Here is a 67,633-nt window from a genome sequence, read left to right as displayed (position 1 = left end):
AAAGATGATGCAACCCCTCATTTACACTACAATAAAATAAGGCCCGAAATGTAAATTTGTGACACTTGTCTATGCATCATGTATATCCCGGGTCATTGATAGCAATAGAAAGTAGGGCCTAAAGAATCCTTTTTCTGTCACCGAATGCTGTTCTCTATACCAGTTGTACTCACAAAGCATTTTGCAAACTCAAAGAAGTTGTCATACCACCTTGTTATGTCTACATCAAACCAAAGCGGGTTGGCTTCTGCATGACTGAATATAATTTCATCATAAAACTTGCTACAGAATTTATTAGGACACTTTCTGCGTGAATGGTGATCCTTACAAAAACAGTTACTTCTGAATTTCTGAAGACATTTGGGTGACGAATGGTCTGGCAATAAGTGTCAGTCGTACAAGATGTACACCTGACAGCTGCAGGTCCAATTTTCCTTAAAATATCGCGTGTTGCTCTTGAAGCTGCCTATTTATAAATGTCTGAAGGCCTGATTTAAAATATCTAAATCCTGTGCAGCTCGTACCCCAGTTCTTGTAGCGAGGTTGATTCAAATCTTTTCTAGATCTACTGTAGAAAACCCCACGCTGTTAGTTTCTAAAAATGAAAGTACAGAAAGGCTGGCTAATACAAAACACTGGATAAAACTGTGCGGGTAAATGTTTGCAAAATCTTAAATATTATGGGTTTTCCATATCAAACTAAGGCAAGCATATGGTATCGGTGTGACGAACTATCTTGATTAACTTGAGAAGGTAGTGTAAGGATATTACAGACTATAGATGGTGATAAAATACATTGTGTTTGCTTCATTGGGATAAAAAATTGGGGGACAAACGGCTCTAAAATTTAACTAAAAGCTATATTACATGAATTCTTCTGTTAATTCTGTGCATGCAATTCGGTTGTTTAAAGGTTAGAATATCAGAAAATTACAGGAAAATAAAACCTATCTTTGAAAAAAAGTCCCGATCATTTGTTTTGGTTGCGCATGATTACAGATTTAATGTAAGAAAGGCCGTGATGTTCTTGAAGCCGTGTAAAATAATAATTTTGATGACACGTTGGTTTTATTTTGTAATTCCCGAGTGATCATTAAGTGATCAGAAAGATCGGACAGTGGGATTTATGAAAAAGTTATGCTTTATTTAGGTAGAAAGTGAATCGTACTCTACAATGAGGGAAATCTAAGGTGAAATACTCCTTTTAATTCGTTCACCTGAAAAAATCATGGCGGACATATTTTTGACAAAACGCGGGGCACGTGTGATTTGTGTAACACAGTTTAACGACGGTTTCTTAGAAAATTAACGCTCAGCTCATTTACTCTGACATATCCTTGATTGATGAATATATTTATTGTATTACATATGAGAGACTTACAGTACCAAATTCTTGCACCGAAAATTTCTATGCATTTTCTTCTAATGCACTGTTGGACATGTTTTGGGTGTCACTGATACTTCTTAATTTATTCATAGATACACATCTTTATATTATTGGTTTCGTTTTGATCCCGTTCATTTCTCGCGTTGTTACGACAATCTCAGATTTACATAGGAATTTTGCATTGTCAAACTAGCATAGGCCTTAATAGACATATATCTTTACTAAACTCGGAAAATGAATATCTGCGTGGGAATTGTACTACTCATCAAAATTCCTAATCGGTCAGTTTTATTGTATTACTATTTTGTTAATAATGCAAGTATTTACACAAAATTTCACATACCGACATTTAAATAGGTACTGCAGCTAATGATTGATTTATTTTGCCCGACTCACCGCCAAAGTAGCCGCTTTAGGCGTTTTGGCCAATTTAGCATATTTTGCACGTGCATGGCATGTGCACCATATTGCAACGTGTTAATGAACACTTTTGGCATTACTGACGAAAGTCCTACTAGAAAAACACATACCATCGTTAAATTGACACAAGAGCAACGCGCCCAGGCTGTCAGAATTATACAACAAAATTTAAAATCGTGATTTCAATGAATTGTACTTTGGTTAAATTTCGAAAAAAAGAGCGCAGATGGTAGATAACCAACGAGTGAAGGTTCTTGTAAACGGAAATAAGGTTACAAATGGAAATAACCATCAAAGTAACAGTTACAAACAAATACATCAAAATTCTACTGAAATTGTAAAAACAATAACACACTTGCCGTAAATGTGTCCCAGCTAGCAACATTCCGACAGCTCAATCACATTGCTCTTGTGTCAATTTCACCATAATATGTGTTTTTCTAGTTGGACTTTCGTCAGTTATGCCAAAATTGTAAACGAACACGTGCATTTTGGTGCACATGCACTGCAAAATATCCAATATTAGCAAAACGCCTAATGCGGTTACTTTGGCCATGAGTCACCAAAAATAAATTAATAATTAGCTGCAGTACCTATTCAAATGTCGGCATGTGAATTTTCGTGTAAAATACCTGCATTTATTGACAAAACAATATCCTACCAGGGACATTTTTGTATTGTTGTCAGCTTGAAATGCTTAATACAGTAACTCTACGGAATTTCTCCGGTTAGAGGATGTTAAATCATATTTTCTAATCCGTCAACAACAAAATTATCTTGTAATAGCGGCTTAGTTATCTCGTAAACGTAATGACTTATTTTAAATAAACAGAAATTAATTATTGAATGAAGTATTGACAAGCAATACAATGTTCCCTACTCGAAGATAACTACCTAAATGGTCTATAATATGCCAATGTTGTATACTAGTATACAGAAGTGGGTTACATATCCCAATTGTTATAATTCGAAGTGTTTGCATTAAAATAAGCAGACAAGAAATCTACAGTTGTTACTTGTTTGTGACAGCTATAGATATAAACTAGTATTTTAATAATACTTTAGTTTAAATGGATGAGAAAATAAGAAGAAAATATATCATTTTAAGGGGAAGTGATTCTTAAAAAAAACTTCTTCAGCATTTCCTTAATTGCCCGTGCAGAAATATTTTCCTGTTCTCAGGATAATCCATTATCCTGGGATTTACTGAGATTCTTTTAGCAAGGCTGCAAGAAAGTCCTAAAGACAGGATTTCAACACTAAAATACAGGACTTTTGATAGAAAAATTGTCCTGTTCACAGGAAAAGGACTTTTTCTATAAGATACAGATTGAAAGATGGTAATTAATTTGAAACATGATCCGGTAATGGTCTAGTAAGATAATATTTGTGGTAAGTTAGCAAGTTACTTTCTTGTAAACTTTTAGAATTAGAACTTCAGAATTAAAATTAAATTTACTCCTTCATTTAATGATTCTACAAAACTATAAGTTATTTAGAAAAGTATTTTTTCTTTAATATTTATATAGTCAGAGCATTAAAAAGTGAAATGTGTTAGTACAGTATAGGTTATCTGTACATGTTTGATCAAAGGCAGTTTCACTCTAGTGAAAAGATCATAGAATGATGAGGGATATTTGCTCAATATGAAGCTCATAATCTGATGATTCTAGATTAATGAATAATAATATTTTCACCTAGGTTTTTTTGCCATGAGTGCACATATTTGAGCTCATTTACGATGTACCAAGAAATTAATATTTCTGCTATGACAAGTTGTATTGTTTCAATGTAAATGATGTATGCTTTGTAACTACAAAATGTTTTTTAATATTACGAAATGATAATCCTTATATTCTTACTGTAAATACTAATGAAATTTAACAGTCAATTTGTTAACTGTATTTCCCGCCAAAGAGAATTTCAAATCATGTTTACAAGGTATTCAATTACATGTCCTGGGATTTCCTGAAGACAGGGCAATTGTCCTGAGATTTCCTGACCTTAGGAATTCCTGGGATTTCCTGAAGACAGGACAATTCTCCTTAAATTTCCTGACATCAGAAATTCCTGTGATTTCCTCAAGACAGGACAATTGTCCTGGGATATCCTGACTTCAAGAATTCCTGGGATTTCCTATTTCCTGAGAACAGGACAATATATACTTTTATGTCCTGTCTTCAGGAAATCCAAGGACATTCCTGGGATTATCAGGATAGCAGGATTGGAATTCTGATGTCCTGTTTTTTTTCCTGTTCATAGGAAAATCCTTGGATTGTCCTGGGACAATAACGTTGACCTTAACTATTTCACGTACTGAACAGGGAAATGTTAATGTTGATATCGACTTTCAAATTTAATTTTGACCATAGAGCTAGGAATCTCGATGATTCTGCATGATAAATCATTTCATTATGGGAATTGTTCGTGTCATGTAATAGTCAAATCTTTTGAATTGATGACAGAGTTATAAATCGGACAGGGAAAAAGTCACACGATCATTGACCTGCCAGTGTGACCTTGACCTCTGAGCTAGGAGTAGTTTTGTTTATTGTGCAAAACAAGTCGTCTCATTATAGGGAACATTAGAATCAAGCAACATTAAAACCCAATAATCAATGAACTGTGACCAGTTCTATATTTTAGATATATTTTATTATGAAAATCATTAAAATAACATTAAGTCATTATTTTATCAGAGTGCCCTTACCTTTCTACAGTTTATTACTTATCTAGAAATAATTATAGCTAAACATATGTGCATTTGATTTGGTCTGCTACTTCAAAAGATATTCCAGACAGAATTTGATGTGGTAATAATTTAATTAGTAAGTGTTAATTAGTATCAGAAAGCAATAAGCCACTGGAGTAGACAAGTACTGGTCAGGTTTTAATGTATGCATGTGTGATATGATTGGTTGAAATATGATGCATGTGTGATGTGATTGGTTGAAGTATGAAGTGGCCGTGAATGAAAATGTTGCAGAGTTTGGAGGGAAAGTTGATTGAAGTCAGTTTTGGAGCTTGAGTTAGATTTAGGTTTTTGTTTAGGCACCAGACATTCAAAATTAGTCAAAATTGATATTTTAATATTTTAGGCAAGAAATACTTTGGAAACTTTGAGAATAATAGATTATTATGTACTATGAATTGATAAATTGGAACTATTGAAAAGTGATATGACACCATTATTTAGAATGGAATAAAACAAATATTAGAACTCTACCACTTGTTAGTAGCTAAATTTCCCCGAGAACAAGAGCTGTCTCCATAGGATGACATATGCCCCCGATGGCACTTTGAATGAGTAGTTATGGCCGATGTTAGAGTTTAGGACCTTTGACTTAAGGAGCTGGGTCTTGCGCGCGACACGTCGTCTTACTGTGCCACACATTCATGCGTAGTTATTTTAAAATCCATGCATGAATGACAAAGATATGGACCGGACACGCCCATCAATGCACTATCATGAAAAATGACCTTTAACGTCTAAGTGTGACCTTGACCTTTGAGCTACAGACCTGGGTCTTGCGCGCGACACGTCGTCTTACTGTGGTACACATTCATGCCAAGTTATTTGAAAATCCATCCATGGTTGACAAAGATATGGACCGGACACGCCCATCAATGCACTATCCTTTAATGTCTAAGTGTGACCTTGACCTTTGAGCTACGGACCTGGGTCTTGCGCGCAACACGTCGTCTTACTGTGGTACACATTCATGCCAAGTTATCTGAAAATCCATCCATCGATGACAAAGATATGGACCGGACACGCCCATCAATGCACTATCCTTTAATGTCTAAGTGTGACCTTGACCTTTGAGCTACGGACCTGGGTCTTGCGCGCGACACGTCGTCTTACTGTGGTACACATTCATGCCAAGTTATTTGAAAATCCATCCATCGATGACAAAGATATGGACCGGACACGCCCATCAATGCACTATCCTTTAATGTCTAAGTGTGACCTTGACCTTTAAGCTACGGACCTGGGTCTTGCGCGCGACACGTCGTCTTACTGTGGTACACATTCATGCCAAGTTATTTGAAAATCCATCCATCGATGACAAAGATATGGACCGGACACGAAAATTGCGGACAGACTGACAGACTGACAGACCGACAGACTAACAGACCGACAGAGCGACAGACGGACAGACGGTTCAAAAACTATATGCCTCCCTTCGGGGGCATAAAAATGGCCCCGGTTACATAATGGTGTGAGAATCAAAAGGGTAGAAAATTTAAAATTGTGGAAATTCAGAGTGAGATGCAGAAAAATGGAATTATATTACTTGTGACAAGACATAAAACTGGTTAATTGAAAAATGCCGCAAGGAAGAAACGTTAAAATGGACTCGATAAATGCACCAAAATTTGAAAATGGAGAAAACGCGAAATCCTTTTTAGAAACATTTGAACTTGTAGCAAATGCTAATTTGTGGAATAATGAACAAAAATGTATTCAGATGTGTTTAGCATTGCCAAAGGGTGCTGAAACATGGTACATGAACTTAACAACTGAAGTGAAAAATGACTTTGAAAAGTTGAAGCAGGCCTTTACCAGCAGATATGCCAATGTGGACAGTAGAGCAAGTTTGTACACAAAATATGTAAATTCAAAGCAAGGAAGTAAGACTGTACAGGATTATAAAGAAATAGTAACTAGTCTGGGACGTGATCTAGGAAAGAGTGAAAGTGACATATTAGACAAGAGTATTCATGGTTTACGGATGGACATACGAAAGTTTGTGGTTTTGAGGGAAGTAAAAACATTGGATGTGAAAAGTGCAAAGATGGCAGAAAGTTCAGAAAATGAGGATAAAACACTAAGTGACAGTGACCAGGCAAGTGATAATGTGCAAGTAAATAGAACCAGGGAGGGCAGACAGCCATATAGAAGGGACAGTCAGAACCCACAGTACAGGAGAAGATACCATGAGCGAGAGGAGCCAGACAGACAGAAGTGCAGACATTGTGGTAGGTGTGGTCATTTGTCTTTAAGGTGTAGGTTCAAAAATGCCAGATGTTACAAATGTGGTCAAGTTGGTCATATTGCTAGGGCTCATTCTGTTTTTGATAGATAGGGACTCGCGCCTGTCCCACAAAATTTTGGGGATGGGCATACTAAGGAAAAGAGTAACAGTAATTCTGAAAATAGTAGTATTGGAAAAGCATACAAAATTGGGGAAGAGAAAAATTTGATAGATATTAGATTAGGGAATTTTTCAACATCAGCTATGGTTGATAGTGGTGCTTCTATATGCTGTTTGACATATGAAATGTTTAAAAGAAGTGGCCTTTACAAAGATTATAGTTTGATGAAGTCTGATATAGAGTGCAGAATCAGTAGATGGTACATCAATGCAAATTATGGGAAAAGTAACTGTTCCTATGACTATCTGTAGAATTACTTTGACTCGAACATTTTATGTTTTCAAAAAGCTGAATCAGCCAGTCATATTAGGAAGAGATTTTCTTAAAGATCAAAAAGCTTGGGTTGATTTTGGTGAGGATATTTTGAGAATACAAGAAGGTCTCATAGTAGTCAAGATGTTTTCCTCTAAACATAAGTCAAGTCTGGCCCGTCTTGTAAACGGAATCAGTGTTCCACCTCAGTCAGTGAGCATTACTAAGGTGAAGGTCAAAGGTCAAAGTCAAAATGGTTTATCTGTTATTCAGCCAATAAGAAGCTTGCCAAGTAAGAATCAAGTTATCGGGGCAAGATCAGTGTCAAACGTGCAAAATAACGTAACTTTCATACAAGTTATGAACTCGACTAATGAATGGGTACACTTGATGCAAAATGAACCAGTAGCTAGGGTAGAGAAGCTCAGTTATTGTGACATCATGAACACTGATGATAATTTAGAACATAAACATGAGAACGAAATGAATGTTCAATATGACAAATCCGATGCCGAGTATATTGAAATAGCTAGGTCCATAGGCATAGATCTGACAAATTCTGATTTGACTGAGGAACAAAAGCACAAATTACTAGTTTTTCTAGGTAAAAACAGAGATGTTTTTGTAACGTGCACTGCTGAACTAAGTCACACTTAGTTATTTCCTCATACAATTGATACTGGGGATGCCCCTCCTGTTAGGAAACGTCCGTATAGAATGACGCCTGAGCAGAAAAAGGAAATCGAACGTCAAACTGAAGACATGGAAAAGCATGGCATTATAAGTCCTTCATGCACTCCATGGCAAAGTCCCATTGTGTTGGTCAAGAAAAGTTCTGAGGAAAACAGATTTGCGGTCGATTACAGGGCCGTCAACAAGGTCACGAAACCGTTACATTTTCCTATTACACATTTTCAAGATGTAATAGATGCTTTAGGTGAATCTAAGTCTTCCTTATATACTGTATTAGATATGGCCCAAGGACTCTTTCAAAATTCCTTAGATCCAGCCACTAAAAGACCGCACAGGTTTTGTTTCTCATCAAGGAGTCTGGGAATTCAACAGATTACCTTTTGGGTTAATTAACAGTAGTTCGGCCTTTAGCACAGTTATGCACGAGGTACTTAGAGATATAAATTACAAATACGCTCTTGTGTACATTGATGACTGCTTAATTTTCAGTCAAAACTTTGACGAACATCTTGAGCATTTGTCAGAAGTATTCAATAGATTCAGACAAGCCAATTTACGTCTGAAACCAAGTAAATGTACCTTTGCGGCAAAAGAGGTCAAATTTCGGGGTCATTGTTTCACCAGACAAGGTATTGGGGTTGATAAAGATAAGGTGACCGCAGTCACAAATTTTCCTGTCCCCACAGATCAGACCTTCTGCGGATTGATTAATTACTACAGAAGGTTCATAAAAGATTTTGCAAAAATTGCTAGACCTTTAAATGATCTGCTTAACAAAGATGCAAAATTTGTTTGGTCAACTGAATGCCAGGATGCTTTCGATACACTGAGACAAAGGTTAACCAGTGCCCCTATACTAGTCGTTCCGGATTTTAGTAAAGATTTTATCTTGTATACAGATGCTAGCAGGATTGCAATTTCCTTTGTCTTAGGTCAGAAAGATGAACAGGGACGCGAGCATGTAGTTTCATATGGGGGTAGATCTTTACGCCCAGCAGAGAAAAACTGGGGTATATCTGATTTAGAAGGGTTAGCTCTAGTTGAAGGTATCAGGCACTATCATACTTATCTAGCAGACCGCAAGTTCACAGTTGTTACAGATTACATTGCACTAAAATCTTTAAGGGACAATAAAGCCAGTGGTAGGTTAGGCAGGTGGGCAGTATACTTGCAGGGCTATCAATATGAGGTTGTTTATAAGGCAGGTAAGCTTCACTCAAATGCAGATGCTTTGTCGCGCAGGAATTATGAAGATGAACCTATTTCTGAAGCAGTGATAAAGATGCAAGACATATACTCATTAACCCACAGCTTTGCTCTGTAGATACTGATGTCCAGTTGTGATCGAATATACACTTGAATACGCGGAACCAAAGGTAGTTGATATTAACTCAGTAACAACTAAGTGTGACAAAAACAGACTGTCTGAAATGATAAATGCTGTAGATGCTTACAATGATATAAATCCAACTGAGTTCATGAAAGAGATCAGCAATTTAACCGTTGAACAACTTCGGATAGATCAGATGGCAGACAAGGATTTTGTACCATTGTTTGAGTACAAATAAAATGGGAAGGTACCGGATGATAGGGAAGCCACTCGTAGGCTTGTGGCTGAGGCACAGTTTTACGAGATTGATGACGGCATTCTCTATCATTTTTATCAGCACAGATCAAAAGGACACAGGTGGATAGACGTCAAAAAGCAGTTAGCTGTATCACACAAATACAGGGATACAGTATTAAAACAATACCATGACGCACTGACAGGTGGACATTATGGCATTGAGAAGTCATATGAGGCGATAAGGACCGAATTCTTCTGGCCATCCATGTACAAAGACATCAAGCTGTATTGCCAGTCCTGCGAACCATGTCAGATGTCCAAGCGCTACATCCATCAGCGAAGAGCACAGTTACAGCCATTGCCAGTAGGGGATGTTTTGTCCAGACTTCATATGAATATTTTAGGACCACTGCCGAAAACAGATGAAGGATACAAATATGTACTCCTTATTGTTGATTCTTTTTCCAAGTGGTGCGAGGCATTTCCCTTAGCAGACATGGAAGCCAAAACTGTTGCCTGGAAGTTGTATGATGAAATCATATGTCGATACGGCTGTCCAACTTCAATTTTGACAGACAGAGGAGCCAACTTTATGTCCAAGCTGATGAAGGAATTATGCAGTATTTTCAAAATCAGCAAAATCAACACCAGTAGTTACCATCCTGCAACAAATTCATCTGCTGAAAGGATGAACTCCGTGATTCTGCAAAAGCTCAGGGTGTATTGCAACAATAAACAGACAAATTGGGCTCAGCTTCTACCCAGCATCATGATGAGTTACAGAGTTAATCCAGCAGTTGATTCCACAGGCTACTCATCATACTACATAATGTTTGGGAGAAAATGCAGACTACCTCTGGACACAGCCCTCATACCCACTACAATTGCAGGTACAACACATGAGCAACACCTTAGACGCATCATAGAAAGTCAGACAGTGTGCAGAGAGCTGGTAAGAGAAAATACATTGAAAGCTCAGGAGAAGTATAAGAAATACTACGACAAGAAGGCTAAGACTCCCAACTTCAATGTCCATGACAATGTGTGGCTGTATAATCCAAGGACAGAGCCAGGATTATCACCGAAATTGACGCAGCGTTGGACCGGACCATTCTACACAGCTGAAAAACTCAGTGAAATCAGTTATCGACTGAGAAACTTGGAAACATACAAAGCTATCAAGAGTGCCGTCCATGCAAACAGACTGAAACCATACTTCAACCCTGCACTGAGACCAACAAACATCCCAGAGGCATTAAGGGGTCAGAATGTAGTGAAGCTGCAAACTGAAGAAGATGAAGACAGACAGGAAAATATTTCCCAGAATAATATGACAGCAGATTCACACAACCCAGGAAGTGATGCCAACATGGATAGCTGGGAACTTGACAAAATCTTGCAGGCAAGCCATTACAAAGGCAGTTTGGTATACAAAGCAAGGTACAGAGATGAAGAAGGAAAAGCAAGAACACTGCGGCGTTATGACAAGGACTTGCCAGAGGATGTCAGGAAAGAATTCCACATCAAATACAAGGTAAAGTGCGCAAGCGTCCACATATTGAGTAAAGCAATATTTACGCCTGTAGAATAATAATAAAAAAATATAAAAAAATAAAAAAGTATGGAATTCAGTGTAAATATGAAACAAAGCATTCTTAATTTAAGCCAGAGAAGAGAAAGTAACTTTATATAGGGTTCTAAGTTGAGATTATGTTGATGCCCTGATCACTGCGATTATAAGTTAAGGCATTGCGTTAAATAATTTAAGTTGGTTGTAAAGGATTTGTATGTCATGTATGACTAAATTCAAAATTATGTGCACATATTTTTTTTCATTTGGCTATTTTTGTTTGGAACTTACTATACAGGCATATCTAAATTTAACTATGACCTTTCTTGTTATTTTCAGCTTTTGTTTCCTTTTTAGTGTAAGCATTATGTGATACCCAAGATATTGTTATAGGCTACAAATTTTGAGAAACCAAAGGAAGGTTTGGTATACAAAACAAGGTACAGAGATGAAGAAGGAAAAGCAAGAACACTGCGGCGTTATGACAAGGACTTGCCAGAGGATGTCAGGAAAGAATTCCACATCAAATACATGGTAAAGTGCGCAAGCGTCCACATATTGAGTAAAGTTGGTTTTAAAGGATTTGTATGTCATGTATGACTAAATTCAAAATTATTTAAAGACACTTCTGCGAGAAGGTATTTATAAACCCGTTTTTTATGGGGATGTGGTTTACAAACTTCGTAAGATCTCGGGTCATGGTAATTTTCCAAATGTATTTGAAAATATTATCAAACGTTTTATTAAAAGAGGTTACGACCCAACTGTTTTGAGACATACCGCATGTTTAGTGTTCAACCCGTTTACAGTTGGACACTACGCTTCCCTCTTTGATTGCGTCTGACGGAAGAGGGGGAGGACTCTATGATGAGCAGTTTTTAAATCCTACCAGGACTGAACTGTTTTGATATTTGTCTTTTGGCCTGTTTCGTCGGGCCCTTAAGGGTGTTTCTCTTGTTGCTCTGTCTTCTGAAAAGGCATTGAGTACATACGTTTTTGGTTCTTAAGGTTTGCTTTTTATATATTTATACACGAGCATTTTTGTGTTTTACATGCCATGCCTTTTTGTTTCCATTACGTGTGTTAGAGATTCACCTGGAGGGCATTATTTTTATTTACACTGTCCCATGTCTTTGGAACATGGTGGGGGTAAGAGTGAGGTTGGATGCGCACCATAAACCGGTTTAAGCTCCCCAGTGGTGTTTTTGCCACTGACCGTCCCAAGGCGGTGCCCCACTGTGTTCCTTTGTTCGTTTTGTCCTTGTGTGTTGACTTTGTGTGCGCGCGTGTGTGTATGCTTATTGTTCGTCTTGTCCTTATGTGTTGGCTTTGAGTGTGTGTGTGTGTGTGTGTTGTTCGTTTTGTCCTGATGTGTAAGCTTTGAGTGTGTGTGCGGTGCACGCGTTTGCGGAGGCTGCGCTTTTTGGTGCGTGGCACTCCCTGTTTGATATTTTTCTTTGTTTTTATAAGAAAATATGAGAAATAGGTACCTACATACTGAGAAATGAGAGGGATATTTGTTTAAAGCAAAATTTTGTATGTGCTATCATAAACATTCTATCTAAAATGGAGATTTGTAGATTTATGCTTGGGGATAAGTAAAGGGGTAAAGAGACAGTACAGTGAGTTGAAGTTATTTGGATTAAAAGAACCAGGTTACAAGGAGTGATTTCAGCAGTACACTGAATCATGATTCTACATAATCAGATTATTGTAAATCTAGTGATTTTCTAGTATAGATACCTCATTGTTTCGTTTTGGAAGGGAACACTTATTGGGAATTGCTATATTTATTAATTTATAAGCTTTTGAAGACTCAAACTTTTAGTACTTATTCTTCTTGTAAATAGTCAAATGTTTTAATTGTAATGTAAGTCAACAGTTTTTGACTCAAAATGTCAACATAAGTTACTTACAATATGCAGATTGTAAAATGTAAATATGTTCTGATAAAGAGGATTCTTTATTAACCAATGTTTTAAAATGGCATTTTTGAGTCTAGACTTTGAAACATTGATCACATTCTACAAAAGGTGTATTTAAATAAAAATGTGTGATAATGTACTTATATGTCTATTCATGAACAGTGAGCAGTGATAATGAAAAGACAGTGCATAACAGGAAAATGACTGAGAAATGTGGCAGAGATATTTTATTAGTTGTTTAAAACAGTGAAAATGCATTTTCAGCTGGACTTTTATTGTATATTACAACTTAATTAAATTGCTTAAAAGTATAATATAATGAAAGATATAATTTAAAGTTATCACAACTTAATTGCCACATATTACTGAACCTTGATCATAATATTCGATCTAATTACATTGTGTGTAATATAATATGTTTTTTTATATATATATCTTAAATTTCATTATGATAAATTTTGTTGTTTCCTACCAAAATGTGGAAGGTTTATTATTCAAAAGTTATATAATATTAACAGATTTGCAGGAGCAAATTCAGTAAGAGAGTGAGAAAATGTGACCAGTTCTATATTTTAGATATATTTTATTATGAAAATCATTAAAATAACATTAAGTCATTATTTTATCAGAGTGCCCTTACATTTCTACAGTTTATTACTTATCTAGAAATAATTATAGCTAAACATATGTGCATTTGATTTGGTCTGCTACTTCAAAAGATATTCCAGACAGAATTTGATGTGGTAATAATTTAATTAGTAAGTGTTAATTAGTATCAGAAAGTAATAAGCCACTGGAGTAGACAAGTACTGGTCAGGTTTTAATGTATGCATGTGTGATATGATTGGTTGAAATATGATGCATGTGTGATGTGATTGGTTGAAGTAAGAAGTGGGCGTGAATGAAAATGTTGCAGAGTTTGGAGGGAAAGTTGATAGAAGTCAGTTTTGGAGCTTGAGTTAGATTTAGGTTTTTGTTTAGGCACCAGACATTCAAAATTAGTCAAAATTGATATTTTAATATTTTAGGCAAGAAATACTTTGGAAACATTGAGAATAATAGATTATTATGTACTATGAATTGATAAATTGGAACTATTGAAAAGCGATATAATACCATTATTTAGAATGGAATAAAAAGAATATTAGAACTCCACCACTTGTTAGTAGCTAAATTTCCCCGAGAAAATTGGCCCCGGTTACTGAACTACTTACTTTTGTTTTGGTTTGGGTTAAAAGCTGTTTCCAACAGCATTTTAGTTATGTAACGGCGAACAGTTAACCTAACCAGGGTTCCTGGATTCCGCATCGGTACAAATCTGTTGTACGCAAGTAAATGCCAACTATTCCACATGAATCAGAGGTTGATGACGAATGATTTCATACACAATGTCTTTTATCAAATCGTCACGGAGAACATATGACCCGCCTCAAGATTCCGAGGTTCGTAGGTCTGCGCTCTCTCTATTGAGCTGAGTCGGCGGGCTGAACTAGCAAAACACCTACTGATCTTTGACTGCAAATGTGACTTTGAACTTTGAGCTTGGTGTTTGCATGTTGCATCATTATGGACAACAATTGTGGAAATAAATATTAAAGTACAAACATGAAGGTTTGGACTGAACAAACGAAAAAGAGTGAACTAAGTTTTGACTTCCAATAATGATTTTGACTGTCAATTTACTTACACTTACCATGTCCTACCGAAATAACAGAACACTTGTCACTTTCATGAAAATTGCTTTTAAAATACATAATAATAGGACAGAAGAAGTAATTTGAATGTCATTAATAATTGTACTAGAATTACAATATCTTTTTCGTTTATGTCCCCGGTAGGGATGCATTGAATTGTCCGTCCGTCCGTGATAGCTGATTAAGTATCTCGCATAAGTAATGATTAATTTTAAATATACAGAAATTATTTGTTGAATGATGTATTGCCATGCAATACAAGTTCCTAAGTGGAGGACGACTACAGTTATCAAAACTGCCGTATAACTTAATGATCTACTATTATGTCAATGATCTATATACAGTAGTATGCTACATATACAATATATTACAATTCATAAGGTTTGGATTGAAACAGGCAGACATAAATATCTGCAATTTTTAATGGCGTGTGACATCTATAAATACAAAAAGTATCTTAAAATGATATTTTACTTTTAAATTAATGAGAAAAATATATATATACCTTGACATTTGAACTAGGGATCTTGATGTTGAACACAATAAAGTATCTCATTATGGGGAACCTCCGTGCCGCGAATTAGTAAAATACTTTTGATGGATGACAGAGTTAAGGACAGGACAGGGAAAAATCATGACCTTTGACCTTGGCCCCTGATCGAGCTAGGGTTCGGTTTGTGTATTGTGCATTACAAGTCGTCTCATTATAGGTAGCATTTGTACCAAGCAGCATTAAAACATTAAAACCAATTGATGGATGACGGACTTACTGACCGGACAAGAAAACAAACCTATTGACCTTTGAACTATCTCCATGTGTGACTTTGACCTTATCAGCTAAGGGATTAAATTTTGCCTCATTATGGGAAACATTTGTGCAAATAAATATTAGAATTAAAACATGATGTCTTGGTCAGGACAGCGAATAAAGAACATACTAAATTTGGACTCTCAGTAATGACCTTGACCTCTGAGTGTTGCACAATACAAATCATTTCATCATTATGGGGAATGTTTGTGTCAAGTTATATAAAAATTCTTTGATGGAATGAATCACAGATTTGGACTGAGTAGGAAAACTTCTAGTGACATTTGACCACAAAATGTGACTTTGACTTTTGAACTAGATATATGGATAAGCACATTTTCTCGTAATGGGGTTCATTTCTGCCAAGTAATAATTTCAGTTTTTAATAAAATACAAAATTATGGATCTTTGAGCCATGGGTCTTGAAGTTGCACATAACATTCCGTCTATTTATGCGGAGCATGTGTGCAAAGTAATATTGTAATCCTTCAATGGATGACTAATCCCGCAATGGACGACATAGTAATTGACTGGGGATAAAAACCGAGAAAAAAAAACAACACGAAAATAACATAGTTACGTTTGACATCAGAGTGTGACTTTGACCTCTGAGTTACTCAAAATGCGGACCTTTAACGGATTACAAAAGTTATGGTCCGGACACGAAATTTTGACCATTGACCTCAAAGTGTAACATTGACCTTTAAGCTAGGCGTCTGGGTGTTGCGCATAATATGTCGTCTGTTTATTGGGAATGCTTGTGCCAAACATTTTCCCTATGTTTTTCAGTTGTATCCGTATACGTGTAATAGAGATATAGGATATGCTGCATTATATTTTGATTCCAGTCATCAAAAGAAGACCTTAACAAAATCAAAGTTAGATTTAATTTGACACTCAATGATTATTTGGATTCTGATAATCTATTCTTGACTGAGATACTTTAACACGTATAAACGCACCTGTATCTTTCAGTGCTTCTTTGAATTCTTCCAGATCTATAGACGATGACAACGATATTTTCTTTCCAGTTGAGCTTTTTGGTGGACGTACATCTGAATATTTACTTTCAAATGTTTCACCTACAAATATGGAAACTCTTCAATAAATAGCATAATAGGTTACGTTTACGTAAGAAATATATTATAAGTGGCAGCAATTCTATATAGAATCGAAATGGCTAATACGTGTATGAACACTAACTTAGGGTTACGGTACCGTAATCCTAGCCTCCGATTCTTGGATAACGGAAGTTCCGTATTTCTAGACAACCCTATGGGGATAGGCTGGAATTACGGAAGTATTTAATAGGCATCAAATATATGTTAAGACATGCATAAATGATGTTGTAAACTTACTTATTTTACTTAAAATAGTGAGTTTTCGTGCCTGTCGTATTATTTCGTGCTATCGAGCCGCCATTTTGGGTTAGTAAAAGAAGAAGAAAGAAAAAAGAAAAAAAACCCAGAGAATAACGATTAAAAATGAAAGAAAAAATGCAAAACCATGACTATGAAATAATAACTTACTCTAAACAAAAAACAAAATTACAACAATATTTCCAAAAAAAAAAAAAGAAAAAGAAAGAAACACACACACACACACACACACACACACACACACACAAAATACGATTATTTACTTTTTATGGAAATTGAAAAGAAAAAGAAATGAGCGCCTCCTCGTGATGTGGCCCGGATGTAGGTGGACAATTATGTTAACATTGAAACATTACTATTTTCATTAAGAAGATTTAAACTTTTAGCATTTATAACCATCATCAACAACGCATAAATAATTGTCCACCTATATTTTACTAACCAAAATGGCGGATCGATAACACGAAATAATATGGCATGGCAGACATGAAAAATCGCTATCTTAAGTGAAACAAGTAATTTTACAACATCATTTATGCATGTCTTAACATGTCCTAACATATATATTTGATTCCTCTTAAATATATCCGTAATCCTAGCCTATTCTCATAGGGTTGTCTAGGAATACGGAACTTCTGTAATCCTAGAATCGGAGGCTAGGATTACGGTACCGTAACCCTAGCCACTGCCTTCATGAAAATTACTTTCAAAACAAATAAACAAAGAAGAAGCAATTTAATTGTCCTAAATAATTGTACTTGAATTAAAATTATTCTTTTTCTTATTATGTCCCCAGTTGGTTTTTTGCCGAAGTGTCGTTCGTTCTTCATCACAATTGTTTGTTATTAAGTACACTTCACAGTCATTAAGGATGATCTAAATATTGTTTTCAAAATTACGTCTAGGCTTTAGATATCCGGAGGACAAACAATTTTGTAATTTGCGTTGTTTGAAATGCTTGATACAATAATTCTACGGAATTTCTTTTTAGTAGAGAATATTTAAGAAATAATAAGTTCCCAAACGTGGTTTATCGTAGAATAACCCGAGTTTTGAGTTCTAATGCGTAAGAATATGACGAAGGCCGTAGGCCTGAGAGATATATTGTTTCGCATAAGAACGAAAAACTCGGGTTATTCTACGATAAATCACACTTGGGAACTTATTATTTCGATTCTAACACGACATACCAGTATCAACAATGTTAGAAGAAATGGTAACTACTTTTTACGACCGTGCTACGCACCTGGATCGGATGACGTCATTGCACGCGAGTGGTTTATGGCAGAATAACCCGAGATAGATTTTGCTCTATGTATGAAGGTTATTTCCTGGTCGTGTTAGAATAAATTATATTTTCTAATCCGTGATCAACAAGATTATCATGTGATTACATGTAATAGTAGATTAGATATACCGTAAAAGTAATGATTTATCTTAAATATAAAAGAAATTAACTCTTGAATGAAGTATTGACAAGTAATACAATGTCCCCTACTGGAAGATTACTACAAATATCTCAACTGCAGTATAACTATATGTCAATGCTGCATATACAGTAGTGGGCGACATAAACAAAATGTTATAATCCGCAGTGTTTGGATCAAAATAAGCAGACAAGAAATCTATAGTTCTTACTTGCTTGTGACAGCTATAGACATTAGAAGTATTCTAAAAATACTTTTCCTTTAAGCGGATGAGATAATAAAAGGAGAAATATATCATAAGAGTGGGAAGTAATTCTAAAGAAAACAAGAGCTGTCTCCATAGAATGACACATGCCCCCGATGGCACTTTGAATGAATAGTTATGGCCGATGTTAGAGTTTAGGACCTTTGACCTACGGACCTGGGTCTTGCGCGGGACACGTGGTCTTACTGTGCCACACATCCATGCGTAGTTATTTTAAAATCCATGCATGAATGACAAAGATATGGACCGGACACGCCCATCATTGCACTATCATGAAATATGACCTTTAACGTCTAAGTGTGACCTTGACTTTTGAGCTACGGACCTGGGTCTTGCGCGCAACACGTCGTCTTACTGTGGTACACATTCATGCCCAATAATTTTAAAATCCATGCATGTATGACAAAGATATGGACCGGACACGCCCATCAATGCACTATCATGAAATATGACATTTAACGTCTAAGTGTGACCTTGACCTTTGAGCTACGGACCTTGGTCTTGTGTGCGACACGTCGTCTTACTGTGGTACACATTCATGCCCAATAATTTTAAAATCCATGCATGAATGACAAAGATATGGACCGGACACGCCCATCAATGCACTATCATGAAATATGACCTTTAACGTCTAAGTGTGACCTTGACCTTTGAGCTACAGACCTGGGTCTTGCGCGCAACACGTCGTCTTACTGTGGTACACATTGATGCCAAGTTATTTGAAAATCCATCCATGGATGACAAAGATATGGACCGGACACGAATGCATTATCATGAAAAATGACATTTAACGTCTAAGTGTGACCTTGACCTTTGAGCTACGGACCTTGGTCTTGCGCGCGACACGTCGCCTTACTGTGTTACACATTCATGCCAAGTTATTTGAAAATCCATCCATGGATGACAAAGATATGGACCGGACACGAAAATTGCGGACAGACCGACAGACCGACGGTTCAAAAACTATATGCCTCCCTTCGGGGGCATAAAATTCCAGCATTTACTTCATTGGGTCCAGTTGACACATGAGCTTGCTATATTGAATATTTATACGAAATTAATTTAACATACACGCACGGAGATGTAAAAGCTGCAGACAGAAGAATAGCGTAGCCTTTAACTATTTCACATACTTAACCGGAAAATAACAATATTGATTTCTCTACCTTCAAATGTTACTTTGACGATTGAGCAAGTGATCTTGATGTTTGGAGGATAAATCATTCCATTATAGGGAACATTCGTGTCATGTAATTTCCAAATCATACCCGATACCCTTCCATTCCACAGCACAAAAACCTATTTATCATTTCAAATATGACCCCACTTTTAGTTACACTGACCTTGTTTCTGATCCGAGTGACCTCAAACACATTCCAAACCTTTTGTTTGATAAAAACTATCTAAAAACCAAGTAAACTGACAATAAGTGTAATAAACGATAAGACTTAAGATATTTAGTGGAAACCATTCTTCTGTTTTTGGTAACAGTGACCCAATAAACAATGTATCATTCGAAGCTAATTGGTCAGAAAAGATTGCTGTATACAATGTGAGTGAAATTAGTCAGAGTAGCCAGAGTTCAGCCAGAGTTTAGCTAGGGTAGCCAGAGTTCAGCCAGAGTAGCTAGAGTCTGGCCAGCCAGAGTAGCCAGAGTTCAGCCAGAGAAGTCATAACTCTGGTTACTCTGGCTGGCAAGAGTAGCCAGATTTCAGTCAGAGTAGCCAGAGTTCAGCCAGAACTCTGGTTACTCTGGCTGGCTAGAGTAGCCAGAGTTCAGCAAGAGTAGCCAGAGTTCATCCAGTACCCAGAACTCTGGTTACTCTGGCTGGCCAGAGTAGCCAGAATTCAACCAGAGTAGGCAGAGTTTCTAGATTTTTAACATGTTCTGGCTACTCTGGTCAGCCAAAGTAGCCACAGTAACCCGAGTCACCAGGATATCATTTGCTCTGGTTACTCTGGCTGTTTCTAACATAGTAGCCAGAGTTCAGCCAGAATAGTCAGAGTTTTTAGGATTTTAACATGTTCTGGCTACTCTGGTCAGCCAGAGTAGACAGAGTAACCAGGTCCCGTGTTCGCAAAATATTTTCAGTCTTAGCTGAGTTTGATTATGAAACTTAATATGTCATTTCTATGTAAATAGCATATTTAAAACTGAATTTCAAGTTAATAACTATTTTCAAGTGGTTAATTAAAGTAGCTCTGGTTACTCTGGCTGGCCAGTTTCTAAGGTTTTAACATGTTCTGGCTACTGGTCAACCAGAGTAGCCAGAGTAGCCAGAGTAACCAGGTCCCGTGTTTACAAACCATTTTCAGTCTTAACTGAATTCGATCTTGAAACGTAATATGATGTTTCTTTCTAAATAGTATGTTTAAAACTGAATTTCAAATTAATAACTATTTTCAACTGGCTATTCATAGTAGCCATAGTAGCTAGAACTCTGGTTACTCTGGCTGGCCAGAGTAGGCAGAGTTCAGCCAGAGTAGGCAGAGTTCAGCCGGAGTAACAAGACTTTATTAGGATTTTAATATGTTCTGGCTACACATACCAAAGCAGCGTTACATCAATACTAGAAACTTAAATGACAGACACTAGAACAAAGAAGAATACATGCATCCCGAATAATGTTGTACAAATAACCATTAATCAAATCATTCAGTTCCAGTTTAAATACTGCATATGCCATGTTTTTGTGATTTTCCTACATATCTGCGATATGTCACATGTTTAATTGTTAAGCGCCCTTGAACGTATATTTTATATTAAATGGGCGCTCAACAAATCTGGATTAATAATAATAATAATAATGATGATGATGATGATGATGGTGATGATGATGATGATGATGATGATAATATAATAATGATAATAATCTCATTTACTAAGTTTTTTTTCTGCAATGGATGCAATATGGTGTTACAGTATTCTAATTGTGGACGAACGTATGTTTTTAGGCAGTTTCTTTAATGTTGTTGTTATTATATTGTACATATAAATCTGAGAGTGTTACTAGCTTTTGAAGATGTAATTTCAATATGTTTTTCCAAGTTAAGACATCACTAATAGTAATTCCAAGATATTTAGCATTTCCTGTAGTTTTTAGTTCTTGATTAAGTAATTTATATGGAAAGATGATATTTTTTCTCTTTTTATTTTGAGATTCCTATTACTTCGCATTTATCAGGATTGAATTCCATAGACCAATTACATTCCCATTCTTCTAATTTTTTCAGCTCATCTTGAACTTTGTAAGAGTCTATTTTAACGAGTCTATGTTGAGGTATATGATAATGTCATCAGCAAATAAGCGTATTCTACCTTTAACAGAGTCAGGAAGATCATTGATAAAACAAAGGAAGAGACAAGGACCCAACACTAAACCTTGAAGAATCCCCTGATAGAACTGGTAAAGAGTGTGAGCCTTCAACTACTACAGATTGAAAACGGGTATTAAGGAAAGATTGAATCCACGATAGAGAGATTCTGTAGACACAAAGTTTCACGATTTTATAGAGAAGGAGTTGATGATCGATCTTTAAGAAAGCTTTCGAGAAATCCATTACAATGAGACCTGTTTGTTTCCAGATTGGAGATTGTGAAAAGTTTCTTGTGTAAAGGATAATAGTTGAGCCTCACATCTATGTTTTGAACGAAAGCTGTATTGGAAAGGTGTGAGATGATTGTTGACTATTTTGGTTCTCTCAAGGTTGATTTTTTGTGTGTTTTATGTATCAAGTGATTCATAAAACGGACTTCTAACCAGAGTAACCAGAGTTTCTAGGGCTTTAACATGTTGCGAATTGACCTTTTTTGTACCCTCAGGTTTTTTTTGTGTTTCATGTATCAAGTGATCATCAAACGGAGTTCAAAGAATTTTGTCGTACTTATCAGTTAGCAGTCCTATAACTGTTTAATCCAAACACAGTCAGTTCGTTTCATACACGTACACAAGTAATACCGAGTTAATACAACATGGAATATTAATTGTCTGATGGCATAAGGTGACCACAATCAATTTTTGAATGGCATTTTGCGTTTTGAGTGGCATGTCACAGGTACCTACCTTTTTCCAATGGTTTAGATGAAATACCGTTATTAAGCCGCTTTAAGTGTATGTGTTCACATGCCAACATTTCATCAACTGCCATAACTTTGAAATGCAAATTTCAGGAATTGGTTGCTGTTAACAAGTATGAAAAATGTATTCTCCAATTTCTTTATATTATGTCTTCAAGTTAATTTATTTGGTACAAATTCATGGCAAACGCTGAAGTTAAATAAATATAAAACAAGAAGCCTTCAAATAAATATTCTTTATTTTTACACTCAAAGTTATATAGAATTCACTGCAATTGTTTATGGTATCAATATAAACAAGAGGACCCATATGGTCCTGAATATGGTCCTGAACCGCTTACCTGGACCTTGTGGGTTATGACAGTCATAGTAACAATTCACAATTTGTAATTGTTAACTCTAAATTCTGGGCATTCTGGAAATTTTAAGCCTATATTGTATAAGATTAGAAGTATATTGATAATCCACACAGAGAGACTAATATTGCCCTGGTGGTGGTGATTCAATCAAGTTTGAAAGAACTCCATTATAAATTTTGCTAATTTACATGCAAAATATTTCAGCTCTTACCCATGTGGCTCTGAAAAAGATTTTTGCTATTTAAGTATATCATGTTTTTTTTCTATATAAAACTTAAGTAGGAACCATTTTGACTCTGGGGCATCAAACTATCTTAACTCTTGTCTTTTGAGAAGATTTTAAAAGATTTTCCTGTAAGACTTTGCAAGCACATTAGCACAAGCGGGGGCAATTTTGACATCAGGGGACATGGTTTGCTCAATTTTAAGAGAGGCATTCACTAGGCCATGCTACTTACAAAATATATATAGTCTGGGCCTAAAGGAAAATAAAAATATTTTTATAGGATTTAATATATTACTCTATGTGAAACTTAAAGCCCCAAGGCAGATCCAATATGACACCGGAGTCCATGATCTGAACAATTTTGAAAGCGATGTACTTGCCAATGCTTCTTGCAAAATATCTAAGCTCTGGGTCTTGTGATACTTGAGAAGATTTTTAAGGTTTTACAATAAAAAATGGAATAAGTACTGAGTTCAGTCAAAGAGCCTGACTCAATCTGATAGACAAGACAAAAGTTGATCACAAATACTCACCTTGTCACACAGTGACACGAGCTAAAATAATTCAAGTATAGTGTATGAGGGTTATTCAATATACAATGGTAACTATTAAATATCATTTAATTTGACTTAGTCTTACCTATCAATTTTGTTCAGTAATGTAAATTGACTTTTCACCATTTTCACACTGTTATGTACGGCGTTCCGTTTGCACAATCGTGACATTTTATTGAATACTAAACCGCAATGCACGATGGTACGATGATACACTTGATACATATAAAACACTAACAAGAGGGTCATGATGACCCTGGATCGCTCACCTGAGTAATATGAGCTACATGTTTCAAATGTCAACCTGATGATTTTTATGAAGATTTCCCTATGTACAATCAAGTAACCCCTGGGCCTGGGTCAATTTGGGTCAAGATTTTAACAAATTTTGTAGAGGTCCACTAGGCAATGCTACACGCCAAACATCTAAGCTCTAGACCTTCCGGTTTATTTTGAAGAGTTCTCTATGTATAATAAAGTAACCCTATGGGGCGGGGTCAATTTGACCCCGGGGGTCATGATTTGAAAATTTTTTGTAGAAGTCTACTAGGCAATGCTACATGTCAAATATCTAAGATCTAGGCCTTCTGGTTTATTTTTAGAAAATGTTTGAAGATTTTCCTATGTAAAATCAAGTGACCCCTGGGGCGGGGCCAGTTTTACCTCGGGGTCATAATTTGAACAAATTTTGTACAGGTCCACTAGGCAATGTTACATATCAAATATCTAAGCTCTAGACCTTCTTTTTTGCAGAGGTCCACTAGGCAATGATACATGTCAAATATCTAAGCTCTAGGCCTCCTGGTTTATTTTAAGAAAACTTTGAAGATTTTTCTATGAACAATCAAGTAACCCCATGGGGCGGGATCAATTTGACCCCTGGGGTCATGCTTTTAACAAATTTTGTAGAGGTCCATTAGGCAATAATACATGTCAAATATCTAAGCTCTAAGCCTTCTGGTTTATTTTAAGAAAACTTTGAAGATTTTTCTATGTACAATCAAGTAACCCCATGGAGCGGGGTCAATTTGAGCTCTGAGGTCATAATTTGAACAAGTTTTGTAGAGGTCCACTAGGCAACGCTACATATCAAATATCTAAGCTCTAGACCTTCTGGTTTATTTTTAGAAAATATTTGAAGATTTTCCTATGTAAAATCAAGTGACACTTGGGCGGGGTCAATTTTGACCCCGGGGGTCATGATTGTAACAAATTTTGTAGAGGTCTACTAGGCAATGATACATGTCAAATATCTAAGTTCTAGGCCTTCTGGTTTATTTTTAGAATTTATTTGAAGATTTTCCTATGTAAAATCAAGTGACCCCTGGGGCAGGGTCAATTTTGACCCCGATGTTCATGATTTGAACAAATTTTGTAGAGGTCTATTAGACAATGCTACATGTCATATATCTTAGCTCTAGGCCTTCTGGTTTATTTTTTTAAAAAATTTGAAGTTTTTCCTATAGAAATCTATTTTAATCCCAGGGTCATTATTTGAACAATTTTAGTAGAGGTCCACTAGGCAATGCCACATGTCAAATATCTAAGCTCTAGGGCTTCTTGATTTTGAGAAGAAGATTTTTTTAAGATTTTATTATGTAAAATCAAGTGACCCCTGGGGCGTGGTCAATTTTGATTCCGGGGTCATGATTTGAACAAATTTGGTAGAGGTCTACTAGGCAATGCTTCACACCAAATATCTAAGCTCTAGGGCTTCTGCTTTTTGAGAAGAAGATTTCTAAAGTTTTTCCTTTCGGTTGCCATGGCAACCAGATTTCTGCATGGAATTCAATTCTTTGAATAATTTTTGTAGAGCTTTACCCAAGGAACATTCCTGTGAAGTTTGGATGAAATTGCCCTAGCGGTTTATGAGGAGATGTCGTTTAAAATAAAAGTTTACGGACGACGGACGGTGAGTGATCCTAATAGCTCACCCTGAGCTTTTGTCTCTGGTGAGCTAAAAAATCAAACCTGAGAGTACCAAAATGGTCATTTCGCAATAGGTATTACAGTATTTTCTCTGGCTATTCTAGCTAGCCAGGGTAGCTAGAACCAATGGATATCTCGGACATTCTGGCTGTTCTGGCTAGCCAAAGTAGCCAGAGCAATAAACATCTTGGTAACTCGGCTACTCTGGCCAGCCAGAGTCACCAGACTTCTGGCTACTCTGGCTGAACTCTGGCTATTCTGGCCAGCCAGAGTAACCAGAATTCAGGCTACTCTGGCTGAACTCTGGCTACACTGGCTAAACTCTGGCTGAACTCTGGCTGAACTCTGGCTACTCTGGCCAGCCATATTGACCATAGTTTTGGCTACTCTGGCTACTCTAAACAGCCACTTGAAAATAGTTATTAACTTGAAATTCAGTTTTAAATATTCTGGTCTCAAACCCACTATGTTGGTTTTCTCATGGCGCGACTCATGTCATTTCTATCCGCGCAGGCTGGTCAGGATCCGTGCTGTTCGCTAGCAGTTTCTCAAAGTCAAATACGCTTTAAAAGCGAACAGCATGGATCCTGACCAGACGCGCGGATGCGCAAGCTAGTCTGGGTCCATGCTGGTCGCAAAGCCACTATGTTTGTTTTCTCATGGCACGGCTCAATTATTAGATTTCATTATCAAATTCAGCTTAGACTGAAAAACTTTCGTGAACATGGGACCTGGTTACTCTGGCTACTCTGACTGACCAGAGTAGCAAAAACATGTTAAAATCCTAGAAACTCTGGCTACTCTGGCCAGGAAAAGTAACCGGAGCAAATGAAATCCTGGTGATTCGGGCTACTCCGGATACTCTGGCTGACCAGAATAGTCAGAACATGTTAAAATACTAGAAACTCTTGCTACTGTTGCTGAACTCTGGCTACTCTGGCCAACCAGAGTAACAAGAGTTCTGGCTACTCTGGCTACTCCAGATTAACTCTAAATAGCTACTTGAAAATAGTAATTAACTTGAAATTCAGTTTAAACATGCTATTTAGATAGAAATGACATATTAAGTTTCATAATAAAAGTCAGCTAAAACGGAAAATGTTTTGTGAACCAGGTTAGACTGGCTACTCTTAAAATCCTAGAAACTCTGGCTACTCTGGCCAGTCAGAATAACCAGAGCAGATAAAATCCAGGTGACTCGGACTAATCTGGATACTATGCTGACCAGAGTAGCCAGAACATTTTAACATCCTAGAAACTCTGGCTTTCCTTGCTGAACTCTGGCTACTCTGGCTGGCCAGAGTAACCAGAGTTCTGGCTACTCTAGCTGAACTGTGGCTACTATGGCCAGCCAGTTTGACTGAAATAAAATGTTGATTTCAACTTACATATATTTTGTTTACCTGTTATTTTGCTTATTCCAGCATTAGCATCATTAGCATTTTCAACTGCCGAACGAAGATAGACAAACAGACAAACGACGTTAGTTTGTACGTTTGAATCATTTAAATATATAAAAAAATAAAAGACATGAGTGACGTTAATAGTTTTCTTCAAAAATGATTGAAAATGAACATCTTCTTAAGAATTGCACCAGTACCTTGTAATTAGCATAAAATGATTAACTGCATGTTCAGTTGCCCGACCTTGCCATCGAGAAGACTCTCGACGAGTATGAATAATTTGGAATTTACTTACACTTGTCACTTTCATGAAAATTACTTTTAAAATACATTAGGACAGAAGTAATTTGAATGCCTTTAACAATTGTACTAGAATTACAATATCTTTTTTGTTTATATCTCCGGTAGGATGTTGCATTGAATTCTCTGTCCGTCCTTTCATCACAATTGTTCACTTCATTAATGATGACTTAAATAGTTTTTTTTTTTCTAATATTTACGTCTACAGTTTAGATATTCCGAGGACAGGCATTTTTTATGTGCACTGCTTGACAAAATCGTACGGCATTCCCTCCAGATGAGGATGAAGGAATGTAAAATCATATTTTCTGAGTAATAGTTAATTTTAGATATACAGAAATTATTTATTGAATGATGTATTGTCATGCAATACAAGTACCTAACTGGAGGACGACTACAGTTATCAAAACTGCCGTATAACTTAATGATCTACTATTATGTCAATGATCTATATACAGTAGTGTGCTACATATACAATTACATAAGGTTTGGATTGAAACAGACAGACATAAAATCTGCAATTTTTAATTGTTTGTGACATCTATAAATACAAAAAGTATCTTAAAATAATATTTTACTTTTAAATTAATGAGAAAAATATATATATACCTTGACATTTGAGCTAGGGATCTTGATGTTGAACACAATAAATTATTTCATTATGGGGAATCTCCATGCCGCGAATTAGTAAAATTCGTTTGATGGATGACAGAGTTATTGACCGGACAGGGTAAAATCATGACCTTTGACCTTGGCCCCTGAGCTAGGGTTCGGTCTGTGTATTGTGCATTACAAGTCGTCTCATTATGGGTAACATTTGTACCTAGTAACATTAAAAAATTAAAACCAATTGATGGATGACGGACTTACTGACCGGACAAGAAAACAAACCTATTGACCTTTGAACTATCTCCAAGTGTGACTTTGACCTTTCAGCTAAGGGATTAAATGTTGCCTCATTATGGGAAACATTTGTGCAAATAAATATTAAAATTAAAAATGATGTCTTTGACAGGACAGGGAATAAAGAACATACTAAATTTGGACTCTCAGTAAAGACCTTGACCTCTGAGTTAGGGATCTGAGTGTTGCACATTACAACTCATTTCATCATTATGGGGAATGTTTGTGTCAAGTTATATTTAGATTATTTGATGGAATGAATCACAGATTTGGACTGAGCAGGAAAACTTCTAGTGACATTTGACCACAAAGTGTGACTTTTATTTTTGAACTAGATGTATGGATAAGCACATTTTCTCATAACGGGGTTTTGCCAAGTAATAATTTCACTTTTTAATGAAATACAAAATTATGGATCTTTGAGCTAAGAGTCTTGGAGTTGCACATAGCATTCCGTCTATTTATGGGGAGCATGTGTGCATAGTAATATTGTAATCCCGCAATGGACGACATAGTTATTGACTGAAAAAAAAACCCCAAAAAAACCACGAAAATAACATAATTACGTTTGACATCAGAGTGTGACTTTGACCTTTGAGCTACTCAAAATGGGGAACATTTGGGCCATGTCATAATTAAAACCTTTAACGGATTACAAAAGTTATGGTCCGGACACGAAATAACTTCTTTTGGCTATTGACCTCAAAGTGTGACACTGACCTTTGAGCTAGGCGTCTGGGTGTTGCGCATAATATGTCGTCTGTTTATGGGGAATGCTTGTGCCAAACATTTCCTTATGTTTCTCAGTTATATCCGTATACGTGTAATAGAGAAATAGGATTTGCTGCATTATATTTTGATTCCAGTCATCAAAAGAAGACCTTAACAAAATCAAAGTTAGATTTAATTTGACACTCAATGATTATTTGGATTCTGATAATCTATTCTTGACTGAGATACTTTAACACGTATAAACGCACCTGTATCTTTCAGTGCTTCTTTGAATTCTTCCAGATCTATAGACGATGACAACGATATTTTCTTTCCATAATACTCAGAAAGCGTATCAGCTATTCTGTCCAGATAATGTGAAGCACCACCTTTTTGAAACATTTCCCAGAGATATACCAAGTCTTTTACAGATGAACATTCCATCGCCAGCTTTAAAGACTTCTTGGATTCATCATTAGAATGACTGTGACAATTTTCAGCCTCCCGTTCCTCCCTTTTGCGCTCTGTTGTAAAATTTGTATCAAATAAACATTATCTATTACCTTTTCAAAAGAAAGTCTAATTATATACTATTTTAGATTAAATCTGATTGACAGTAAAGATATTGCATTTATATAAGATGAAACATAGTTTTCTAAATAATTTCTACTCTTATAAATCACGTTTCTCCTTGTGTGTTTATTTAAGCCATCGAAACCTACTTAAATGCCGCACGATATAGCTCATACTTGAAATCAATTTTTGATAACAAATTTCAAAATGGCGAATTACTACAATCTTCTCAAAAATAAATATCTATAATATTAGCTTTAAATGATAGCGTAAAGGGAAGCTTTGGTATTGAAACCAAACATTTTCGGTATACAAACTAAATTAATCAGATCAATTAGACAAACAGAAAAATCATATCCTCGAATATAGTAGAAGACAAAATGAAGTATAAAGCTTAAACTATATGTATACTTTTATTATTTAAAGTTAATTAATTAAATGACTTTTGTGTCATTAAATATCTAAAATGAATTTGATACACGTAAACAAAAAATTCAAGTAACAAATGGTATCAAAATCGTGAATAAATGGTGAACAAATCGGGATTTGCCGATTTATTAACACCATTTGTTTACGATTCATTTAATGAATCGGAAGCAAATCGGGTTTTGCAGAGAAAGTCCCTCCCCAATTCATTGCAAATAACTGATTTGTTTACCATTCATTAGAAACAGATATTTTGTGCAGTACCATTTATTACCGATTGATTAAAAAGTAAAATTGTGACTTTTTGGGCGGGAAACATGAGTATATTGTCAGCCATCTTTAATGCATTTTGGCCGGATAACTGAAATACACAGCGACACTACATGAATCCTCTAAAATACTGGAATTTTAACTGTTATGGAGTAAGTGCAAGTGTTTGATTGTCTAATATAGTTGTAAAAGGACATGTTTAAGTGCATACATTAACTCTTTACACTATATTTGAAGCTGTTAAGTTTTTAGGAAATAATTACAAGATTGTCATTTGTTTTCATGACAACTTTAAAGAAAGTTTATAAATTAGATCTGATGCATATGTTCTAATATGTATCATATTTTTGAACTTTGCAATTGCTATACTGTAAATAGAATCTATATATTTCATGTTGTTCTTTCCTTACTAGAACATTTAGTTTGTCATTTTTATAGTTAATGCTATCCTTTCTAGAGAATAACAATTCGTCCTCAGACTTTTTGTACCCATGCTTTCGTCCCTTAAAAATAATGCTGAGTTATTAGTACGATTCATTACCGATTCATTACCACGATTTATTACCGATTTATTAGTGCCACTGATTTCCAAATTCCTTTCATTTCAACTTCAGCATACTTGATTTGTTACCGATTCATTATTTAGTTTAAAGTCCTGATTTGTTACCGATTTATTAAACGATTTGTTTACGATTTATTACCGATTCATTAGCTCATTTGCATACCATTTGAATCGTGATCAAATCGTGAACAAATCACCCGATTTGTTTACCATTTATTACACCGATTCATTCCAATCTTTTTTTTTGTTTGTGTACAGGCAGACTTTAATAATCTGACGAATACGTACCTAAATCGTCTAACGCATTTTTCAAGCATGCAGGTGTGATAGCAGAAGTAGCCGTTACTGGTACATCAACCTTGAAATGCGTCGACAATGTTTCTGCTAAAGCACTAAGCCAATGTTGATATTTCTGACTCGTTAGATACTGGAGCAAATCCAATAGTCCAGAGTATGTAAAGCATTCAAACATTAGAATGATGCACATCGTTTCTGAGCCTTTGAAATTGATCGTTGTGTTTTGTTTGATATCTTCGAGTAATTCCTCTACTTCTTTCTTGATATCTTCAAATCTTTCCCCAGACGTTTTATATGCTTCATTAAAGACGGAATTTAGTGTTCTCTCCATCAGAAGGATCCACTCTTCTGTTGGTCCACAGAGAGATAACTCCACATGCATACCAACTGAAATGCAAATTTTGAATATTAGTAATCTGTATTTTATAACTGTATTAATAAAGCTGCCGTACGTGTTAGACAACATATAATAAATTACCTTTGATTTTCTTCCTGTATGCTCCTTGATCCAGATTTTGCAGTTTCTCAATCAAAGTCTTTTCAAGATCTGAAAATGAAAAAGTATCATATTAATTTATTTTTTAAGGAGGGTGTATGGGGGGTAGGGAGGGATTTGGGGAGGTTATGCCGCATCGACAGAATTTAGATAATATGGCTTTGATGGTGGAGGAAGACCCAAGGTGCCCCTCCATGCATTATTCCATTAAGAGTAAATACTTGAGTAGAACCACAGGCCGATTGGATGGCTTCCTCACAGGAATAGTTCAAAGCCCCGAATGAGGCTTGAACCCTCATCGACGAGGGTGAGGCATATTAATGAATGTTTTGAATACTAATTTTGAAACATTTGTCGAGTCGTTTGTTTTGCAATTTTTATTTCCTGTACACTAAAATCATCGTTATCTGACTGCGAGGGGCGTTCAATATGTAATGTTACTCCGTATGTAGATCCGTAACCGCTGGTTATTTTTAGATGCGGTTTTCGGTACATTATAGAGCAATTTATTGAAAAGACAATGGTGTATAAATTATAAAAATCAGCAGGTTAAAAGTAAAAATATAATCATTTTAGTGAGTTGTACTCAGGTATACTGGAGCATAATTATAATTTAGGTTTGTAATGAGCATCCAGAGTCTCAGAAAAATAGAATAACTTGTAAAATCACAAAATTCTATCATTTTTCTACGAGGTACAGCAAATTGTGATGAGTTTGCGTTTGTTTTAAACTATTTATTGCATTTATAATTTTACAACACAACTAAAAATCTAAACTCGAGGTTGATTCCATCCGGAATGGGTGTTGAGAGCGATTAATCAAAGTTGTAAGAACTAGTTCCGCAATCGAGAATTAAGATACTAGTATCAACTTAGAATACAAGAATGTTTTAAGCGCCTGACAAAATTGCAGAGGCTTATTGTACTCACCTTATCATTTTTCGAATAAAAAAAATAGAACGCTCGATTTAAAACTGTTATAAACATTTTTATTTTAGTTTTCATATGTATTTGTGAAGATCATAATTTGTTTTATCTGTTTAAACTGAAAATTGAACTATAGTTCTAGTTATTGAATAGTAGACTCAAGAAATTGCATATATCAATCTCAATATTTTAGACATAAAATTGTCCAGTATACCAGAGTACAGTACACCTCATTCAGACGATTACATTCTTATTATGAATCTACCGATTTTTATAATTTATATAGCATTGTTTTGCCAATCAATTGCTCTATAATGTGCCGAAAACCGCACGTAAAATTGACAAGCGGTTATGGAACTACATACGGAGTAACATTACATATTGAACGCCCCTCGTATGATATCATCTTCGAATAGTGCTAGGTAAACTTTGATAGCTTAAATAAATAGTACGAATGTAATGCAATAGAGACATACATTTACCTTTAGATGAATATTAAAAAGTTAACATTTTTAACTGGACAACAATTAATAGATCATATCAAAAGTAATCCACAAATATTTTTTATTTTACTTTTTTAATGTGTATAGATATAAAGCCAAATTCCTTCTATTCTGCATCAAATTTCACTAGCTAGTCTCACATTTTTGAGAGTTTTCTACATAGTTTATCGCTTAAAAGTAAAAGCGTGTTTCAAGATGAAATGTTCATTAAAACACAGAATGAATCACTTTATTAAATGAAAAACAAATTTTATAATTTATGTCAAAACATTGACATAAATTTAGAGGATGCATCAAAAAGCAATACTGAAGGGTAGCTTTATCCTGTTGTGTATTTAAAATAGAATTATGTTTACATGTACCGATATATTGACAAGTACATTCTCAACCTTTATTAGAGTCTTACCATTTATGCGCAAACATATGTCATTCTTAGAACTTTCGACCTTCTCCAACACTTGTTTAAACAATACGTCATTATTCTGTAATTGTTTCATACACTCTCTAGCAGACATTACATCGAGAGGCCCAGATGTGTACTTGTTGATAATTGATCTACATTCCTCTTGCACATTCTCTTCAAAGCCCGAAGCTAAACTTCTCAAAGCATCAGTCAGTTGTAATTTGATGTTATCATACTGAACATCGTCTAGTGTTACCGAAGCACTGTGTGCTTGAACTTCATGCCTCAACATTTTTATGTCATGTAAATTTTTTCTGTCTTCGGGCTTAAGGGAGCTATGAAATAGTCTTAATACTACAATTATCAGCATTTGAAGGTCCCATGTGTTCACATTAGTGTTTCCAGTTGGTGGAAATAATTTCTCTACTTGTTTTTTGTGCAATTCGTGCCTTAATTTATGTTCACACTTCTTGAGTAATTTGTCTTAAGTCACCAGAATGTTCTCTGTCTAATACTTGTTTTGAAATGTAGGAACCACCTTCAGCAAGCAGCAATATGGCTCTGATATAATATTCATTTTCTGTGGTAGTCGATTGAAAAGACTTTTCTGAAATAAAATCAACAAGAATTACAATCATTTACACAGTTATAGCGAATAAAGTGATGAGTGCTTCTGAACATAAGTTTGCACGCTACATTCAGTCATTTTAGGGCTTTGATTATATATGTATTAGTAATTTTTACACAAGGGTCTGTATACAGTCTTCCTTTGTTTAGAATTTGTTTCCCATAGGTGTGGAAATGTATGTCTTATTCCATTACTGCTTATGAACAGACTCAATCAAACCAAGTCTGCAATTTTCAATGTTTGCATTGTTCTCTGTGCTTCCGAGGGATCTACTTACCAGATTGTATTTACTTCACAAAGGCGGGTGTCAAGTGCTGTGTGGCGGCCGTAAAAAGTCGCCCTGATTTCATATCAGTGTTGTTATATTTTCTGGTCCTTCGGGATCATTTATATTTAACTCATTCAGGCCTGAAGAGTGAATACTGCTTTAGCCGGTGCAGGGCATATGGAAAGTTTTGAATTTGACTGCTCATGAACAGACTCAATCAAACCGAGTCTGCAATTTTTTACTGTTTGCATTGTTCTCCCATGCTTCTGGTGAGTCTACTTTTAAGATTATTATAACGGGACAGTTAATACTTGAATGTATAAGTTCACTTGTACAATTTTGGTATACTTTTACAAAAAATTAATGCATCAAATCATTTTCAACTTTTATCTTTTTTTTTCTGAATATCTTTTAAATCATCATTTGGCTGCTGTCAAAATTATCCATGTAGTCTGTTTTTATTCATTCATGCTGTTTGTGATCACTTGTTTTTGATGATAGAAATCAGCTTAAGCCAGTGAATATGGAGTCAGAGGTTATGCATATTACATAAAGTCACATGTACACGTACATGTGCAAGTCTGCGTACTTGCATTCCATGCGTCCAGCAGATTTTGTTGTATAGTTTATTAATTTAGTTTACAATATTTATATTTTACACACTCTTAGAAAACATCTATTGTTCATGGATATTAAAATCACAGAAAATTGAATTATATAATCATACCATTTCGGCAACTGAAGTAGCTAAAAGCAAAAACTTGCATTCACTTAAGGATGTAGAATGAAATTTTTCTACCTTTAAGATTGTTAACTGAAAAACTCGAAGTACTTTATAAAACATATAATTATAGAAATTATACCTAAAAATCAAGTTGCATCTGTAGTAATATTGCACCGGAGTACCTCAGTTATATAATGGATCAACCTATAAACTTTTTAATGCTAAAGGCAATATTTAATCCGAAGAAAAGGTTCTTCGTGGAAAAGTAAAGCCAGTGAAGATAACTGAAGTATAGTTAACTTTAAGATTCAAACAAAGAAGTTAAGCATTATCTTTTATTTTCAAACGAACTAATTCAAAGACAACCTTTTTAATCACTACTTTTGATAATTTTAAGGTATGATGTGATCATAGGAGAGAAAACATTATTCGTGAGAAAAATACAATTAGACTATATGAATTTTACGACCCCGAATCCCTCAACAAATTTACAAAATTCATTTGCCAAGAATAATCAAGGCTTCAAAATGTATACAACAGAGCGAGATAAAAATGTATATTCTATTTGATGGTCAACCAAATCCTTACCAAAACTGGGCCAAAAGCAGTTCTTTCACTTTTTATGACACGCACCTTGTGTTTACAAATGTGCCTAATTTGCATATTGACCGATGCTTGCGAAATCGCATTTACCTTGCGAAATCTGCCGTTACAGAAAATTCTGTTAATGTAATGCAGACGTTCTTTAGTATGAATAAAATTATTGTGTTAGATAAAAAGAAATGACAATCACCTTTCTGTAGCTAACCCACCACCCACCCCTTTCCAAAAAAAAAGAAAAAAAAAGGTTCCCGTATTTACTGCACGGTGCAATGCTTAAATAGTGCTAGTTTGAGATATCATATTGTATTTAATAAACACATTTACTACTGCAAAATTGGTCCTCTGTTAGGTCAAAAAAGTAAACAAATAACGTCATTTTGAACTGCAAATAGCATTTTTCTCGCCTAAAAAGCAGCAAAATGCAAAACACGTCCAACGCCCTGATTGAGTTGTTTTGAAGAAAAAGAAATTGAACATCATAATAATATTTGATACCTATATGTGTTCGCGCTATTGATTAAAATGTTTAATAATGTTCGAGGCTGTTTAAAACGTAATGTTTGCCAGGTGCTCTATTTAAGCTCATCTGAGCAATTTAATTTTCTCTCACAGTAACGTGATGCTTGCAAGGTGCTGCGTTTTGTCTTTGCTCACCTTGAGTTATTGTGATCGCTCGATGCCCGGCGTCTGTCTGTATGTCAACATTTAGCTTGTGTATGCGATAAAGGCTTTACTTTTTAATTGACCTTCATGAAATTTTGTCAGAATTATTGCCTTGATAAAATCTAGGTCAATTCAAATATTGGTCATTTTGTATGCTATTGAGGCTTATTTTCAATTGATCTTCATGAAATTTGGTCTGAATAATTGCCTTGAAGAAATCTAGGTCAAATCTGATTTTATGTTATTTGGGATCAAAAACTAGGTCACTAGGTCATATCAAAGAAAAGCTATGTGTATGCAATACGGCCTGTATTTTACATTGGATTTTCATGAAATTTGATCAGAATATCTGCCTTGATAAAATCAAAGTCAAACTCGAATATGGGCTTTGGAAAACAAACAAGGTCACCCGATCAAATTAAAGAAAAACCGTGTGTACGCAATAGGGCCTGCTTTTTTTTGGATTTAACGTCGCATCGACACATGATAGGTCATATGGCGACTTTCCAGGTTTAATGGTGGAGGAAGACCCCAGGTGCCCCTCCGTGCATTATTTCATCAAGAGCGGGCACCTGGGTAGAACCACCGACCTTCCGTAAGCCAGCTAGATGGCTTCCTCACATAAAGAATTCAACGCCCTGAGTGAGGCTCAAACCCACATCGATGAGGGGCAAGTGATTTGAAGTCAGCGACCTTAACCACTCGGCCACGGAGCCCCCCCCCCCCCCCCCCCTGCTTTTTACACTGGATATTCATAAAGTTGAGTCAGAATGCTCGCCTTTATAAAATCTAAGTCAAGTTTGAATATGGGTTGTCTGGGGTCAAAAACTAAGCCACTAGGTCAAGTCAAAGAAGTGATTGAGATAGAGGCTATATTTTTCAATTGATCTTCATGAAATTTGGTCAAAATGATTGTGTTGATAAAATCTAGGTCAAATTTGAATATAGAATATCAGGGTTTTAAAACTAGGTCACTGGGTCAAACCAGACAGGGACAATATTTTTCAGCGTATCTCTATGAAATTAAGTCAGAATGATTGCCTTAATAAAATCTAGGTCATATATGAATATGGGTTGTAGGGGGTAAAAAACTAGGTCAATATTTCATATCAAAGTTAAACCTTGTGTATGCAGCAGGAACTACATTTATATCCGAACTTTGTGAAATTTAATAAAAATGTTTGTCTTGATAAAATCTAGATCAACTTTAAATATGGAATATCTTTGGTCAAAAGCCAGGTGTCTTGGTCAATCAAAGAAAACCGTGTGTACGCAATAGGTGCAGCGTTTTACGCTGGAAATTTTGTCAGAATCACTGCCTTGATAAAACCTAAATTAAAAGAAACATTGTGTTTGCTATTGTGGCTTTATTTTTCAATTGATCCGCAAGATATTTAGTCATATCAAAGGAAAAACTTTTCTATGCAATAGGGACTGCATTTTTAGCTGGATCTGAATCGAGAGCCACTAGACAATGTAATAAACTGAATATCAAAAGCATAGGTCTTGAACTTTTAGGCAAGAAGATTTTTTAAAGTTTTTTTTCTGTAATTCTATGTAAAACTTGAGATCCCCAAGGCAGGACCTTTTTTTACCCCAGTGACATAATTTCAACAATCTTGGTAAAGAACTACTAGACAATGCAACATACAAAAAGCAAAAGCCTATGCCTTGCGCTTCAGAAAATTATTTATTTATTTTGTTGGGTTTAACGTCACACCGACACAATCACCGGTCGTATGGCGACTTTCCAGCTTTGATGGTAGAGAAAGACCCCAGGTGCCCCTCCGTGCAGTATTTCATCACTAGCGGGCGCCTGGGTAGAACTACCGATCTTCCGATGGCTTCCACACTGCAGTTTTAGAAAAGTTTTTTTTTCTATATTAGTCTATATAAAACTTGAGATCCCCGGTGCGGGACTTCTTTTCACCAAGAAGCATAATTTGAAAAAAAAAATGGTAGGGAACCATAAGGCACTGCTACATACCAAATATCAAAGGCCTTTGTCTCTCGGTTTCAGGCAAAAAGACTTTTTAATTTTTCCCTATATAAGTCTATATAAAACTTGGTACCCCCAGGTCGGGGCCTCTTTTCACCACAGGGGCATGTATTTGAACAAGTTTTATAGATGTCCCTTATATGATGTGACATGCCAAATATTGAGGATCTACGCTTGGTTGTTTTGGACCAGAAGATTTTCAGAATTAATATATAAGTCTGTATAAACCATGTGACCCCCAGGACGGAACCATATTTGACCCTATACTAATTTGAACAATGTTGGTAAAGGGCCACCAGATGCTGCAACATACCAAATATAAAAGCCCTTTATCCTTGGTTTTGGACAAGATTTTGTTTCCTTTCGGTTGCCATGGTAGCCAGAGTTCTATATGGAATTCAATTCTTTCGAAGAATGTTTTAAGCAGACCATCCAAAGAATATCCCTGTAAAGTTTCATCAAATTTGGCCAGATTATTTAGGAGGAGATGTTGTTTAAAGGAAAGTGTGCCGAGCCTTTAGCTCATGTGAGTTATAATAAAATCTGTAAAAAGATCCTTTGGAAGCAAAGAATGCAACCAAGAAGAGTAATAGCAGACTCGGTTTGACTGTGAGGTAATAAAATGTGCAACACCTTTCACGCCCCCAAGCACCGGCTTAAGCGGAACTCTATTACACATATGTTGAATAAACTCCATAATTCCGAAGGACCAGAAAATATAACAACACTGAACCAAGTACGCGGAGACTTTTTACTTATAAAAACTTATAAAACGTTAACTTATACGAAATACAATCAATTGCTATAATTTAACTAATTTGAATTCACTATGGTAACAAGGTAATTTACGTAACTTATAAGGTTTATCTCTGAAGCAGGTTTGAAAGCAACATTCGAAATGAATATTCGGACATGAACTTGTACAATTTGACCTAGTGAATTTTTCAAAACGGGGCTTGCTAAACCCAATGTACATTTAGTAAGATGAATAAAATGAACTTTTGCGTATGTTTTTATTACGAATTTGGTAAATTTTTATTTCTACATTGGGCTAATAAGTAAGCAAATTTATTCAAAAAGGCAGCTGAAATTGTGCGAACCGTCATCAAATAGAAAAATATATTTATTTTGTCTAAACATGTCCCACATTTCGAAATTATATATCAGTTAACGTTAAACAAATGGGCACAAACTAAGTGTTGCAGTTGAAGATTAAGTACTCTTAACATATATATTCTATTTATCATATGACTTAATCCTTATTTATAAAGAAAGGTATATGAATACCATGTACGGCAGTTTAACCATAACAAATACGTAATAACTCCTGTAATGATACTAGTATACAGAAACCGAATTATCCGTGATTAACCGTTAACCAATAACTGTTTCCTTCTTGTATTATGCATCAATGTCAAAGTGTAAATAGTGGTTATTTGTAAGCTGTAATTTGAAGGACGATCACTTTATACAACCGATTGTAGCTTTTCCTATATTAAAACAATTAACTGATTATTCAACTTACCGGTGTTAATTTAGAGAATAGATATGACAACGAAATCAATTGATTCAATGTACTTTCTCACTTCCGATTTTTTAAAAATGAAATGCTGTACAAAAATAAAGTTTTCTAAAAGACCTTGATCAAGTTGTGGCTAATGTATGTCTATCTTATGCTAAAATACAAAATATTTTGACACTACCTCTCAAATTAAGAGAAATATTTATGAAAATAAGAAACAGTGCATTACATGAAAATATTTTCTTCATAAAGACGACAATGCGTAACACCAATGTTTCCTTTCATTAGTTTGATGAAGCATTTTCTTGCTATTTCCTAAAATATTTAATTTGATAAAGTTTGATTTAAAACTGTAAATCTTCAATGATATATCGACACTAACGTGAAACGAGAGCGTTATATTTAGGAACATCATCTTTTTGTTAGAAATGGCTTTGGTCCTTAATAAGTGACAAAAAAGTTTGAGGATATGTGAATGAAAGAGTTCCCAAGTCTGACCAGTGTCTATAATTGTAATTATTTTTGTAATAAAGTATTGAATGTGTTGAAGCCATGATAACCTTTCTTTTTTCTAATCTAACTTTCGGTCGATTTAAAAAGATCTTCGTGTGAAAAGAATAGGATTGTACAGATAGTTCTAGGATTGAATGTTATGCACGAACTACACTCAACAAAATTCCTAATCCGTCAGTTTTTATTGTATTACTGTTTTGTTAATAATGCAAGTATTTACACAAAATTTCACACACCGACATTTAAAAAGGTACTGCGGATAATTATTGATTTATTTTTTCCCGACTCACTGCCAAAGTAACCGCTTTAGGCGTTTTGGCCAATTTAGCATATTTTTCACGTGCATGGCATGTGCACCAATATGCACGTGCTAATGAACACTTTTGGCACTACTGACGAAAGTCCTACTACAAAAACACATGTCATCGTTAAATTGACACAAGAGCAACGCGCCCGGGCTGTCGGAATTATACAACAAAATTCAAAATCGGTCATTTTAATGAATTGTACTTTGGTTAAATTTCGAAAAAAGAGCGCGGATGGTAGATAACCAACGAGTGAAGGTTCTTGTAAACGGAAATAAGGTTACAAATGGAAATAACCATCAAAGTAACAGTTACAAACAAATAACATCAAAATTCTATTGAAATTGTAAAAACAATAACACACTTGCCGTAAATGTGTCCCAGCTAGCAACATTCCGACAGCTCAGTCCCATTGCTCTTGTGTCAATTTCACCATAATATGTGTTTTTCTAGTTGGACTTCCGTCAGTAATGCCAAAATTGTAAACGAACACGTGCATTTTGGTGCACATGCACTGCACGTGCAAAATATACAATATTAGGCAAAACGCCTAATGCTGTTACTTTGGCTAAGAGTCACCAAAAATAAATTAATAATTAGCTGCAGTACCTATTCAAATGTCGGCATGTGAAATTTCGTGTAAATACCTGCATTATTGACAAAATAGTAATACAAATATAAACTGACCGATTAGGAATTTTGTTGAGTGTATTTATTAGTGCCATTGCAGGACTGTAACCTACTGTTATACAAGTGTTTGTATGAGACTACTAACGACAGTGGTTTGGTCCTTGAAACTGTTCATTTAGCAGGTGTGATCCTTAGGAATAAAGTTCTTTTTACACCACTAATAAACAGACCTAACTGGCATGGCAATAAACATATTTTAGAAGTGTGAAAAATCCTTTATTCCGATAGTGGTTTGGCATTTTATATTTTAGCAAAGACGACCTTTGGCATGAATGCGAAAGGAAATCGACAGCAAGTCAGATCTCTATAATCAGTAGAAAAGCAGTGCAGAAATGATGTAGGCATACCTTTTGCAGTAAAGCTAAAACATTGGTATGTTTGTAATAGAGACCTTCGAGAGTCTTTAAGATGTAAACAAAACAAACATATGAAATGAAATATCTATAACAGAACAAGTAAATAAAGTAAATCATACTGTATAGATCTATGTAATACAGCATAGATAATAACATAATCTTATCCCAGAACGTGAAGCCTATTAGTATTTCGGTAAACGATTTATTCATTTGCCAATGTTCTAGGTGCAGCAACCATAACGAAGAAGTATGGCGGCAAATATCAAAAGAACTTTACACAACATACGAATTCACACTGACGAGAACGTTAGCGCGTTTGTGGTTCCAAAATGGGCATAATGGTCCATCATAGCACTTTGGCATACATATTAAACTGAAAAAGTGTGTGTCTATATTGGAAGGTCTACAGGTATCATAAAGGACTTTGAACACAGAGAAAACATTTTAACCCAAGGTAAGTGTCAAATTGTTCTTTTTCTTTGATTTTAGCATTTTTAAACCATCATTTTTCACATATTTTACAAATTGATATGTAATCAAACCTGAAAATGTAAATTCTTAATGGAAAGTATGAGTAAAAAGTTTGATATCGCACTCTACATTTTGAGTACATGACGTAAATTAACCAAGTAAAAGGGAAAGAAATATTCATGCTTTTGGGTAAAAATCCCTTCTCATGCTTGTAAACCATTATCATTTTGAATGTCCATTAACATCTGTATAAAGATCCCCTTTTGGAAGCATCAAAAAACAATAATACCGGTCTCTCTTTGTTTTCATCTGTTCACTGGAAGTAAAGAAAAACTGCTACAGTGCAACACCCCTTACGCCCCCTAGCAGTGGCTTTAGTAGAATACTATTACAGAGATATTGGATATACTCTGTGATCCTAAATGACCAGAAAATATAACAACACGAATTCAAATACAGAGAGACTTTTTACGCCCACAACACAGCACTTCAAGATTTTTGTTTAGACAGTTAATAAAAATCTGTAAGGCGTTCACCTGGAAGCATAGAACGCAACCAAGCAAAAATATATTCGGTTTGAATGAATCTTTTCATGAGAAGTTATTCAAAGTTCACTACTTCTTACGCTCCCATCCCCCACCCCACCACCTATAAAATAAAATCAAGAATATCATTCTAATGTGTTTTCTCTCCTTTAAAATTATTTACATGTAAGAGTTCCGCAGCGTCAATAACCTGTAGATAGTAACAAATTAAGACAAAATTTGATCTATAATATAACACTTAAACACGATTTAAACTTTTTTAAAACAATTTTGAAAGTTTTATAGCTCTTCAGTAACAAACCATATACATACACTGGATGCACTGTTATTTGTTGCATATCCACACGTTTGAAAAACAAGAGGGTCATGATGACCCTGATTTGTGTGCAAAACTGTGTATGTCATCAACATTTCAAGGCTGTATCTTAAAAAACAAGAAAGTAGGTCGGTAGGTCAAGGTCACAGTCAAGTGGCATCATATTACTTGGGGTCATAAGGTAATTATAATTAAACAGTCTTGGAAATAGGATCAGATGACTTTTTAAGTATTTTTCCTATATAACTCACATAATAATTAAGTGACCCCAGGGCGGGGCCTCTTTTAACCCCATGGGTATAATTTGAACAATTTTGGTAGAGGACTACTAGACAATGCATCATACTAAATATCAAAAGCCTAGGTCGTATGGTTTCAGACAAGAAGATTTTTGAAGCTTTTTCCTATATAAGTCTAAATAAAACTTGGGACCCCCAGGGCAGGGCCTCTTTTCACCCAAGGGGTACAATTTGAACAATTTAGGTTGAAGACCATAAGACAATGCTACAAAAAATATCAAAGGTCTAAGTGTTGTGGTTTCAGACAAGAAGATTTTTAAACTTTTTTTCCTGTATAAGTCTTTGTAAAACTTGGGACCCTCGGGGCGTAGCCATATTTGACCCTAGGGGGATAATTTGAAAAATCTTGGTAGAGGACCACTAGATGATGCTACATACCATATATCAAAGCCCTAGGCCATGTGGTTTTGTACAAGAAGATTTTCAAAGTTTTCCCTATATGTCTATATAAACCATGTGACCCCCGGGGCGGGACCACATTTGACCCTAGGGGGATAATTTGAATAATCTTGGTAGAGGACCACTAGATGAAGCTAAAAACCAGATATCAAAGCCCTAGGCCTTGTGGTTTTTGACAAGAATATCTTTAAAGTTTTTCCTTTCGGTTGCCATGGCAACCAGAGTTCTGCATGGAATTCATTTCTTTGAATAATTTCGAAAGGGGGTCACCCAAGGATCGTTCCTGTGAAGTTTGATATAATTCTGCTTAGTGGTTTTCAAGAAGAAGATTTTTTTAGAAATTATTGACGGACGACGCACGACTGACGACGGACATCAAGCGGTCACAATAGCTCACCTTGTTCGTGACAGGTGAGCTAGAAAAAGGTCTTATCCGTAGGTACATGCAACGAACAACAACTGTTATTGAATTGTGTTAATTGACCGTTATCGCAAACATAGAGAAACCCATATTAAACAAACAAACAAGCAGGTAACTATGATATCACTATCACGATAAAATGTTTACCATGTGAAACTGTAAAATAATTGGTTGGCTTGGGTAACATACACTGATCGTGTAATTGAAGTGGATAACTCTATTTTTTATCTGTAAACATGTATTTGTTTTATATTTGTTACAGATTTCGTTACCTCCCTTTTGTATTAAGAACGTAAAAAGTTAATTATGTTTTCACCATTTCTTTTTGGATAATGTTAGGTTATGGTTATAACTACATTATTGGCTTTTTCAAGTACGCTGGAGTTTAGACGCTGATAACCGACAATTACGATGCAGATTTTTTTTTATTTTCTGGTTAATAGTATTTAGCATATTAGTTTGAAATGATATCATCATTTATTTGAAGGGCACTTCATTCCCTTTTACTAAAATATAAAGACATGACAACAGTTTTTGTAGATTACTAATTTATGAAATATGATTGATACTTTAAACACTAATGATTGTATTAAGTTTTTGTAGTTGAGATGCGACACTTATTTTTCCTGTACTTTACAAAATTAGTATAATTCATTTTTTTTATCACATGCATTACACAAGATTTTTGTCTGTACAAACCGAGCCAAATATTATGCTAGGCATTTATAACTAAAACTAATCTTGCTGCTTTTATATATTACAAATAGATACTTCTTCAGTGACAAAGTACGACCAATGTAAGCTAAACACATGAAATACAAAGGGCGTCAATTACGACTGTTTTCAAAATAATAAAACTGCTAATTCCTAATATATATAGAGACCGGTTTTATTACCCTAGAAAAAATGCCAGACCTTCAAACTAATTCCAGCATAAAGTTTATTGATGAATTTAAACCTGTAGTTACTTATTTAATACAAGTAAAAATTCCTGAAAGGAATTCCATGCCAAACTCTAAACAAGAGGGTCATGATGACCCTGGATCGCTCACCTGAGTAATATGAGCTACATGTTTCAAATGTCAAAATGATGATAAAATATTAAGAAAGTCAGTAGGTCACATTCATGGTCAATGAAATTCAGTTTTACGATTTATATGCAAAACTGTGTATGTCATCAAAATTTCAAGGCTGTATCTTAAAAAACAAGAAAGTAGGTCAGTAGGTCAAGGTCATAGTCAAGTGACACCTTATTACTTGGGGTCATCAGGTAATTATAATTAAACAGTCTTGGAAATAGGATCAGATGATTTTTTAAGTATTTTTCCTTTATAACTCACATAATAACTAAGTGACCCCAGGGCGGGGCCTCTTTTAACCCCTGGAGCATAATTTGAAAAATTTTGGTAGAGGATTACTAGACAATGCATCATACTAAATATCAAAAGCCTAGGTCGTATGGTTTCAGACAAGAATATTTTTAAAGTTTTTTCCTATATAAGTCTATAAAAGACTTGGGACCCCCAGGGCAGGGCCTGTTTTCACCCAAGGGGTATAATTTGAACGATTTTGGTTGAGGACCATAAGACAATGCTACAAACCAAATATCAAAGTTCTAAGTGTTGTGGTTTCAGACAAGAAGATTTTTTAACTCTTTTTCCTATATAAGTCTATGTATAATTTGGGACCCCCGGGTCGGGGCCATATTTGACCCTAGGGGGATAATTTGAATAATCTTGGTAGAGGACCACTAGATGATGCTACATACCAAATATCAAAGCCCTAGGCCATGTGGTTTTGTACAAGAAGATTTTCAAAGCTTTCCCTATATAAGTCTATATAAACCATGTGACCCCCGGGGCGGGGCCATATTTGACCCTAGGGGGATAATTTGAAAAATCTTGGTAGAGAACCTCTAGATGATGCTACAAACCAAATATCAAATCGCTAGGCCATGTGGTTTTGTACAAGAAAATTTTCAAAGTTTTCCCTATATAAGTCTATATTAACCATGTGACCCCAAGGGCGGAGCCATATTTGACCCTAGGGGGATAATTTGAATAATTTTAGTAGAGGACCACTAGATGATGCTACACACCAGATATTAAAGCTCTAGGCCTTGTAGTTTTGGACAAGAAGATTTTTAAAGTTTTTCCTTTCGGTTGCCATGGCAACCAGAGTTCTGCATGGAATTCAATTCTTTGAACAATGTTGAAAGAGGGCTACCCAAGGATCATTCCTGTGAAGTTTGGTGTAATTCTGCCCAGTGGTTTCCAAGAAGAAGATTTTTTTATAAATTGTTAACGGACGACGCACGACTGACGACACACGACTGACGACGGACGACGCATGATGGACATCAAGCGGCCACAATAGCTCACCTTGTCACTTCGTGACAGGTGAGCTAAAAATAGTTGATTTTTAAGGGCAGCTTACTTTAGAATAAAATTAAACAAATTATTGCAAATTTATCAAATACAAAATCAACTGAATGAAAATTAGTATAATTCATTTATTTTATCACATGCATTACACAATAAAAGTAATTCAAGACGCATTTTATATATAGTTGCTGTAAGATTTTATCAATTTCAAGCAGACATTGGTGTTATAAAGTACCCCACCAATCTGTATGAACAATGTGAATACATTTTTATATAAATACCCTACGAATTTTTTACTTGTTTCTGATTGGGATTCATATGTTTGATATTCAGTCTTTCTTTTGGTTTACTTTCGGTTTTTCAGTTATTCTTAATTGTCTTCGTTTTGATTTGACCTAACGTTCAGGAGACTGGTAAACAAAGCGAGCTTTCGATGTAACCCTGTATCGCACACCTGAGTTATATGAGCTACATATATCAAATGTCAAACTGATGCTAAGAATGTTAAGAAAGTATGTCGGTGGGTCACCTTCATGGTCACTGAAAGTCAGTTTTAAGATCAGTGTACAAAACTGTACATGTCACCCAAATTTCAAGGCTGTATCTTAAAAAAACAAGAAAGTAGGTCCAGACATGGACATAATTCAAACAATCTTGTTAGAAATCAACTAGGCAATGATACATACCAAATATCAAAGGCCTTCGGCCTAGATTTATAAATCTTTTTTCTACATAAGTCTATGTAAAACTTGGGGCACCCTAGGTGATGCCTCTTTTCAACTAAGGGGCATAATTTGAATAACCTTGGTATACAGGAATACTAGGTACCCGTGCAGAAAGGTTTTCCCGCCCGCTTAGCTCAGTAGGTAAGAGCGTTCCTGGGATTTCCTGAAGACAGGACAATTCTCCTTAAATTTCCTGACATCAGGAATTTCTGGGATTTCCTGAAGACAGCTAGGACAATTGTCCTGGGATATCCTGACTTCAAGAATTCTCAAGACATTCCTGGGATTTTCTGAGAACAGGACAATATATACTTTTATTTCCTGACATCAGGAAATCCCAGGACATTCCTGGGATTTTCAGGATAGCAGGACAGCATAGCTTTTCTTTGAATTCTGGTGTCCTGTATTTTTCCTGTTCATAGGAAAATCCTGGGATTGTCCCATTCTCATTTACTGGCGTGAAAAGTCCCAGGACTATCCCAGGAATTCCTGAAATATTTTCAGGACATTATCCCAGGATAGTCCTGGGACTTCCTAGGATAATCCCAGGATTTCCTGTTCTATTTTCGCACGGGAAATGCAACATACCAAACATCAAAAGCCTAGGCCTTCCAGTTTCATATAAGAAGATTTTTAAAGTTCTTCCTATATAATTCTAATGTAAGACTATGTACCCCTAGGGAAGGGCCTCTTTTCACCCCATGGTAATAATCTGAACAATCTCTTGTTGGAGAACAATAAGGCATTGCTACATACAAAACATCAAAGGCCCAGGCCTTGTAGTTTCAGACAAGAAGATTTTTAAAGTCTTTTCCTATACATGTCTATTTAAACCATGTGACCCTGGCCTGGGCGGGGCAATATTGGACCCTGGGGGGATTAACAAACTTGGTAAAGGACCAATAGATGATGCTAAATACCAAATATCAAAGCCCTAAGTCCTGCGGTTTTGGATAAGAACATTTTCAAAGTTTTTCCCTTTATAAGGCTATATCAATCATGTGACCTCTGGGGCAGAGCCATATTTGACCACATAGGGGGGATACTTTGAACAAACTTGGTAGAGGGCTATTTGATGATGCTACATACAAAATATCAAAGCCCTAGGCCCTATGGTTTTGGACAAGAAGATTTTTTCCTATATAAGTCTATATAAACCATTAATTTTATCCGGGCGGGCCTTATTTAACCCTATGGAGGATAATTTGAACAATCTCAGTAAATTAAAAAAATAAACAAAGGACCATAACTCACTCAAAAATTGTTGAACCAGTCTGATTTTCAGGGGGACAAAACTACGGTACCAATACATCAGTCTGACAAAGTTTCGTTAAAATCCCCCAGTAGTTTCTGAGGAGATGCGATAACGAGAAATTGTTAACGGACGGAAGGACGACGGACCACGGATGCAGAGTGATTTGAATAGCCCACCATCTGATGATGGTGGGCTAAAATGTCATAATGGACGATTTTGCAGCTTTCAGGGGCAGTAACTCTAGAACCATTGAAGGAATTTAGTCAGTTTTCGAAATGAACCGAGATCTAATTGTGACTTAAGTTGTTTGTAAGTGTGGTTAAAATCAGATATAAAAAGTCACTTCTATTGTGTTCACAATGTAAAAAATACCAAATTTTGGTTCTTTCAGGGGTCACTCCTGGGCCGTAACTCCAGAACCTATGATTGGATCTGACATATTCATCATGAAATCCAAGATTAATTGTTGTTGAAGATATTTTGTAACTTTGTATCAAATCAAACTATAAATGAAGACTCTATATGGCTGCAAAAGCCGAAATAGCAAATTTTGGCCCTTTAAGGGCCCATAACTCTGGAACCCATGATGGGATCCTGCCAGTTTTCGACATAAACCGATATATTATGCCAATACAAATTGTGTGCAAGTTTTATGAAAGTTGATAGCAAAATGTTGTCTCTATCGTGTTCAAATGCCAAAACCAGCAATTTTTGGCTCTTTAAGAGGCCAAAACTCTGCAACCCATGATGGGATCTTGCCAGCTTTCAAAAGGAACTGAGATATTATGCACATACAAATTGTGTGCAAGTTTAATTACAGTTGATTGCAAAATGAGGTCTCTGTCGTTTTCACAAGCCAAATAAAAGTAAATGTTGACCCTTTAAGGGGCCATAACTCTGGAACACATGATGGGATCTCTGAGATTATATGCAAATACAGATTGTGTGCAAGTTTTATTAAAGTTAATTGCAAAATGTGGTCTCTATCGTCTTCACAAGCCAAAAATGGCAAGTTTTGGCCCTTTAAGGGGCCATTACTCTGGAACCCATGATGGGATCTGGCCAGTTTTCGAAAAGAACCGAGATATTATGCCCATACAAGTTGTATGAAAGTTTGATAAAAATCAAATACAATATGTGGTCTCTAATCGTGTTCACAATGAATCTGTGGACGGACGACGGACGGACGGACGCCAGACCTAGGGCGATCACAAAAGCTAACCATGTCATGACAGGTGAGCTAAAAACTTAACCAAATCGGAACGCGACGCATGGGTAAGTCCAATAGCCATACCTATTCTTTAAACAGAGCTGTCCGTCAGACAGCAATTTCTAGACTATTCAAATTGTTGTCCCAGAAGCAGGAATATTACCCTTATTTTAGAGTATCTATTGACTTTCAATCCAGTATTGTTTTAGAGATAGTAAATGGCATGCAAAATTTTAACCAGAAGTTATAAGTTAACAGTGGATGTAATTTGACCAAAATGCACGTCAGAGTTATGGGACTTGATGCTATAACCTAGTTTTATAACCCTGAAGATACAGTGATACAGTAAAGATTCAATTCAATATCTGCATTTAATTTGGGGACAGTAACTTGAAATGCAAAACTTTTACCAAGATTTTCTAAGTCCTAAAGGGGACATAGTTTGGCCAAAGTGCATGTCAAGAGTTATGGCTCTTAATGCTATCACCAAGTTTTATGACCCAGAAGACACATGTGAAGTTTCAATTCAATATCTGCATTTGTTTTGGAGATAATAACTTGCATGTAAAACTTTAACCAAGATTTTCTAAGTCCAAAAGGGGGCATGTTTTGGCTAAAATACATGTCAGAGTTATGGGGCCTGACCCTGTGCTGTTGGTTATTGACGCAGAAAAAGAAAAAATAAGTTTCAAAGCTATATGCCTTTGAATGATAGCTATATGTATTCGCATGCAAAACTTTAACAAGGCATAACGCCGACGCTGACACAAGGGTGAGTAAAATAGCTAAACTAGTCGAGCTAAACATGTTGGCAATGGACTACAACATTCAGACCATCTTTCTATACAGATATTTACAAATCACCCAGAAATCAAGGTTCAACATGGTTTTGATGTGATCTGACCAAGTCACTTCACTTTTAATCCACAGATGACCCAATATGTAATGCCACCTAGATTTTATGTCCGCAAATATTCTGACTAAATTTCGTTTAGTTATGACCAAAAGTTTGACCTCTAGAGGGTAATGGAAGCAGGATCATTCATTTATACTAACAGCTCACCTCAGATGAGCTAAAATGGATTGATACCTTGTCTCTTTGTATTTGCATCATTTTTTTTCTTTCTTGTCTCGAATCAATATCATGGACGGCTGAATCTCTTGCATTTTCTATTTCACTAATGGCCTCATATTTGATTTCTCTTATTGCTTCTCGTGCTAGATCAATGACTGCACTCGCGTCTTCTTCACTTATATATATCTGGTTTGCCTTCAGCTATAAGACAAAGAAGCAGCTCATTATATAGGATTAAAGTTTAACATATTTTCTATATTGGTCAGCTTGTCATTATTTTCTGCGTTTTGTTTAAAATCTAACCAACGACTAGAAGAAGAGTTTATCAATGAAAAAATGTTTCTTTTTGAATCGACAATAAAATGGACCCTTGAAAACAAGGGGCCTAAGTCGTTCATCTGAAGCAGACCATGACTTAATTAGATCTTGCTTATAACAAATTATTAAATCTATAATAAAACTAGAATGTGTCTGTAGGACACAGGGTGTGCCCCCACTGGTACATTTGTCACAAATAAGGGGAATAATTCAAATGTTTGCTGTCTTAATGGGGTATAGCCTCAACAAACATTTTATGAAAAGGATTCATTATCCTAGGCCATATACTTTTTGCGCTATGAGCATCACAAACAAAAAATCCACTTTTTTGGCTATTTCAAGGGCCATAACTCTGTAATAAGTGCTAAGATTCTCAAGAAGAATGCCAGGTGTGCAAGGTCACATTATGATAAAGACTCAAGCAAGTTTTCATGAATTTACATCAAATATTTTAGGAGCTAGGCATATAATTAGGTAAAAATGTGCATTTTTTACTATTTCAGGGGCCATAACTTTAAAAATGGGGGATTGAGCCAGCCAAAAAAATAAAGAAGTGCAAGTTTATATCATGATAAAGACTTATGCAAGTTTTCAATCATTTATATTAAATATTTTTGAGCTAGGTGTGTCACAAGGTGAAAATGTGCATTTTTGATATTTCAGGGGTCATAACTCTGAAAATATGGCGCGGACCCAAATGGAAAATAGGACGTGCGCAAGTTCATATCAAGATTAAGACCCATGCAAGGTTTCATGAATCTGTATCAAATACTTTTTAGCTAGGCCTGTCACAAGGTGAAAATGTGCATTTTTTACTTTTTCAGGGGCCATAACTCTGAACATAGGGGGCAGACCAAGATGAAAAATAGGAGTTGCGTAAGTTCTTATCATGATAAAGACTTATGCAAGGTTTAATCAATTTATATGAAATACTTATTGAACTAGGCACGTCACAAGGAGAAAATGTGCATTTTTGACTATTTCAAGGGCTATTCCTCTGAAAATAGGGGGCGGACCAAAATGAAAAATAGGAGGTGCGCAAGTTCTCATCATGGTTAATACTCATGCAAGGTTTCATGAATCTATATCAAATACTTTTTGAGCTAGGCATGTCACAAGGTGAAAATGTGCATTTTTGACTATTTCAGGGGCCGTAACTCTAAAAATAGGTGCGGAGCCATACGAAAATCAGGAGGTGCGCAAGTTCATATCATGATAAAGACTCATGCAAAGTTTCATCAATTTATATCAAAACTTTTTTAGGTAGGCCGTCACGAACTTCGGTTGGACGGACGGACGGATGCACGCACGGACGGACTAAATCTATATGCCCCCACCACTCATGGGGTGCACAAAAAATGAATAAAGAAATATGCATCATTTCAATTTAGCTATTTTTTCCATTTTTAGCTCTAGCGGCCTCTTAAAGGGGTCAAATAACCCTATTTGAATAAATATTTGAGAAAAGATCATAGATAGAAGATCCATTTAGCGATTCTAGATAAGAAGTCGTATAAAGGTATTTGTATTTTTAGCTTGCAATCCTTTAAAAGGGGCCAAGTGCCCCAATTTGAACACACATAATGATGCTACAGACCACATTTGAAGATCCATTGAGCGGTTTATGAGAACAAGTCGTTTAAAGGTATTTCTATTTTTAACTTTAGCGGCTCTTAAAAGGAGCCAAGGGCCCTCATATAATGATGCTACAGACCACGTTTGATGAAGATATTTCAAGCGGTTTGTGAGAAGAAGTCATATTTCTATTTCAGCTCTAGAGGCCCTTAAAAGGGATCAAGTGTCCCCATTTGAATAAACTTGATAGAGGACCTCGCCAAGATGCTACAGTCCAAATTTGGTGTTATTCTGGCCAGTAGTTTCAGAGGAGCAGTTTAAGTAACAAAAAGGCCATGTTATGACTCTATATCGCTCACCTATGTTTAGTTGCTTGCTTTATCAAATTTCTTTGGTAAAGCTTCAAAAACAGGAAAGTAGGCGCGTAGGGCACAGTAAAGGTAATTCCAGAAAACTACTGAATTCTGTATAAAAAATATCCAAGTGGTTAAAATCTCTTTGTTGTAGCTTCAAAAAAGAGAAATGAGGTCAGTAGGTCAGGGTTCAGATTATTAAGGATGAGTATCGAAATATGTATCAAAAATTGTACACGTGATCCTAATTTCTATGCTGTAACTTAAAAACAACAACAAAGTATCGATACATGTAGGTCAGCAGGCAACAATTAAGACTATTCAAGATGAGTTATGAAATTTGTATCAAAAATTATACTTGTGGTCTAAACTACTTTGCTGTAACTTCAAAAACAAGAAAGTAGGTCAGTAGGTCAAATCGAGACTATTCAAGAAGAGTATTGAAATCTGTATAAAAACACAAATCTCTGTCAGTCGGTCAGGGTTAAGAATATTGAAGATGAGTATTGGAATCTATATCAAAAGTTACACGTGGTCCCAATTTCTACGCTGTACCTTCAAAAACAAGAAAGTAGGTCATACTTAAGTCTTTCCAAGATGAGTATTGAAATCTTATCAAAAATTATACATGTGGTCCAAATTTCTTTACTGTAACTTAAACAAGAGGGCCATGATGGCCCTGTATCGCTCACATTAGTAGAGTAGTTTGCTTGAACAAATTTCTTAGCTAAGGCTTTAAAAACGAGAAAATAAGGAGAGTGAGTAAAAGTAAAGATTAAGCAATATTACATTTGAAATCTGTAAGAAAATATTACAGGTGGTCCAAATCTTTTCGGTAACATTGATGATCACTGAATGTATGTTTAAAGATCAGTGCAAAAAAAAGAGTTCTATACGTAATTAAATTCTTTGAACAGTTTTTAAAGACCATCCTAGAAATATCCCTGTGAAGTTTCATCAAAATTTGCCCGATGGTTTAGGAGGAGATGTTGTTTACAGAAACGTGTGGCCGGACGCCGAACGGTGAGCGATAACAATAACTCACCCCGAGCGTTTGGCTCAGGTGAGCTAAAACGAGAAAGTAGGTCAGTAGGTCACAAGACAATTCCAGATGAGTATTGAAATCTGTATCAAACATTATACTTGTGGTGCAAATCTCTTTACCACTGCTTCGAAACAACAAATGCCTACGTAAAACAAGGGACCTATATTAACCTCAGGGTCATGATTTGAACAATCTTTATAGAGAGCCACTAGAGCATGCCAACTATCAAATATCTAAGCTCTCATGGTTTCAGATTTGTTTAAAGGCTTTCCCTATATAAGGCAGTGTAAATACTGTTGACTCTGGGCTGCAGTCTGTTTTAACCCCAGGGTGGTCATGAATTGAACAAACTTGGTAGTTGAACATTAGACAATACTAAATTTCTAAGGTCTGAGCCCTCTGGATTTTTAATGGTTTTTCCTATGTACAATATCTGTAAGGCAATGTAAAACGATGCCCGTGCATGGCAAAAATTGGCTCCAGGGTCATGATTTCAGCAATCATGGTAGAGAACCACTAGAGCATGCCACATACTAAATGTCTAACCTCTGGGCCTTATAGTTTAGGGGAGGGCCATTTTTAACCCCAGGGAAATAATTTGAACAGTCTTGATGAAGGACTACTAACCGGTGAAACATACCAAATATTAAAACCCTAGGCTTTTTGAGCATGAAGATTTTCAAAGTTTTCCCTGAAGAACTTGGACAATCTTGGTAAATGACTACTATAGAGTGTTACATAATAAATACAAAGCCCTAGGCCGTGTGATTTTGTACAAAAAGATTTTCAAAGTCTTCCCAAAACAAGTCATTATAAACCATTAGACCACAAGGTTGTGGCAATATTTGACCTTAGGGGAATAATTTGAACAATCTTTTTAGAGAACCATTAGATGATGCTACATACTAAATATCAAAACCCACAAAAGAAGATTTTCAAAGTTTTTCCTATATAAGTCTATATAAACCATGTGACCCCAAAAGCGTGGCCATATTTAACCCAGTGGGTATAATTTTAACAAACTTAGTAGAGGACTATTAGATGATGCTACACACCATATATCAAAGTCCTAGGCCCTGTGAGTTTAGAAAAGAAGATTTTCAATATTTTCCCCATATATTACACATGCTTATAATTATAGGAAAAGCTTTGAAAATCTTCTTGTCCAAAACCACAGGGCCTAGGGCTTTTATATTTGGTATGTACCATCATCTATTGGTCCCCTACCAAGATTTTTCAAATGAACCACAATGCCTAGGGCTTTTATATTTGGTATGTACCATCATGTAGCGGTCCTCTACCAAGATTTTTCAAATGATCTCTCTAGTGTCAATTATAGTCCCGCCCCTCGGGTCACATGGTTTATAACATGAGAAAGATAAGTTCCATAAAAAAACAAAATAACAAAGCATACGAAAAGTTAAGCTCATTCTGTAGAAATAACTTTAGTCGTTTTGAATTTTGCCAGTCTGAAATGCAATAAATCTATTTGGAGTAATTAATCTTACTTCTCAGATTCATAATTATCACCAAAAAATTACAATTTTGTATTAGAATTAAGTAAAAATGGCGAAAATCTGCAGTTTATAACAAATATGCACTTATTGAACTTTGCCTTGTGCTGTGACCTTATTATGACCCTTAGAAGGCGATATCCCCAATGAAAAGTTTCCAATTTTTATTACGTTAACAATGAACATGGCTGTCGGGCATTAAAAAAATGCCATCAAAGACAATTTCTAGGCCTCTTTTTTGGATAAGTTGGCAGACTATTAAAATCCACCAAGAAACAAGGAAATTACAAATAAAAATGTTGAAGAACCACCGCACTTCTGTAAGCTAGCTCTTTCTTAAATGAAGAATTCAATGCCCAAAGTATGGCTAAAATCCACATTAGTGGGAGTCAGTGACCTTAACAGGTCCACATTTGAGGCTTTAACGTTTTAATGACCTTGAGATTGAACAGACACCTTGACAGGTAACCAGCATTTTATTCATAAAACAATGCACATTTAAGTAAAATGATTCAGCAAAGTCAATTAAATACTTCTACTTCCAAACACTGTTTGGCGTCCAATTAGAAAAATCTAATAACTTTAAGAACAAGAGCTGCCGCAGCTTGCAACGCTCGACTATCCAATTGACTTGTCAGTAGAATGAAATTAGACCTGTACAATGCATATCAGCTCATGCCAATGGGCAAGTGTGTAAAGTTTAAATCCTTTCCTATTAGTAGGTACTCATACAAAAACTGCGGTCATAAAAGGGGCATAATTTTGTAAAAATGCAGAGTAAAGTTATGGAATCTGTGCACTACATGTTAGATTATAACAGTGAACAAGCAAACAAATTTTGGGTCTTTTGCATGGCACGCCGTCTCATTATGGGGAATATTTATGCCAAGTAATTTCAAAATAGCAGACTTATGAACTGGACACAAAACCTTCCCCATTAACATTTGACATCTAAGTGTGACCTTGACTTTTGATCTAGGGGTCTTGGGTTTGCGCATGACACATCGTCTCATTATGGTTAACATTTATGCTAAGTTATTTTAAAATCCCCTTGAGGATGGCAGAGTAATGGACCGGACACGAAACAGACCCTATTAACATTTGACATCTAAATGTGACTTTGACCTTGGAGCTAGGGGTCTAGGTCTTGCGAACGACATGTCATCTTATTATGGTAAAAAATTATGCTAAGTTATTTCAAAATCCCTTTATGGATAGCAGAGTTACAGCCCGGAAAAGAATTAACTAGGACGCACGCATGAAGTCGAAATAGGGGCATAACTTTGTAAAAAAGTAAAATAAAAGAATTATAGAACCTGTGCAATGCAAATCAGTTTATCACAGTAAATAAGTGTGTGAAGTTTCAATCCATTCCCGCAAGTAGTGTACAGATGTTATGAAAATGCTTAAAAAGAGTTTTCTTTGCTTTAAAGTATTGCATGACTTTCATGTAATTGCATGAAACCACTGGGCAAAAATATATTCTATGAAATGAATGTTGCAAAATGTAATTATCACATTATAAATAGAACCATTTTTCAACAAATTCTGCAATGTTGATGTAAGGAGACTCAACATTTACATAAAATTTGTTTGCTTGTGTTTATCAATACGCAAACCGACAAGAGCATTACTATTAAAACAGGGATATCACATACAAGTCATATTCCATTTTTCTATACCATAGAATTTAAAATACTAAAAAAATACTAAAAAACATACACCATCACATATTCACCAAGGCAAACATGCTACCAACTTCACTCTTTTTACATTAAATAGCTTATATCTCTCAATTGCTATTTTAGTTTAAAGCAATGATAATAGTCAGTACCCTTTTAAGTTCCTCTACAGCTTGTTGCGCATCTGGATATCTTGCTAGACATTTTGTGTCTTGAAGCACATCTATCATCTCCTCAATGTATTTGTTTAGTTGGTCATCCGTAACCTCATAACTTTTAGTGTGAAATATTTCATTCCATGATTCCCGTACCTTTAAAATAAACAAAGACAGGGTACTACATGTGTGTCATAACAACTTTTATATGTAATTTCTGAACAATTAAACATAACCATTAAGCCCCTCATCGATGTGGGTTGAAGCTTCACGCATGGCATCATCCCGCTGGCTTACGGACAGACGGTTGGTATGTCTACCTAGGTGACCGCTCCTGATGAAATAATGAAAGGAGGGGCACCTGGGGTTTCCTCCACCACCAAAGGACAAAGCTGGAAATTCACCATATGACCAGTAACTGTGTCGGTGCGACATTAAACCACATAAAATAAAATAAATAAATAACCACTATTTGTATTGAAAAAGGGATATTTTTCAGCAACAACATTCTTGAGGAGTAATTAAATAGGGTTCTAACAGAAGCTTGATCTGGAATGCTGTATTTGTCTCATTTGATCCAACTTTGTAAAATCCATGAGAGCCGAATTTAAAATCCCAGATCTCGCTTCCGTTATAATGACCCTTTTATTATACACCTCCACCTTTTTGCTGTTTTGTGAATGAATGAAATCTTTTCATTTTGTTTTAATTATAAAATAGAGCCAAGTGTAGTTTTTGTGTGCACTATTTATAGAACTGTGTCAGAGCATGCATATCAAATGAAAGTACATGTAGCTCAGAAACATACAACACAAGGTACAGAACAGACTTTATTCCTGCCTGTTCTTATTTCCTTGTAAAACATATGCTGTATTTTTTACAGAATTTATATATGTATTCAATAAATATATAAAGTTACTAATCAGGTATGAATAAAATAAAATACTTACTGTTTGATCCATCTTTCTGTAGCAAGATTTCCTATGATTTCTCTCTAATTATTTCCTATGATTTCTCTCTTATTATTTAGACAATAAATTAAATACAATATTATTATCATTCTAAAGACGTCCATGGTAATTAGACACTTTTACATTTTCGAAATACCTTGGTAAGTTTTGAATTTGTCATAAAACGATTTAGATGAGATACCGGTCAATAATCATTTAATCTAAGTGTGACCTTGACCTTAGAGCTAGGGTTCTGGGTCTTTGGCATGACATGCCATCTCATTATGGTAAACGTTTATGCAAAATTATTACAAAATCCCTTCATGTATGACAGAGTTATGGACTAGACACGAAACAGACCCTGTTAACATTTGACTTTGGAGCTAGGGCATTATAGTGAACATTTATGCCAAGTAATTTCAAAATCCCTAAACGGATGGCAGAGTTACAGCCCGGAAGAGAGTTTACACGAATGCACGCACGGACGCACAGACGGACGGACAGTGCGATTTTAATATGTCTACCTTTGACGGCATAAAAAGTGTAAAATTTAGAATTTGAAATTAAAATGATATATAGTTTGGTTCTTGTGCTCTTACTGATTAGGTGGGTCAAACAATAATTATTACTCTCCTTCCAATTTATAACCTACCATTTTGAAGAGATCCAAATTGTCTATTGCATCATGTATATACAGGTCATTGATAGCAATAGAAAGTAGGCCTAAAGCATCCATTTCTGTCACCGAATGCTGTTCCCTATATCCAGTTGTACTCACAAAGCATTTTGCAAACTCAAAGAAGTTGTCATACCACTTTGCTATGTCTACATCAAGCCAAAGCGGGTTAGCTTCTGCATGACTGGCTATAATCTTGTCATAAAACTTGCTGCAGAAGTTCTGGGGACACTTTCTGCGCGAGTGATGATCTTTGCAAAAGCATTTATTTCTATAGTTTGGTGCACAAAAGCGTGTATGATGTTCTGGTAGTAAGTTGTCAGCCGTACAAGATGTACATCTGACAGCTGCAGGTCCGATTTTTGTTAAAATATCTGTATGTTGCTCTTGCAGCTGCCTACTGATGAACGTCTGAAGACCTGATTTCAAATATATAAATCCTGATGCAGCTCGTACCCAGTTATTGTAGAGAGGTTGATTCAAATCTTTTCTACTGTAGATAACCACGCTGTTATTTTCTACAATAAGCATAAATATTTTTCTTTCTTAAAGCCATATCACTTGTTAATTGTTGAACAATGTACAAGTTTTCGCAAAAAAAACCCCGAGGATAGTCATAAAGTTGCACATTGTACAGTACAAATGATTATGGTATGTAACAAAATATATATCATTAGGTAACATTACCTCGTTCAAATATATACCACAGCGTCATATTGTACAGTAGGCCTACAATGATTAATAATCATTTTATTCTTTGCTTCTTGATTTCTATAAAAAAATAAATACAGACAGACAGAATACACCAGGAAATTTAGAATGTCATTGTAATGGTCACTCATTCATGAAATGTAGCTCCTCCCTCCTGCACCGCACTAGCGTATAGCGTGCCGGTTCTAAGAACGTATACATGTTTGTATTATACTGTTAAATCAGTTATCTTGTATTAGCTGTAGTGAATAAACGTAGTGTTAAACAATCCCGTCTTGGGTCAGTAATTTATAATACAAATCCCTTTAAGGGTCCGAAATGTTCATATATATAATCAGAACATTACATTGGCGACGAGGATAAAGCGTGCTTTTCGAAGAATTATGGAATACAATTTATCAATTTAATCAGTGCAATAAAACAGTGGATATTTATGAACAATTGAACTATGGCTAGCATTCCGGAATTTCCGAAATTTGAAGTTTACAGTGATGAACAGTCTGCAGGTGTAAGATGGAACAAATATGTCGCGAAATTAGAGAATTTATTTGTGGGAATGAACATAGACAAAAATAAAAGAAAAAAGGCATTGTTATTACACTACTCCGGAGATGAAGTATTTGAAATATACGAGACGCTCAACCTTGGAACTACCGACGACAATTATACAGAAACAAAATCTGCGCTTCATGACTACTTCATGCCAAAAAAGAATAAAGAATTCGAAAGATTTGAGTTTAGAAATCTGAAGCAAAATCAAGGCGAAACAATAGATATGTATGTAACGAAATTACGACAGAAAGCGGAACATTGTGAATTCAGTGATAAGGATGGTGAAATTAAAAGTCAGACAATACAAGGATGTGTATCAAAGAAATTAAGAATTAAGTGCTTAGAAGAAGAAAAGGATTGAAAGATATCCTAATTTTAGCAAGAAGTATGGAAATGGCGGAAAAACAAGCAAACGCAATGGACAGACATGACAGTCTTCCGGTAAACAAAATTAAGAAACATCCTTCCCAGCGACGAAAGCCTAAAAATCCTGCTTATCAGAAAGAAATACAGAAGTGTAGAAACTGCGTAAACTTATCCACATGCGCGAAAATGCCCAGCCCTTGGCGCAAAATGCAATTACTGCCATAAAAGAAACCATTTCATTGGGGTATGTCGTAAACGGCTGAATTCAAAAGGACAACTACACGAAATATCCGAAAATAACAATGGCTATGAAACCAACAGTGAAGACGAATCTTGTTCTGAAACGGATGTGGCTTTTGGACTTAGTGTTGTAAAGAAAATTTCAAACAAAAAAGTGCCAAAAGTAAACTTAAAAGTAAATGGTGTTGACGTGACTTTCCTTGTTGACACAGGAAGTAGCTTGAATATTCTCGACGAGTCTTCAATCGACAAAATGAAACCGAAGCCAAAAATCCAGAAAACAAAAACAAAAGCATATGCATTCGGTCAAAACAAACCATTGTCTATAAAAGGGAAATACGTATGTGTCATAGAATCGGGTCCTAAATTCGCAACAACGGATTTTCATGTCGTGAACGGTGCATCGGAAAATTTGATAAGTTATGAAACCGCCGTGGAGCTTGAAATTGTACCAGTCATACAGACTATATCTAGTAACAAGAGCACCGCCTTGCGGGTGCTGACGCTCATCTGATTTTTTTTGGTAATAGAAATATTGTCCTACCCATGATTTTCTAAGTCTAAAAAGGGCCATCATTCTTGCAAAAAGCAGGATAGAGTTATGTTTCTTGATGTTCAGTGTCCACTTATGATGGTGAAAAACTGTTGCAAGTTTTAAAGCAATAGCTTTGATAGTTTATGAGAAAAGTTGACTTAAACATAATACTCAACCAAGAAAATGATTTTCTAAGTCCAAAAGGGGCAATAATTATTGCAAAAAGCAGGATGGAGTTATGTTGCTTGCTGTACAAGGTCAGCTTATGATGGTCAACAAGTGTTGCAAGTTTCAAAGCAATAGCTTTGATAGTTTAAGAGAAAAAGTTGACCTAAACATAAAACTTAACCAAGAAATCTGATATTTTCTAAGTCAAAAAGGGGCCATAAATCTTGCAAAAAGCAGGATGGAGTTATGTTTCTTGCTGTACAGGGTCAACTTATGATGGTGAACAAGTGTTGCAAGTTTTAAAGCAATAGCTTTGATAGTTTAGGATAAAAGCTGACCTAAACATAAAACTTAACCAAGAAAACTGATTTTCTAAGTCCAAAAGGGGCAATAAATCTTGCAAAAAGCAGGATGCAGTTATGTTTCTTGATGTACAGGGTCAGCTTATGATGGTGAACAAGTATTCCAAGTTTCAAAGCAATAGCTTTGATCGTTTAGGAGAAAAGTTGACCTAAACATAAAACTTAACCAAGAAATCTGATATTTTCTAAGTACAAAAGGGGCCATAAATCTTGCAAAAAGCAAGATGGAGTTATGTTTCTTGCTATACAGGGTCAGCTTATGATGGTGAACAAGTATTCCAAGTTTCAAAGCAATAGCTTTGATAGTTTAGGAGAAAAGTTGACCTAAACATAAAACTTAACCAAGAAATCTGATATTTTCTAAGTACAAAAGGGGCCATAAATCTTGCAAAAAGCAAGATGGAGTTAAGTTTCTTGCTATACAGGGTCAGCTTATGATGGTGAACAAGTATTCCAAGTTTTAAAGCAATAGCTTTGATAGTTTAGGAGAAAAGCTGACCTAAACATAAAACTTAACCAGGCAATGCCGATGCAGACGCGACGCCGACGCCGACAACCGCTCAAGTGATGACAATAACTCATCATTTCTTTTTCAAAAAATCAGATGAGCTAAAAATGAGAAGTTATTAGACTTATATGACAAATACAAACCAGTGTTAAATGGGCTAGGAAAATTAAAGGATAAGCAAATCAAATTCCATTCGGACGAAAGTGTAATACCTACCGCCCAGCCAGCTAGACGCATTCCGTTTCACGTCCGTGATAAAGTTGCATAAGAGCTCGAGAAACTTGAAAAACTTGATGTAATTGAAAAAGCCACAGGTGCGACACCCTGGGTCTCGAACTTGGTCATTGCTCCGAAACCCAAGTCTCCGAATGATGTCAGAATTTGTGTAGATATGGGTAAAGCGAATCTAGCATTAAAGCGTGAAAGACATGTCGTGCCTACAGTGGATGACATAATAATGGAACTAAATGGCTCCAGCGTGTTTTCAAAGGTGGACCTTTACAAAGGGTTCCATCAGCTCGAACTTTCCGAGGAATCAAGAAACATGACCGTGTTCACGAGCCATGTTGGACTTTGGAGGTACAAACGGCTAAATTTCGGTGTAAGTGTAGCCCCAGAAATTTTCCAAAATGAAATACGGCAAGTGATAAATGGATTAATTAATGGTGTGCTGAACATTTCAGATGACATAATCATTCATGGGAAAACACAAACAGATCATGACTCGAACTTAGAAGCACTTCTGCAACGGCTACAAGATAGAAATCTGACACTCAACAAAGAAAAATGTGAATTTGGAAAAAGCAAAATAAAATTCTTCGGATAAGTCTTTCTGAATCGGGAATATCACCAGATCCTGAGAAAATCACTGCTATCAAGAACGTTGAAAAGCCGAAAAATCAGGGCGAGGTTCGATCTTTCCTTGGAATGACAAATTACGTGTCAAGATTTATTGAAAACTACTCTACAATCTCAGAACCCCTCAGACGCTTAACACAGCAAAATCAGCCATTTGAATGGACAACACAGCAGGAAAACGCGTTTCATCAACTGAAAAATGCATTAGTCAGTGACAAGGTCATGGCATACTTTGACCCGTCAAAACAAACAGAACTGTGGGTTGATGGAAGTCCTGTTGGTGTTTCTGCGATCTTAGTTCAAGAAAATCGAATCGTGTCATATGGAAGTAGGTCACTTACACCCGTAGCGCAACGATACAGCCAAACAGAGTGTGAGGCATTGGCTTGTGTTTTTGGTTGCCAGCATTTCCACCTTTATTTGTTTGGAAAAGAGTTTACATTAATCAGTGATCATCGTTGTTTAGAATCAATATTCAATAACACCAAGCAAATTCAGTCAGCGCGCCTTGAAAGATGGAGGTTAAAATTGACAACTTAAAATTTCAAAGTGAAATATCGTGCCGGAAGCCAAATTATCTCAGACTACTGCTCCAGACATCCAGTTAAAGAGCAGCCAATTGAAAGCTTTGCTGAAGATTACGTCAAATAACAGTTGGTCGAAACAATTATGTTACCAAGATGACAGCTTCAGGAGTTATCAAACTGTGAGCGAAGAGCTAACTGTCGTGTCACTCGATGAAGGAAATGTTTTATTGCACGGCACGCGACTGTGCATTATTGATTCGCTGCAACAAAAGGTCGTTAAGCTAGCACACGATGGTCTTCAGGGTCGTGTTCGCTGCAAAGCACTTTTGAGAGAAACATGTTGGTTTCCATACATGGATACACATGTAGATGAAATGTGTAAAAACTGCATACCGTGCATGTCCGCTTCTCCCTCAACAACACAAGAGCCTATAAAACCCAGTCCGTTACCAAAACAACCTTGGGACGAAGTATCCGTGGATTTTTGTGGACCTTTCCCGTCAGGCGAATATTTCATGGTAGTCATATGTGACTATAGCAGATATCATGTTGTAGAAAAACTCCATAGCCTTTCTGCGCAAACAGTTATTCCACATCTTGAGAAATTATTCAGTTTGTTTTCTATCCCAAGTGTCATGAAAACTGACAATGGATCTCCATTCAACAGTCAAATCTTCTCGGACTTTGCAGATCGTTTTGGTTTTAAACATAGAAAAATAACACCACTCCATCCAATGGCAAACGGTACAGCAGAAGCATTTATGAAGCCTTTAGTTAAAACCATGAAAACCGCATCAGCATCAGGAAAGAACTTTAAAACTGAAATCAGTAGTTTCCTCATGAACTATAGGAGTACCCCACATCCAAGCACTGGGCTTTCTCCGTATGAACTCATGTTTAACAGAAAAATGAAAACAAAACTTCCCCAGTTTTCAGTTTTCAGAAAGGATAAGTATGTCAGAGAAAGAGACACTAAAGCAAAGATGAAAAATAAACGTTATGCCGACATCCGACGGAAAACGAAGTATTCAACAATAAAACCTGGAGACAAGGTACTTGTGAAACAAAATATAAGGAATAAACTTGACACACCATTCAGCTCTTCAGGCGGTAAGGTAATCTCGAGAAAAGGTTCTATGGTAACAGTTCAACACAATGATCGTACAATTACCCGTGACATATCCCATTTCAAACCTGTAAACTCATTTAACGACAACGACCAGCGTAAATCCTCTTCCGACGCCGACGATACCTCACTGCGAAAATCAGGAAGGAAACGAAGACCCCCTAGAAGGTTTATAGACGAATAATAGTAAATACAGTGTGTATAAATTGCCTAAAAAAATGTGTCTCAATTGCAAAAGAAAAAATTCATACACTTATGGATTAATTTAGTTGGAAGTGTTCTAATGTTCAGGTCATAATAAAACCTGGAAGTACAAAAAAAAAGTGTGATTCTATTTGTGGCGTGTTTTAAATAGCCAGGTCATAATAAAAACTGTAAAGTGCAAAAAGTGCAATTATACTGCGAAGTGTTACAGCCAGGTCATAATAAAACCTGCAAAGTACATATTCTATTGCAAAACAAATGAGCATAACCACTGCCGGTGGTCATTTAATGTCTAGTGTTTTTTTTTCTTGTTTATAATCTAAATATCTGGTTCCACAAACTAGCTCTTTAATTTGCACAGCTGTGGATAATAAAATATCAGCGAACGCTATCACGGGGAAAGATTAATGAGCGTCGGACAAAATGGACATTAACTTTACAAGCATTTAAAACAAAATTTCATGGTGTTTTCACAGACTATTCTGGTGTCATGATGAACATTAGATAATAATCCCTTAATTTTACAGACATTATTTCTTGTATTCGGTAATAATGACATTCTCAAGAACAACTACGAACTTATAAATGAATCGTAAATCTGAATATGTGAAGCTTAATGATTTGACACTGACATTTATTTCGTTCTGGGAAAACGACTCTAACCTCATGAGAAGGAATACATCATTATGCATGACAAATGAGTAAATAGGGAATTGATCGGATACTGTTGATATTTATTTTCTTTAAAGTTTGATGCTTTTTCTTTGTTTGTGTTATAAGCTTCACATTATATTTTGTTCTTAGAAAATACGATTATAAGATTTTAAATCTGAAGATAGGAGGGATGTAATGGTCACTCATTCATGAAAAGTAGCTCCTCCCTCCTGCACCGCACTAGCGTATAGCGTGCCGGTTCTAAGAATGTATACACGTTTGTATTATACTGTTTAATCAGTTATCTTGTATTAGCTGTAGTGAATAAACGTAGTGTTAAACAATCCCGTCTTGGGTCAGTCATTTATAATACAAATCCCTTTAATGGTCCGAAATGTTCATATATATAATTAGAACATTACAGTCATAGAAAACAGAAAGATTTTCAATAATATGTAAAGCAGTTTTTCTTATTGATGTTAAATTTCATGCTGATACTTTTATTTGTCAACAACTTTGTTGTTTTGTTAACACAGTAACTCATAGCAAAGTTGCAACATCCAATATAGGAATTGTTTATATCTATTACAGAGATACAGTCACATGGTGCAAAATTTTGTTTAATATACAAAACAAAAACAGGTGAAGTGCCTCCATTTGAACAAATTTGAAAGAAGATATGGACATGTTAAATGAAGATAAGCCAATCGTTGAAAGGGGGAAAAGTCATTTAAAGACATTTCTAATTTTAACTAAAGTGGCTTCTTAAAGGGGCCAAGTGGCTGATTTGAACAAAGTTATACAGGACTGTTTAAGAATGCTACAGATCAATTCTGTTGAAGCTGCATCCAGCGGTTCCTGAGAATTTGTTTAAAGGTTTTCCTATTTTTAGCTCTAGTGCCCCTACAAGTGGTCAAGTACCCCCATTTGAGCTTTAGCTCTGACAGTCCCTAAATGGGGCCAAGTGCCAAACATTATACTGATGCTATAGACCGAGTCATCAGGCAGTTCATGGAAAGAAGATGTTTAAAGGTTTTTGTTCTATTTTTAGCTTTAGTGGCCCCTAAAAGGGACAAAGTTCCCTCATTTAAAGAAATAGGAGAAGACCTTACAATGATAATACAGGCCAAGTTTGAAGAAGATCCATCAAGCAGTTCATGAGAAGAAGTCATTTAACATTTTTCTACTTTCAAATCTAGCGGTCCCTTAGAGGGGGCAAGTATCTCATTTTGAATGAACTTGAGAGAGGAACTTGACAGGATGCTACAAACAAGTCCAACTTGGAAATTAAATGTAGAATGAATTATGAAATGTATGTGTAAACTTGCCTTCTCATCCAAAAAGGTTTCTGTGAAATGTCAATCTAATGCATTCTACCTGGTTTCAAAAATATGCAGGAAAATGTCATTTTGGGACATTTTATCTACATTTTTATATGAGTTCTAGAGATACTCAAGAAAATCTATTCGGAACTGGACATTTTCCAACTGCAAAAAGGGAAATAATTTAGCCAAGTCAGAGTTTTTGGACACTGTATATTAACCTGTCTTATGATCCTAAAAGCCAGATGTAAGTTTCAAAATAATACCTGTATCAATTCCTGAGATATTCAAGGAAAGCAAATCAGAAGAGATTGGATCAGACAAAGCAGTTGCAACACATATAGCTCCCTGTATACTTACCAGCAGAACTGTTACCTCGTTCAGTAGGTCCAGG

General features: G+C 35.7%; 3 protein-coding genes across 3 annotated transcripts; 1 reads left to right on the top strand and 2 right to left on the bottom strand.

Annotated features, from left to right (window-relative positions):
- Positions 1-16,373: 16,373 nt before the first annotated feature.
- Positions 16,374-34,053, bottom strand: LOC123555909 (uncharacterized). Its single transcript, XM_045346495.2, has 5 exons — positions 33,471-34,053; positions 31,617-31,685; positions 31,130-31,525; positions 29,280-29,534; positions 16,374-16,558 (listed from the first exon to the last, which is right to left on the bottom strand). The coding sequence occupies exons 1-5, from the start codon at positions 33,835-33,837 to the stop codon at positions 16,374-16,376; spliced, it is 1,272 nt and encodes a 423-aa protein (XP_045202430.2). The 5' UTR covers positions 33,838-34,053.
- On the bottom strand, positions 33,976-59,821 carry LOC123555908 (uncharacterized). Its single transcript, XM_053535174.1, has 5 exons — positions 59,794-59,821; positions 59,083-59,624; positions 57,478-57,636; positions 50,854-51,039; positions 33,976-34,074 (listed from the first exon to the last, which is right to left on the bottom strand). The coding sequence occupies exons 1-5, from the start codon at positions 59,819-59,821 to the stop codon at positions 33,976-33,978; spliced, it is 1,014 nt and encodes a 337-aa protein (XP_053391149.1).
- Positions 59,822-64,286: 4,465 nt separating this feature from the next.
- On the top strand, positions 64,287-65,243 carry LOC128553977 (uncharacterized protein K02A2.6-like). The gene has a single exon (XM_053535173.1). The coding sequence runs from the start codon at positions 64,287-64,289 to the stop codon at positions 65,241-65,243; it is 957 nt and encodes a 318-aa protein (XP_053391148.1).
- Positions 65,244-67,633: the final 2,390 nt, after the last annotated feature.

This window comes from Mercenaria mercenaria, unplaced genomic scaffold, assembly GCF_021730395.1.
Source record: "Mercenaria mercenaria strain notata unplaced genomic scaffold, MADL_Memer_1 contig_4578, whole genome shotgun sequence".
NCBI classification, from domain to species: Eukaryota; Metazoa; Mollusca; class Bivalvia; order Venerida; family Veneridae; genus Mercenaria; species Mercenaria mercenaria.
The sequence above is the reverse complement of the archived record's forward strand: the minus strand, read 5'-3'. Positions and strand labels throughout refer to the sequence as shown.

What these genes read in the sequence shown, in the direction of transcription:
- LOC123555908 (XM_053535174.1), bottom strand. Translation starts at nt 59,821, where the DNA reads ATGACGCTGTGGTATATATTTGAACGAG. An exon ending in GTGGTATATATTTGAACGAG is followed by an intron (nt 59,625 to 59,793) that starts GTAATGTTACCT and finishes TGCTTATTGTAG; the next exon opens with AAAATAACAGCGTGGTTATC. An exon ending in CTGTAGAGGAACTTAAAAGG is followed by an intron (nt 51,040 to 57,477) that starts GTACTGACTATT and finishes TTTGTCTTATAG; the next exon opens with CTGAAGGCAAACCAGATATA.
- LOC128553977 (XM_053535173.1), top strand. Translation starts at nt 64,287, where the DNA reads ATGGATACACATGTAGATGAAATGTGTAAAAACTGCATACCGTGCATG.
- LOC123555909 (XM_045346495.2), bottom strand. Translation starts at nt 33,837, where the DNA reads ATGCTGATAATTGTAGTATTAAGACTATTTCATAGCTCCCTTAAGCCC. An exon ending in ATACAGGAAGAAAATCAAAG is followed by an intron (nt 31,526 to 31,616) that starts GTAATTTATTAT and finishes TTTGCATTTCAG; the next exon opens with TTGGTATGCATGTGGAGTTA. An exon ending in AGAAGCACTGAAAGATACAG is followed by an intron (nt 16,559 to 29,279) that starts GTGCGTTTATAC and finishes CCATATTTGTAG; the next exon opens with GTGAAACATTTGAAAGTAAA.